Source organism: Triturus cristatus, chromosome 7 (genome assembly GCF_964204655.1).
Source record: "Triturus cristatus chromosome 7, aTriCri1.1, whole genome shotgun sequence".
In the NCBI taxonomy this organism is placed as follows: domain Eukaryota; kingdom Metazoa; phylum Chordata; class Amphibia; order Caudata; family Salamandridae; genus Triturus; species Triturus cristatus.
The window spans coordinates 175563919-175636007 of NC_140590.1; positions in this window are offsets into that span (position 1 = coordinate 175563919).

The window sequence follows — 72089 nt, forward strand, 5'->3', positions numbered from 1 at the left end:
CTAACACACAATGGATCACGCAGTATATCTGCCAAATTGGCTATTTTTATGACAATTGTATCATAAACTTCTCTTAAATTGTTTTGTTTTCACCCTCAAATAAAATACCTTTTTTGTGTAAACTGACGTTTTTTCCAAAACGGCGTCATACCTGATAACTAATGATTTCCTGCCTCCTTTCCTTAAAAAAACTTACATAAATTAGGACTATCGTAGACTAGGAAGCTACAATCCTATTTTCTCTTTAATGTTTTTTACAGATGCATTTACGAGGACCTTTTGTCTGAACAAATTTCTGAAATGTACTCAAATATGAAGAACTAAGGTACTGACTGTTCTTCGCAGTACTTGTACTTCTTTAATTATGAGTCATAAGTGATAAGACTCACAATAGGAAGGCCATTACATGCATACATACTTGCTTTTGTTTATTTTCACAGGACCTATTAAGCATTTTCATACAGTGCTTTGGTAATTGAACCAAACTCTCGTTTTCAAGTGTTGACATATCACAATATACAGAAAATAAGGTACTTGGGTTCCTTCTCAGCTTCCTTCATCTTATAAGTCCACTACTTTTGGGCAACTACACTCTTGGAGAGCGGCTCTTTCTCACTAAATGTATCAGATACCTTTCTCTGTCTTTCTAATCACTTGCTAAAGTTTCTTTTTCACATTTTTCTTTTACTCACTTTCTTGATTAATGGACCTTTTCAAGCCTTCTGATTCTTCTCACTAGTTTCCATAGGGAAAATTGGTTAATCACCATTCTACATACATTATAAGAAGACAACATCACTGCACGGACTATCTTTAGGGCACTAACTAATTATATACAAATTGTTAAATATGTTTTCTCTCATACACATCAGACTTAATGTCTAATGAACGTTATCTTTTCGCCAAATCTTTGTTCACAGCCTTGATAAAGTTACGCACAGTAACGAAACACATGTCGGCTGTCTTGGACTGCATCCCCAACGGGGTTGTTTTCTGGCTGCTTCCCAACCACCATTCTTTGGAAAGTTCTAGGACTAGGACTTCCGTCTTTGGTTATACATTTGCTCATAGTGTCCTAGTAAAGAATATATCAATGCAATATTCAAACCATGCATTTAAACCATATATGATGTGCTCTTATTTGTTTGAAATTACATATATTGTGTTTTAAATTGTATACAGCTTTCTCTAAGAAGAAAGTACTTTTGACCAAACAATATTAAATCATATAAGCTGAAGTCCCCACTCCCTGGAAGCAAGCGCTCATCACCCCGCTACTAAAGAAACCTACGCTGAATCCAGAATGCCTGTCCAATTTCCGCCCCATATCACTTCTGCCCTTCCCGGTGAAGGTGCTTGAACGTTGGGTCAGTAACTGCCTCTCAACCCACCTCGAACAGCACCACATTCTGGACGAATTCCAATTTGGTTTTCGCCCAGCCCATGGCACTGAAACCGCTGTGCTCACTGCCATGGAGGAGCTTCGAATGCGTGCAGACAGGGGCCAAGCTGTGGCCTTGATTTTATTAGACCTGTCTGCCGCATTCGATACTGTCAACCATGGGATCCTGCTCGAGCGGTTGAGAGAGGCAGGGATCGACGGCACGGCCCTGATCTGGTTCCACTCTTACCTCAGTGACAGAAAACAGGCTGTATCCCTTCCCCCTTTCCAATCGGCCTTCTCCCCTGTCCCTCACGGTGTTCCCCAGGGCTCCTCTATCAGCCCGATTCTATTTAATGTTTACTTGAAACCTTTAGTCAATCTAATTAAATCACACAATATGACCACAGTAAACTATGCGGACGACACTCAGCTCCTCTTCTCTTGGGAGGGCGAAGACTCCATCTCCTTAGAAGCTTTCCATAACTGTCTAAGAGACACCGCAAGCTGGCTGCACAGAAACTCCCTCCAGTTTAATTCCTCGAAAACCGAGGTTCTGTTCTGCCCTACGAGCCGCATACCCCGCCCTCTGCCTGCTGAGTTTTGGCCCCCGGAAAACTCTAACAACCCGCCACCGGTCACCAGTGTTCGCAACCTGGGCGTCATGCTAAACCACCAACTAAGCATGGAAACGCAGGTCTCAAGAACAGTCGCTACCTGCTCAGGCCTTATGCGCTCATTGCGCAAAGTCCTGCCTCTATTACCACCTTCTGCCCGAGCATTGATAGTCAGGTGCACTATTCTTAGTCGCCTAGACTATTGTAATGCCCTGCTATTTGAATCCCCTGCGACACTACTGGACAGACTCCAACGAGTCCAGTCGGCAGCAGCCAAACTGGCTCTTGGCTGGACCAGGAGATCCTCAGCCACCGCAGCATTGGCCGAGCTGCATTGGCTGCCGTTGAAGCAACGCATTGCTTTTAAAGCCCTTTGCCTGGTCTTTAAGGCACTACACGGTGCCGGACCCAGACCTCTCCATCGTCTGTTCTCGTGGTACATTCCCACCAGAACACTTAGGTCTACAACCGCCTGCCTTGTGAAAGTGCCCAGATGTAAGAAGGCCAGGACTGGGGGAAGATCGTTCAGAGTAGCTGCAGCCAAGCTGTGGAACAGTCTGCCTGTCGATATTCGCCAAATCCCTCATCTCCTTCCCTTCAGGAAACGAATTAAAACATGGCTCTTCCTCCTCCCCTTTAAACCCCCTGCCATAGTTCAACCCCCGTTTAAGAACCCCAGGAGTAGCCAACAGCGCCAGGATACCTGCCAGGTGACAGTCGCGCTTTATAAATACTTTAAATAAATAAATATAACTAATGTTCTTCTTTGATGTTCTTTTCTTTCTAAATGATTCTTGTATTATTTATGGTCTCCTATTTATGAGATACAACAATAATTATTGACATAGGACCTCTCGAACAAGTTCTTTGTGAAAATGCCATTTATCTTACAAGAAATCTAAATTTTGTTTTTATTAAAACACTAGGGTGCCGAGGTACATCTGTTTGATAAGATATGCAATAACAGGTTTTCTTGAAACACCTGTTTATTTAACATCTTTGGTAGTGGGATGTTTTTTCGACCTTGATGGGCACCGTAATCTCTCAAAATGACATACCAGAAACAACAGAAGATTATGTAAATTACAGAATTTGATGTGCGACTGTCGAAACCACCACTACCATTGTAGAATTTGGCAGTGCAGTGGTGTTTGTGTAGTGTAGGCGGGTGAACTGGGGGTAGTGTTTTAGGGTTTAGGGTAGTGCAGTGGTGTTTGTGTAGTGTAAGGGGTCATGTTTTAGGGTTAAGTGTAGTGCAGTGGTGTTTGGGTAGTATAGGGGGTCGTGCTGGGGGTAGTGTTTTTGGGTTTAGGGTAGTGCAGTTGTGTTTGGGTAGTGAAGAGGGTCGTGCGGGGGTACTGTTTTAGGGTTTAGGGTAGTACAGTGGTGTTTGGGTAGTGTAGAGGGTCATGCTGGGGGTAGTGTTTTAGGGTTTAGGGTAGTGCAGTGGTGTTTGTGTAGTGTAGGGGGTTGTGCTGCTGGTAGATTTAGGGTTTAGGGCAGTGCAGTGCAGTGGTGTTTGGATCGGGTAGGGAGTCTTGCTGGTGGTAGTGTTTTAGTGTTTAGGGTAGTGCAGTGATGTGTGGGTAGTGTAGGTGGTCGTGCTGGGTGTAGTGTTTAAGGGTTTAAGGTAGTGAAGTGGTGTTTGTGTAGTGTAGGGGGTCATGCTGGGTGTAGTGTTTTAGAGTTTAGGGTAGTACACTGGTGTTTGTGTAATGTAGGGGGTAGTGTTTTAGGGTTTAGGGTAGTGCAGTGGTGTTTGTGCAGTGTAGGGGTTAGTGTTTTAGGGATTAGGGTAGTGCAGTGGTGTATGGATAGTGTAGGGGTTCGTGCTGGGGGTAGTGTTTTTGGGTTTAGGGTAGTGTAGTGGTGTTTGTGTAGTGTAGAGGGTCATGCTGGGGGTATTGTTTTAGGGTTTAGGGTAGTGCAGTGGTGTTTGTGTAGTGTAGGGGGGCGTGTTTCAGTGTTCCGGGTAGTGTAGTGGTGTTTGTGTAGTGTAGGGGATAGTGTTTTAGGGGTTAGGTTAGTGCAGTGGTCTCATCTCAGATGAAGAGGCCAGATATTTACATACACCAACACATAAAGCACCATGTATTTACATTCTCCCAAAACTTCACAAGCCAGATTTATTCCCCCCAGGTAGACCAATAGTATCAGTTCTTGGATCGCCTACAGAGCATCTATCTGAATACATCGACACTTTCCTGCAATCCTTTTTATTAAATCTTCCCTCATATCTTAGGGACACTGGGGATCTCCCCAATAAATTGGAAGATATAGAATGGACGACAGATCTGTCTTTTGCCACACTGGATGTGTGTGCCTTATACACTAGTATTCCCTGGGAGCAGGGTCTACAAGCCCTGACAGACATTCTTTATCAAAGAGATGCCACCCTAAATGGACACACAGAGATGATCTTAGACATGACACGAGTAGTTTTGGAAAACAATGTTTTCCTACAACAAGGTGGCTGGTACCAGTAAGCAATGGGAGTGGCAATGGGCTCCAAATGTTCTCCATCTGTAGCCAATGTATACATGTGCAAATTTGAAAACAAACATCTATGGACTGATGGCCCCCCAAATTTGACTACACACGTTGTTATTGGGGCCGCTACATAGATGATATTTTTGTCATCTGGGCTGGAAGTAAGTTAGAAATCTCAGCATTAACGGAATATCTTAACGATGATTGTTTCAACTTAAAATGTACTTCCAACTTCAATACTACAGAAATAGGGTTTTTAGATATCACAATCTATACGAAGGGCCCTAAACTCATGTCCAAACTATTTAGAAAGAAAACAGCATGCAACGCAGTTCTACATGTGACTAGTGCCCATCCAAAAACCCAAATCCAAGCCATATACTTGGGAGAAATGACTCGCATACGCAGAAATTGCAATGAAGATGAGGTCTTTCTTCAAGAATTAAATAACCTACAGGAACGTTTTACATGCAGGGGTTATTCTCCAAACATGTTAGAACCTGCTAAAACGTGAATATTGCAGACCCCCAGACACACACTGCTGAAGAAGAAACGTAAGGACACCAACAAAGAGAGTAGAAACAAACTAGGTTTAATCATGGATTTCCATGTGGAAAGTAATGCCATTTACAAAATGATATCCTAGCATTGGCATCTCCTTGCATTGGATAAATCACTGAACAAACACTTGACAAAAAACCCCAAGATCATACATAGGAGGAGCAAAACTCTCAGGGACATTCTTTGTACTAGCTATTTACCTGCCAGACTAAATACTATCACTTGGTTACCAAGTAAACCTAAAGGTTTTTTTAAATGTGCTCACTGCAAAATGTGTCCCCTGGCCAACAATGGCATTAAGGAATTCTGTTACAACACCTCCACAATACACCGTATCAAGGATTTCATGAATTTTGAGTCCAGATATATAGTGTACTGTATAAAATGCCCCTGTTATTTGATATATATTGGCAGTACCATTCGAGCCTTGAAAGAAAGGATCCAAGAACATGTAAGGGCAATATGCAACAATGATAGCAGTTACACTATGGCAGTTCATTTCAACACAGCTCATCCTAAAACTTCCCTTATGAACATCAGGTTTCATGGGATAGATAGCTCAGGCCTACAATGACCCTAGAGGTGGGGATCAAACCTCCGTTCTTAGAAAAAGGGAAGCACAATGGATTATACGCCTTCGGGCGGTAGAACAGGGTATAAACTTTGATAAAGAACGACATGTGTTTCTTAATGATTAATACTGCTGTTATTAGTGATTACATCTGTCCACTATCACACAAATACTGAATATGTAAATTGTACATCCAAAACATGTTATGCGTAATATGACATTTTTTAACATCTAAATATCATGTTAAGAAGTTCACTAATGTACGTAATCTCCTTTCTTCACATTGTTGTGTTTATAGCAACTGTATGTATTAGGTTGACATCTCCTATGTAATTACCAATGTATATCATATCAGGTTTAGGAACTTTGTCCATCTATACCACTGTATCCTTACTATGTATTACTATCCTAAATGTTGCCTTACAGAAATTACAATTACGCGCATGGCACCCATGACTTATTAACTACACCTACTTTTGGGCTAATCTCTTTTGTATCACCTCTGTGCTTTGTTCCTCCTTCATCTTCATTGAGGTTTTCTTAATAATTGAGACACAAACACTGACGGAGTGCAGATTTTACCCTCTATTCTCATCATGTCGCATAGAAGATGACACACTAGTAAGATCTAAATACTACTTTTTTTTATGTCATGCTCACATTCTTAATTGACATTAACTAGTTAGATGCACGATGGCTTTGACCTCATGAATATTATCATAATTTCTGACAAACCAGAAGAACGATAATTTAATCAAACATATAGTAACATTGACTTTATCTACATGTTTCTAATTTTTGGACCAACGATTGGGCCATCACCTTCGTTGATTTCATTCAAATATTGTCATGTTAGTGACATCGTAAACTTTTTGAGCTTTGTTTTTACTTTCACCTCTACGTTACGTTCGAAAATGCATTATTTTACTTTTTAAATATGGCGGACGATAACATCTAGAAGTACCTCAGTCCTTCTTCTATTCCCAGGCAGGGCCGCTGCTAGAAACAAATTGTCCACTTTCTATTTCCATAACACACATATTCAAAAAGAGGCAGGAGCCGACCATGGCAGTCTTTACGTATCGGAGCCTGAATCGCTGACCACGCTACTTTATCAGAAGTAAGTTCTACACAACAGACATACACCACAAATTGTCATCACCTTTGGCAGCAAGAAGATGTACTTTTAATGACTTTTTTATCTCGCTTTTTGTCTTCTCTACAGGGACCTATCAGAGCCCTTACCGCATTATAAATGACTTAATTCCTGTATGTGAATACTGTGCACCATATACCGCGTCGAACCTTGATTATTCTCCCTTTGTTTGGAGAGAGCTCAACCATTTTATTCTATCTTTTGTTTTCGCTAGAGGCACATCCATAGCCTTTCCCGATATACACTAGGGAATGTGACGCATAAGTAAGTTTACTTACTTTAAAAATGGGTGATACATGATTTTAAATTTGTTGCTGGAGCAATTTGAACCAATTGATTTAACACAATCTTTTTAGATAATGGTGGGCATCCTATTTTATTACAATAGACACCTTGCAGATATATAACTGACCTTTCTATCACTTTGTTTACGTAGGTCACTTTCATACACACTTGTCGTCCATTGCCTTATTGTATAAGGATCAATTGACCTTCGCATGGACAGGCTTGGAAATCTGTGACAGGGCGTATTTCAACACCCAACTTTCTCAGGGACTCATTTAATCTCCTGCTAACACACAATGGATCACGCAGTATATCTGCCAAATTGGCTATTTTTATGACAATTATATCATAAACTTCTCTTAAATTGTTTTGTTTTCACCCTCAAATAAAACACCTTTTTTGTGTAAACTGCTGTTTTTTCCAAAACGGCGTCATTCCTGATAACTAATGATTACCTGCCTCCTTTCCTTAAAAAAACTTACATAAATTAGGACTATCGTAGACTAGGAAGCTACAATCCTATTTTCTATTTAATGTTTTTTACAGATGCATTTACGAGGACCTTTTGTCTGAACAAGTTTCTGAAATGTACTCAAATATGAAGAACTAAGGTACTGACTAATCTTCGCAGTACTCGTACTTCTTAAATTATGAGTCATAAGTGATAAGACTCACAATAGGAAGGCCATACATACTTGCTTTTGTTTATTTTCACAGGACCTATTAAGCATTTTCATACAGTGCTTTGGCAATTGAACCAAACTCTTGTTTTCAAGTGTTGACATATCACCATATACTGAAAATAAGGTACTTGGGTTCCTTCTCAGCTTCCTTCATCTTATAAGTCCACTACTTTTGGGCAACTACACTCTTGGAGAGCGGCTCTTTCACACTAAATGTATCAGATACCTTTCTCTGTCTTTCTAATCACTTGCTAAAGTTTCTTTTTCGCATTATTCTTTTACTTACTTTCTTGATTAATGGATCTTTTCAAGCCTTCTCTCACTAGTTTCCATAGGGAAAATTGGTTAATCACCATTCTACATACATTATAAGAAGACAACATCACTGCACGGACTATCTTTAGGGCACTAACTAATTATATACAAATTGTTAAATATGTTTTCTCTCATACACATCAGACTTAATGTCTAATGAACGTTATCTTTTCGCCAAAACTTTGTTCACAGCCTTGATAAAGTTACGCACAGTGACGAAACACGTGTCGGCTGTCTTGGACTGCATCCCCAACGGGGTTGTTTTCTGGCTGCTTCCCAACCACCATTCTTTGGAAAGTTCTAGGACTAGGACTTCCGTCTTTGGTTATACATTTGCTCATAGAGTCCTAGTAAAGAATATATCAATGCAGTATTCAAACCATGCATTTAAATCATATATGATGTGCTCTTAGTTGTTTGAAATTACATACATTGTGTTTTAAATTGTATACAGCTTTCTCTAAGAAGAAAGTACTTTTGACCAAACAATATTAAATCATATAACTAATTTTCTTCTTTGATGTTCTTTTCTTTTTAAATGATTCTTGTATTATTTATGGTCTCCTACTCATGAGATACAACAATAACTATTGACATAGGACCTCTCGAACAAGTTCTTTGTGAAAATGCCATTTATCTTACTAGAAAACTAAATTTTGTTTTTATTAAAACACTAGAGTGCCGAGGTACACCTGTTTAATAACATATGCAATAACAGGTTTTCTTGAAACACCTGTTTATTTAACATCTTTTGTAGTGGGATGTTTTTTCGACCTTGATGGGCACCGTAATCTCGCAAAATGACATACCAGAAACAACAGAAGATTATATAAATTACAGAATTTGATGTGTGACTGTCGAAACCACCACTACCATTGTAGAATTTGGTAGTGCAGTGGTGTTTGTGCAGTGTAGGCGGGTGGGCTGGGGGTAGTGTTTTAGGGTTTAGGGTAGTGCAGTGGTGTTTGTGTAGTGTAAGGGGTCATGTTTTAGGGTTAAGGGTAGTGCAGTGGTGTTTGGGTAGTATAGGGGGTTGTGCTGGGGGTAGTGTTTTTGGGTTTAGGGTAGTGCAGTTGTGTTTGGGTAGTGAAGAGGGTCGTGTGGGGGTACTGTTTTAGGGTTTAGGGTAGTACAATAGTGTTTGGGTAGTGTAGGGGGTCATGCTTGGGGTTGTGTTTTAGGGTTTAGGGTAGTGCAGTTGTGTTTGTGTAGTGTAGAGGGTCATGCTGGGGGTAGTGTTTTAGGGTTTAGGGTAGTGCAGTGGTGTTTGTGTAGTAAAGGGGACGTGCCAGGTTAGTGTTTTAAAGTTTAGGGTAGTGCAGTGGTGTTTGTGTAGTGTAGGGGTTTGTACTAGGGGTAGATTTAGGATTTGGGATAGTGCAGTGGTGTATGGGTAGTGTAGGGGGTCATGCTGGGAGTAGGGTTTTAGGGTTTAGGGCTGTGCAGTCATGTTTAGGTAGTGTAGGGGAATCGTGCTGGTGGAAATGTTTTAGGGTTTAGGGCAGTGCAGTGGTGTTTAGGTAGTGTAGGGGATCGTGCTGGGGCTAGTGTTTTATTGTAGTGCAGTGGTATTTGTGTAGTGTAGGTGGTCGTGTTTTAGGGTTTAGGGTAGTGAAGTGATGTTTGTGTAGTGTAGGGGGTCGTGCTGGGGTAGATGTTTGGTTTAGGGTAGTGCAGTTGTGTTTGTGTAGTGTAGGGGGTCATGCTTGGGGTAGTGTTATAGGGTTTAGGGTAGTGAAATGGTGTTTGTGTAGTGTAGGGGGTCGTGCTGGGGTAGATGTAGAGTTTAGGGTAGTGCAGTGTTGTTTGTGTAGTGTAGGGGTCATGTTTTAGGGTTTAGGGTAGTGCAGTGGTGTTTAGGTAGTGTAGGGGGGTCATGCTGGGGTTAGTGTTTTAGGGTTTAGGATAGTGAGGTGGTGTGTGTGTAGTGTAGGGGGTCATGCTGGGGGTAGATTTAGGGTTTTGGGTAGCGCAGTGGTGTTTGTGTAGTGTAGGGGGTGATGCTGGGGTAGATTCTGGGTTTAGGGTAGTGCAGTGGTATTTGGAAAGTGTAGGGGGTCATACTGGGGGTAATGTTTTTGCGTTTAGGGCAGTGCAGTGCAGTGGTGTTTGGGTAGTGCAGGGGGATCATGCTGGGGTAGTGTTTTTGGGTTTATAGAACTGCAGTTGTGTTTGGGTAGTGTACGGGGTCGTGCTGGGGGTAGTGTTTTAGGGTTTAGGGCAGTGCAGTTGTGTTTGTGTAGTATAGGGGGTCGTGCTGAGGATAGTGTTTTAGGGTTTAGAGTAGTGCAGTGGTGTTTGTGTAGTGTAGGGGGTCGTGTTTTACGGTAGCGCAGTGGTATTTGTTTAGTGTAGGGGTTCATGCTGGGGGTAGTGTTTTAGGGTGTAGATTAGTGCAGTGGTGTTTGGGTAGATCGACAACAAGAGATCTCGCCAAGTGTGCAGCTCATGCGCTGCATCGCTAGGTGAGACATAAAAGCATTGCACCAAGATGGCTGCCAACACTTCCCAGATTGAGTGTTGTCAGCCAATCAGAGCCAAGGTCCTGCGTGTGTAGTTAGGTCCTGCCCAGATATATAAACACATTTTTCCTTTAATATCTCTAAAACTACTGAACGGATTTACACCATTTATAAAAAAGGTCTCTTTCTGAACCAAGGGCTACCTTTTTCCCAAATTTGGTGTAATTCCATTCAGCAGTTCGGGCTGTAGCCGTGTCTAAAGTTTCCTATGGTATTTAACATGAAGAAAACACGTTTTGGGACCCCCCTTTTTTCTCTGCCCCCACTTGGCGAGTCACCGCGAAACTTTCAGGATAGGAGCTGACCGAAGTGCCCCACAAGTTTTGAAAATTTGCGAATATTCGTCATCTGGTGTCAAAGTTATTGGGAAAACAAAAAACACTTTTCCTTATGGAAACTAGGTGCTAACTATAACTATCTACTGGTAACCGCCAGTAGATAATATGTATATACATGTATGTATGTACAATCCATTTTGGCTAAGCAGCGTAGCGCACAACGAAGCCTTCGCCTCCTCTCCGAATCTTCCGACGGCGTTCCACAGCGGGACGGCGTGTCCCCAAATATCAATGCAACGCCGAATACTTATTCAAAAAACAGCAAACTGTGGACTCCAAACTCATTGCAGAAAGTGTTTATTCACCTCAGTGGCTCAACCAGACTCTATGCATTTTGGGGACAATCCCCTTGATCACGAGTGTATGTATGTATGTATGTATGTATGTATGTATGTGTGTGTGTGTATATATATATACATTTATATATATTGTATATATATATTTCTAAATTTAAATATATATATATACTGTTGGAAGAATGGTCTGCTTTGATGGCAGGTACGTGCAACAGATGCTTGGTCTCCTCTTCAAATATGCGGCCATGGAGCTACAACTTATCGGAGAAGAATTAAAAGAGCTCCGTGAATCACTTGACAAGTTGCCCAATAAGGAGGAAATCATGAACTTTATAAAAGAAATGGAGATCAGACTAACAAAATATGAGGATGGAATTAAGGCCAGAAAGCGGTGGAAATTTATCAGAGACAGAAATGATTATGCGCAAGGACGCATTTTGACCTTCAGTAAAAAATATGATGCAATCAGGAAGGATTACAAGAGAATGGAAACGATTCAAGTTCTCAAATCAGAAACATCAGGTTCAAGTTCTGCTGCTCCATCCGATGATGAGGACAGGAGTTCCACAGCAATTGTACCAAGAGGACCATTTACTTCCCTGGAGGAGTACCGTTTTATGCAACTAAGCCTCAGCGCCGCCAAGAAACCCACACGGGGAAGAGTGAAAGGAGGAGGCAGAGGAAGAGACAAAGGAGAAGAGACAGGAGAGGGGGCGAAGGGCAGCGACAACTCAACGCCACATGGGAGAGGCATCAGGCGATCGAAGAGGAACAAGTGATGGGTAAGCAACCACTATCCAATTTCACTATTATCAATCTCTCGCAACATATCCTAACCCCGCATGAAAGATCATTTTTGGAATTAGGCCTTTCCTTCTGCCCCACTGCAAACTTTGACTTTGCTAAAACACGCATTGACTTATTTTTATTTCTACGGAAATTGAAACTGTTGAAGTTATATACTTCTAAACAGAATGTCACTCTCTCCAACACAAAACCTCAAATGTCTCAGATTCCCGCCCACACCACCTTAACCTTACGGGATATCGACACTATAGTTGGCATGAGGGAAATCCAAATTGGTACTAAAGATTGGGACTCAGATCGGGACCTCCTAATTAGTTTGGACATGGAAGTCAGTAAAAGATCGAGAAATGACTTCAAACCCAATTCCAAGTTTAACCCAGTTACACTACATGATGGACTAGACACATTCCATGAGGCTGTTTTGCTTGACTTACTGTCTCTGTGGAAGAAGGAGGGCAACAACTTTTCCAAAAACCTGACGGCTGCACAAAGAGCTGGTTTGCAGTCTCTGAAAAATGCATCTGACTTTGTTATCAAACCCTCTGACAAGGGGGGTAACGTGGTCCTTTGGGACATCAATAAGTACAGAACAGAGGCCAGGAGGCAACTGGAATTCTCAGGTTGCTATCTTAGATCCAGCCAGGCAAGATACAATAAGACAATTGTGGAGTATCACAAACTCCTTGATGGCTGGCGTGAGAATGACATGTTGAGTCAGAACGAGTACCTATTTTTGTTGGTTAAGAAACCTGTAACTCCGGTTTTCTATATGCTGCCGAAGGTGCATAAGCATCCAACAGATCCCCCTGGGAGACCTATTATTTCAGCCAAGCAGAGTCTCCTCGAAAACACCTCCATCTATCTTGACTTTTTTCTTTGTCCTTATGTCCTCAATCTACCATCCTACTGTAGGGACACCATGGATTTTTTAAGTAAAGTTCAGGAAATTCCATGGAAGGAAACATATATCTTAGCGACAATTGATGTGGTGGGACTATACACCTGTATTGAACATGATCTGGGCATACAAGCATGCAAATAGTATCTCAGGGACAGACCCATCACAATGTATGATCACACTGAAATATTACTGCTGATGCTACAATTTTGTCTGCAGAATAACTGTTTCCTCTTTGAAGACAATTGGTATGAACAGTACACAGGTACTGCAATGGGAAGTTGCTTTGCTCCATCGTATGCATGTCTATTTATGGGGTGGTGGGAGGCGGAACATCTGTGGCATGACAATAATATGCAGTATATGGATAATCTTATAATGTGGACCCGTTATATAGATGATATTTTTCTAATTTAGGACGGGCCACAAAATTCCTTAGATCTTTTTATCCAAAGCTTATCGGTAAACAAATTAAATCTACAGTTTACAAGTAAGACTGATCGTACCAAAATTGAATTCCTTGATATTCTAGTGGAGGTCGAGCATGAAACATTAAATACGAGCCTTTTCAGGAAGCCCACATCCAGCAATAGCATCTTGCATGCACATAGCCACCATCCAACGGGACTTAAGAACAGTATCCCCTACGGGGAATTGTTAAGAGATAAGCGTAATTGTAGTACCATCAATGCTTTCAAGCGAGAAGCACAACACATGAGGGCTCGCTTTAAAGGTGAGCCCCACGCCACATATAACATACAGGAAATGCCAGTCGCTAAAAGACATTTTGGTGCATAGCCATCTCACGACTCAATCAAGGCCCAGTGGAACCTGGTTAAAAGAACTTCCAGGTTTCCACAAATGTGGCAGATACAAAGCTTGTAACAGCAGTACAAATGTTAAGACATTTACTCTGGCAAATGGCAAAACAACAAAAATTGGCTGTTTCATTAACTGCAATACAGACTTTGTTGTCTATGTCCTAGTATGTATTTGTGGGCTACGCTATGTGGGAAGTACAATCTTCCCGGTGAAAAAGCGTGTTTTAGAACATCTGCGCGCGATCAAGAATGGCGATTTGTCTTATGCTATTGCCAAACACTGTGATCAGCTACATCCTAATGTCAAAGATATAAGCACTAAGATTTCATTTTTTGGCATTGACAGGGTTGTGCCATCTACGAGAGGAGGAGACCGGGAATGTCAATTGCGACGCCTGGAATCAGAGTACATAATAAAGTTACAAAGCAAGATCCCAGGAGGCCTCAACCATGAGGAAGATCTCCATGTTCATCTGGGCTGAATAAATCTCCCCTCTTTTCTTCTCCCCTCTCTTGAATTTTCTGTAATTTGGAATATGTGCTATCTGGTATTTTATATAACATTAGGATACTATTCTTGTCAACTTTTCATGGCTGTGTATACTATACATGCACTTGCATGGAGAACACCATGGTCTGACTATGCCTATTATTTAGGCTTATAATTCCTTTTCCTTTGGTGTTATTTTGATTGTCCCGGTTTTCAGCTTCCAAGCTTTTCCGTTATAGATCGTTTATGATTTTTTTCTTTTTTTTAAATGTATCAATGGCATGCTCTGTTTGCAGGTCTTTTGATTTTTTGCATTCCTTATGAAATTTGATTAGGAATTCTTATACAATTTGCCATTGGGCACTGGCCCAATTGAATAGATTTAAAAGATATATGCCACTTGGCATTTTTTCCAACTACAAATCACGTACGTATTTTCACATACGAGTTATTCTTTGCGATTGTCAATGACATAATAATAATGAATTCATTCACGAATTTGAAAACATTTTATTTAGAAAATGATTTGTGTTTGCATTTAACATTATGAACGATAAAGTTTTGTTGTTGGATTTATATAGTCTTTATTTCAACAAATGTTCAGGATAATCTACATAGTTGATAACATGTCTTCTATGTTTATGATCTGTAACCCGGAAATGCATCTTTAAAAAGACATGGCTGCCATAGATTCAATGTATGACTTTTTGACAAAGACGGTGTGTCGAAACGCGTCAAAGTCAATAAATACCTTTGCTGAATTACATCCTGAGTGCAACTGGTTCTTGCGTTGTGTGCAGCGTAAGCTTTTCACATATATATATATATATATATATATATATATATATATATATATATATATATATATATAACCTACTGGCGGTCGCCAGTAGGTAGTTATAGTTAGGACCCCTTTTCCATAGGAAAACCACAACATTCTATTTTGAATAACTTTGGCGCCGGTCGACGAATCCTCGCGAATTTCTCAAAATAGGTGGGGCGCTCCGCTCCGCTCCTACCCTGAAAGTCTCGGGGGGATTCGTCAAGCGGGGGCTGAGATAAAAGGGGGGTCCCAAAACGCGTTTTTCCCATGCATTTTTCCATAGGACCTTTAGAACGAGCTACAGCCCGAACGGCTGAACAGAATTACTAGAAATTTGGCAGAGAGGTAGTCCCTAGGTCAAGGAAGTGCCTTTTGTAGGTTTGGTGTAAATCTGTGCAGTAGATTCTGAGAAAATAGCCTTTAAATCAATATATATATCTGAGCCCGCTTACGGTACGCTTACCGTACGCTTACCGTAAGCGTACGGTGGCGTGCGCGAGCGCGATTCTGATTGGCTCTTAGATCTTAGTAAACATTCGAATCGGCCAAAACCAGGAAGCGGCGTCCGCCATTTTGTCTCTCGCACTGAGTGTTGTTTATCAAACATGATGGCCAAAAACATGTTACGGGGCTGTTTTGACAACTCCCTCCCACATAGTCATGTTGAGGGAGTCCCCAAACATCCCCCAAGAGCAAAAACGGTTTTATTTTTTTTTCGGCAATTTCGCGGGGTACGCTTACCGTACGCTTACCGTACGCTTACGGTAAAAAAATAAAGATAAAAAAAACACTATCCACACTTACCCCCCCCCCTGTGCTTTTGGTGGCCGCAGGCCACCAAATGTGCAGGGCTTATTAATAGAGAAAAAATACGTAATTTTGGCAACATGAAATTATAAAATCGAAATAAAAAAAACACTATCCACATTGACCTCACCCCCTGTGCTTTTGGTGGCCGAAGGCCACCAAATGTACAGGGCTTATTAAAGTTGATAAAAACCGTGCACGGAACGAACTGCGTTAAGTGGGCGCGCACGCCACAAATGGCGTAAAGTAACTTAGCATTTAAAAAACCGTACAAATTCACTGAAAAAACCATAGGTTTCACACACGTTATAGTTAGGAAATAGCATTTAAAAAACCTTGCTAATTCACTGAAAAAACCATAGGTTTCACACATGTTATAGTTAGCTGGACATTTTACTGATAAAAAACCAATGAAATTCCCCCGTTATAGTTACTGTAGGCAACTATAACTCACGCGACCGTAATCCTCTGCTGATGACATATGTGTCTTTATGAAAAAAAAATATTTGTAATATATGTATAGCTAAAATTTAATGGAAGAAGACATGGGCAAATAAGTGTCTAAATACAGTATTAGCATCAGCAGAGGATTACGGTCGCGTGAGTTATAGTTGCCTACAGTAACTATAACGGGGGAATTTCATTGGTTTTTTATCAGTAAAATGTCCAGCTAACTATAACATGTGTGAAACCTATGGTTTTTTCAGTGAATATATATATATATATAAAGTTCCACACTTGCCAAAGCTTCAGGACGCACTCTCCATAGGAAAATTAGGCAACAACGCATTCTGCAACTCCATGGTAAATGACATTGCCTTACGCGTTTCAAACATAAACTGTCCTTCATCATAGGCGGAGCGACATTGAATGAAAGGCATCAACTGCTGCTTCGTATTTAAAATACCTTTAATAGCCATCAGGTGAGGCCTCGTATTTGTCAGCGGTTGCATTCTGGGAACAGCAGTTCTTAACTCAGCCTCGTAGTTCGTAAACAACAACCCATGTCTGCTCTTAATATATTAAAATTTCACCATTAGTGGGCTGCCAGGGGAAGCAAAAGAAACGTTGTTCAAATATAGTAAGCCATCCTCATGGACCGAAAACTGCGCTTGACATCCAGAGCCTCCGGCCCGCCCCTCTGCGGTGGTGAAGTCCTCACGGCATGGCTGCCGTGTAATTTATAAAGTTCCACACATGCCAAAGCATCAGGACGCACTCTCCATAGGAAAATTAGGCAACAACGCATTCTGCAACTTGTGGTAAATAATTTAATTACCGGGACTTAATTTGATACGGAAACATAATAAAATAGCTCAGTAAATAAGAGGCAGAATCCGTGGTATTAGAGGTTCGGAATGGGCTTTATTCCAATGATCGATTATAATCGGTTGCTCCAAGTTCCATCACCACGGAGGTTCAGGAAGTGAAGTACATACATTATTGACAAGAAATGACTTTTATAGAACATACATTACAATGAAGCGAATGCGGTAGGCGTAACAATTGATAAGGAAGATGACGATTCACATGCGTAACCGAAAATGGGCGTAATGAGGAGTAAAAAGGAACATAATTGGTTATGATGTCATATATAGGTGGATCTATAAGATTATACTTGGCATAGATGCGTGCGCAGCAGCATGACGTGTGATTGACGTGCAACTAGGGGGTGAAGGGGACTTGACATTTAGCTCTACATGTGGAGACAAGAAGTCTGGGGGGTCAAGTCAACCTAATCCCAAATCATATCTAACATCCTATGTTTAAAGAACTATGTTATCCACAAAGGGAGGACTCTTGGACAAAATCTATTCTATACTGACTGTGTGTGCGTGCACAAGCGTCTAAGTGTCTATATGAGATGCAAGGGGCAGAAACCTTCCATGGTAACAGGGCTATGAATTACTTGCATGAGGACAGAGAGGCCGGGCCCTTTGCTCGGTAGCTGAAGGAAATGTTTACCTAAACTACTAGACAGGAATGCATCGGCTGAGGAGCGAAGCAGATAACTCGAAGGTGAAATACAGTTTTTGGCAGGCAGGCAAACCGGCCGAGGCAGGCACCGTTAGCCGCACAGGGAGTAGGACAAAGTTCATGGATACAGATGCGAGCTCAAACTGAAGCTGTCAGAGGCAGAGAGCAGAGAAAAGCTTGACGGCAGAATCGGGCCTACTCGCCTGAACTGCAAAATGGAGTAACTGAGCCATATAAAGTCGGTGGCCTTTCGTACTTAGGAATCGAATATCCAGCCCATTCATGGCGGATCTGACAGAGGACATGTTGACGGTGGACGCACATGTGTTTGCGTCTTCAGAACTAGAACTGGAGGGAACATACATGTACTTGTGATTCATACATGGAACCGTTGGGGTCCAAGATAGGGGACATAACTGATCAGAAAAATCCATATTTCCACATTCCCTCCTTGTCCCCTACTTGCCCGTTAAGAGATATCAATCTTCATCAATCCATTGATCTGTTCATATAGCATCATTTGTTCTTCTTTCTTCTTCCGTGATGAATGAAATCCTGGTGGTGGAATACACGATGTGGCACACAGACCACAGATCGCTGGTCCACATTGTAGACATAGACAGCAACTGAATAGTATGAGAAGGCCAATACCTAGGAAAGATAGGACCTTCCATCCAAAGGTAGATAGTACACTCCAAAACCAACCGGACCAAGTCCAGGTGCCTGGGTTCTGGTGTATCTGGCTTACAATCTTATGAAGGCGAGTTATGGCCTTATATACAGATGGCGAATTTTCTGGTATGAAAATGCAACAGCTTGATCCGATGACCCTACAAGCTCCGCCCCTATCAGCCAGGATGACGTCAAGGACAAGACGATTTTGAAGCACAACAATCCGCATAGCAGACTGCTCTTCTGTTAAATTGCCTAAAGCGGAAATAGTTTCATTCACTACTGCTTCAAGGGTTCTAGTTAATCTACGTATCAGCTTACTATTAGTAACAGTACCTATATAGGGAAAGAGACCTTTATTGAAATCTGTGTATTTTTCCCATGCTGTTTCAGTGTAATCGACTATTGGGAGATCTCTCCTTACTCTATTATTTACTAAATGAGTGTTTCTGTGATAATCAGGGGGAGCTAGAAAAACAGGTGGCAAAAGGAATCCAATGTAGCAAGTACCATCCCAGTCTAGAGGCAAACGTACATATGCCGTCTGACCACATATGAAATAGGAATGGCGGGAAGCTCTAAATGTGGACTTGCCTTGATCACTAAATTCTACTACAGTCGTGCATTTACTATGGCCCATATGTATGGAACCATTTTTCCTTACACATAGTTCACCCTTTACTGGAAATATTGACATAGCGGGCAAAATTGGAGTAGCTTCGGATTCGACATTTAGGATCATAAGATTAAGCGTGAAATTACCTAATCCATACACTTCATTTTCTAGATCAGTTCCTGTTCTCTGGGGAAGTCCCTCCTTGTTGGGGTAGCAGACCTTAAGCAAAATTAAGTTCAAATTTCCCCATACCCAGTTATCTTGATAAACTGCAGAATTTGAATCTAGAGAATTAATTAAACTAAACCATGCTCCACAGGAGCCGTTGTGTGTGAACGGGTATGGAAAGAGAGGTAAAATTCCTTTATAATTCTGATAGGGAGGGAGTCGGCCACATATCCAACAATTTGTAGCATTGCTAACCTGATGGGAATGATGTAACATACTAATAAAAGTGTTATTGCGCAGCGCAAATCTATAAGACAACTCAAGCGGAGGTAATTCACTAAAAGAATGTTCAGCAGTAACATTGTAAACATGTCTAGAAATAGGATAATATATGTGCAACAATATACTTGCAGTAATTATTAGAAGACTCAAGAAAAACAAAATTAATAACGTCATTATGCAATGGCTACGCAGTGATTTACAGTACGCCTGTCGTTTCAACATTTTTCGGGTGCTTTCTCTATTTAGGTCCAAGGGATACATGTCAGAGACAATTCAACCGCTTCACCTTGGAGAGGACTTAAACAATCAAATTGCTTGACTGGTTGGACCTAAGCTTTAGTTTATAAAGTTCAGGACTACTTTTTTCAACAAAAGGAAGTTTTGAGTCAATGGGTGAAGACACACGAGGTGCGGTATTCACATCTGCTGATAGTCCATGGAATTTCTTGATATGACTTGAATGAATCCAGCCTTTCCTGCCCTCGATCTTCACGGCTGTTCTTGTGGTGAGCAACACCAGCTGAGGTGACCTCCACCTAGGTTCCAGCTGAGTCTTTCGATCAAAGTTCCTCACGAGGACCAAGTCTCCCGGAACTACGTCATGGGGTTTCACCTCGGTGTTGTCGGGAAAAGCTGCAGCTACCTGTGAACGACAAGATTGTAGTGCAGACATCAAGGAAGCCAAGTAATCTGTCAGCATATTACAGTCAATATCAGTTATTTTTCGTGGCATAGGCGTCCCCCACATATTTGGTGGTCTGCCGAAGATCACTTCATACGGGGATAGCCCTGTTCGAGAGTGTGCTACCATTCTCGTGTAAAAGAGTGCAACTGGTAGTGCTACTACCCAGTCGACACCTTTCTCCCTGCATATTTTGGACAATCTAATTTTCAGGGTCTGATTATGTCTTTCTACGAGACCTGCTGCCTCAGGGTGTCGGACACAGTGGAATTTCCACTGATAACCTAACAAAAGTGAAACATGTTTCATTAATTCGGATGAGAACGGCTGGCCGTTATCTGAGTGAACAACACGTGGTAAACCGTATCGTGGGAAGAATTCTCGAACCAACTGTTTGGCAGTAGTCGGGGCAGTGTAATCTGAAACCGGGTATGCCTCCGTCCAACGGGAAAGAGCACAAACAACTACGAGAACATATTTGAATCCTCGACATCGTTCCATCTGGATATAATCCATCTGGAGGACTTCAAAAGGGTGATCAGGAGGATGAAATCCACCCTGTTCTACGGGAACGCTTTTTCCTGGGTTGAACTGGCAACAGATCATACAGGTACGGACCTTTTGTTTGGCTGCTGCTCGTAAATGTTTATTGAACCAAATGTGTTGAATGCTATCTAGCATAGCTTTTTCTCCTAGATGTGCTGGACTATGTATAGTGTTAATTATAACTTGGACCATTGAATCAGGAAGGAACCACACAGACTTTTCCTTCATCATCCATCCTTGATCCGTTTGGATCCCTCCTAATTCGGTCCATTTCTTTATTTCATCTGGTGTAGCATGTGTCTGGATGTCAATTACGTCAAAAGTAGGATCTTTAACTGTCATACAATGTGTCGGCGTCGGGACTATTGTCTTTGTCATGTCGGATGTTTGTGTTTGAGCAGTCTGTTTAGCTGTTCTGTCGGCTAGATCATTGCCTTGAGAAATGATATCAGTGACTTTCGTATGAGCTTTACATTTCATAATTGATATTGCAGTCGGTAGATGTATCGCATCTAATAAGGCATGAATGAGGGGTCCGTGCTGAATGTGGGCACCGTGGGAAGTTAAATAACCTCTCTCTCGCCACAGCACGCCGAAGTCATGTACAACTCCGAATGCATAACGTGAATCAGTGTATATGTTGACTTTTTTATTTGTGGCTTGAATACAGGCTTGTGTCAGAGCGATGAGCTCTGCGGCTTGAGCTGACAAAGTATTTATACGATTTGTTTCAATGACTTCAGTATCTGTTGTGACTGCGTAAGCAGCCACTAACTCTCCTGTATTTGTTCTCATACATGAACCATCTACATACAATGTCAGGTCTGGATCTGACAATGGGACATCGGTTAAGTCTTGTCTGGGTTTCGTCGTTATTGTAATAACTTCAATACAGTCATGGGCTAGTGGGTCTGTTCCGATTACTGGCAAAAGTGTGGCAGGATTCAATGTGTTACAGCGTCTGATTTCTATATGTGGCTGGAACAATGTAAGTTCGTACCCTGTAAGTCGCGCTATAGTCAAGTGTTGTGTTTGCGTTCTATTTACAAGAACCTCTACTGCGTGTGGTACTTGAACTGTCAATGGATGTCCTAACACTATGGCATCGCTTTGTCTGATTGCTAAAGCTGTCGCTGCCACTGATTTTAGGCATGCAGGCAAAGCCTGAGCTACGGGATCTAATGTACTAGAAAAATAAGCACATGGTTTGTGTGCTCCTGCTTGTTCCTGTGTGAGTACTGACAAGGCAGTACCTTCGCGTTCTGTAACAAAGAGTGTAAACTGTTTTCTGTAACATGGCGTTGCTAAAACAGGTGCTTGACATAAAGCTTTTTTTAGGCTTTCAAAAGCTTGTGTATGTTCCTGAGTCCAAGGGAGAACAGTCGATGTGGCTGCCTCCTGTGTTGTCAACTGAATGAGCGATTTTGCTAGAAATGCATACTGAGGGATCCACTGCCTACAGTATGAAGTGAGGCCTATGAAGGCTCGTACTTCCTTTTGTGTCTTGGGTATTGGCATGTTAGCTATTAACTGAATGCGGTCGGGTGTAAGCTGCCTTCCCTCCTTGGACAGCGAGTGTCCAAGATAAACAACTCGCTGGACACAGAATTGCAGCTTAGAAGGGGACACCTTGTGACCCTTTTCAGCTAGAAATTGTAAAACTGTCAGTGATGCTTTCTCACATTCGGGTTCGCTTCTAGCGGTGATCAACAGATCATCGACATATTGAAGCAAGGCAGTGTTAACTGGCATGTGGATACTGTCAAGTTCTCGTTTCAGTGCTTGGCTATAGATGCTGGGGCTTTCTGTAAATCCTTGAGGTGCGCGTGAGAATTTAAAGCTACGTCCATTTAAACTAAATCCGAACAAATATTGGCTTTCCGGATCTATTGGGAAGCTGAAAAAGGCATTTTTAAGATCAATTACAGTAAAGAATGTTGCTTCGGAATCAATGGCTGTCAATAATGACGAGATATCAGGGACCACAGGGAATTGTGGCACAATGCACTTGTTTAATTCGCGCAGATCAATAACCAATCGATATACTGGCGGGGCCTTCGGATCTGTTCGTTTAAGAATCGGAATTATTGGTGAATTACATACATTGGAGTCTGTTTCCACAACTACTCCTTGGGCAATGAGCTCGTCAATGATTTGCAGCAAAGCCACTACAGCATCTGGTGGTAACTTGTATTGTCGCATTCGTGGTAGTACCACTCCTGCCTTTAATGTGACTCGATATGGTGTAATATTCATGCAACTAACATCAGTAGGGCCTTGTGCCCATAGATGTGTAGGTAAAGTCTGCAGTCGGGGATCCATGTCTCTAGATACATAGTGACCTTTAAAATCACGTAAAAACAATCTTACTCCTTCCGGAGAACAACATATTATAGCTCCTAGAGCTTTCAGTGTTTTTATTCCTAACAGATTTTCTGGACATGATTTAGTAAGCAATAAATCTGTAGTTCGGGTCAAAGGTCCTATCGTAAGTGGAAGAGGTTGTGACACTTCATTAACAATAGGTTTTCCTGAAAAACCAAGGGAAATATTCTGTGAGCCTGAGAGGGGTGCCCCTGGAACTTCACTACGTTTTATTGTTGTTCGACTTGCCCCGGTATCGAGTAAAAATTTTCTGTCTTGGCCTAATAATTCACTATGTACATAAGGTCCTTCTTGGTCTACTGGGATCTCGGTAAGGGGTAAGTCAACTTCCCTCTCTAGGCTGGTTCATGCGTATCGTTGATAATCAGGATAGTCGTACTGTGCGGTTTGGTACAGTTGTCGTGTCGTGGTTTGTGTGGCAGCAACAGGCAGCGCTGGTGCAGCTGGCACAAACTGTACAGACTGTGGTGGAGCTGGCATGGACTGTGCATGCTGCGGGGCTCCTTGTTCATTCTGATCCTGTCTAGGTGGCCGTGGTCTTTCTTTTGTATTACCTATGGCGATATTATGTTTCAAAACTGGACAATCGTGTACGTAATGACCTGGCTTTTTACAATAATTGCATGTCCCTTTTACAGGTCCTGCTGAATCACCGGAATGTGTCGTACCCTTTTTATGTCCTTCAGCTGGAACTGTCTGAGAAACTAGCATTTTCATTTTCGTGTCTTTCATGCGTCTGTGTTCATGTTCTTGTTCCTCTCTAATTCTATTGTGATGGTACTGTAACATTTGTAACATTTGTGATGGGGTGTTACCTTGCCAGGTACTCTCGAATTTTAATACTCTGTTCTTTACTTGAGGCAAGGCATTTTCCACTAATTTTGTCACAAACAGATGTGGGTATGATTCGCTACTTGCTTTTATGCCACTATTTATACCAAAACATTTTTCAAATCGGGCATAGTAATCACTAGTGTCTTCATCTTGCTTCTGTTTACAGGCTGAAATAGTACCCCAATCTTCCTTTTTCGTAGTTAATAAACGTGGCAGTACCTGTACTAGTAAACCTGGTAGTGCTTTAGTTTTATCCCCAAGCCCTGCTCCTGCAGTTCGGGCCCTTTCTTCTGCTTCTAATGCTGACCATTCTATCTTTTGGTCTCCTACCTCCCACTCTTTTTCCCTGAGTTTTTCGTAAATGCCAGCAGGCATCAATACCTTTAATATTGTCATAATGTCGGGGTAGGTATACTCTCCCATGAGTAACATGTCTTTAATTTCTCGGTGAAAACCCGCTGGGTCTTTGTCATGACTGGGTACCACTTTCTTCATTTCTAACAATTCTATTTTCGATATGGGCGTGTATACAAATACGCGTTTAAACTCATTGTCCTCGCCCTTTATTGGGTGTACTTCTCGTAAAGGATTCTGTCTGTCCATGTAATACGTGGTTCTTTCCTTAATGGGTAGTGAAACATGTTCTGAACATACAAAAAGAATGTACTGCTTTCTTGATTCTAGTATTTCTTTAATTAATTTAGTACCTGAACCTCTCCATCTATTCATGAGTAATTCAGTCAATATATCAGGTAAGGGACCAGGGTCCGAATGTTGACTCTGATATAGTATAAGGAGTTGTTGAATCATATAAATTCCAGCTAAACGCTGTTCATCTGGGGTGAGATTCAAAAACGTGCGTGCTACTGTATCATCACTGTACTTTCCGGGACTGTCAACCCAATGGACAGCTGACCTGGCTAATTCTTGTTCATCCATAGAATCGAGAAAATGATAACCCCTTCGTTCTCGGAGTAATTTGTCAGCGGCTTGGAACGAATGCTCGTTAGACCTTATATGGACTATGGGTGTTGGGAAACTCCTGTTATTATCTGGACATATCGGACGTATCGGGTCAATAAGACATCTATTACTATTACAAGATCTTCCTCTACCTACATAGGCTATGGTGTCTGACTGTCCTGTGGGCAGTCCTGATCCTTCTTCTTCGTTTTGTTCGAACTGGTCTACCGCTAATCTTTCTTCGTGTAGGCGTTCTATTTCTTTTCGGATCTTTCGGCACATGGCTATTATACAATTCTGCTTATCATGTCTTCCTTCTGATATATTCTGACTCCATCTGGTAAGAATTTGCATTGCTTCCGGGTCTACCCCTGGTCGGTCTTGATTTCTGATCACACAATTTATGAGGAAACGTAACAGTTCCCCCTGTATCTCCACTTTCTGATATTCCATAGCTCTGTTAATACATTCAGAATCTCGCCCTGTTTGAACAAAATGGTATATATTATCTAGATGCGCAGTCATTCCTGGTAACTTCCCTAAATACACCGCGGCTCGTCTGATGCGTAATGATGCCATGATCATTTCGTCCTCTTTGCCGGGCACAGGGTCATATCTACAATCTACAAGAAGTTCCTTAAGCGTACGGGCGTTTATGAGTTTGGGGGTACGTGAATGTGCTGACTCTTGAAAGGTAAGTTTATTTATTCTGGGTGGCGTAGAGAAAATGTTGGTAGCATCTCCCGTAGCCCCGTCTGGGGTATCGGGCGTGAAAGGATTCGTTGAACGTGATACAGCAACTATAGGTGTTGACACAGCTATAGAAGTAGCTGTAGGAACGGATGCAGAAACAGATGTGCTTGCCGGAACTTGTGTCAGGACTTGTTGCTGTAGAGATACGGGTACTGGATCTTGGCGTTGAACCTCCCTGGCAGGCGGTCTATGTGGGGCGGAATTAGCATACTCGGGAGCTGCGTCATCTAAATATGAGGAAAGAAAAACATCTTCTGCGGTTCTAGGATGCCCCTTAGGATGTACCTTTATTGGGAATAATGGGGGTGGCAAGTCTTTTGGTATCTCTGGAGTAGCCTTAGGTAATCCTTCGGCCAGAAGGGGATACATACCATTCATAAGGGCATGTCTTTGTCTGTCTACTTGTTCTGATTTCACTCTTGTACCTTCTTCAATTAATAGGTTTTCTCGTACTTTATTTGAATTCTCTCTATTTCTCTCTTCCTGTCGGAGGGCTTTTTCGGTACGTCTATGAGATTCTTTACGCCATAACTCAACGGCATCTTTCTGTGACTGTCTGACTTTCCTTTTCCATAACTCTTCCTCTACTTTCATGATGCACTCTGCATCCCAGGTTCCCGCTGTGGGCCACCTCTGACTTTCTGGTAATTCCTTGGTGTAGTCTACCCATAAATCAAGAAATAATATAGCATCTAAGCCATGTTTATGATACATGAAGTACCCTGGAGTGTCCCTAGGAGGAATAGGAACGGCTTCTTCGAGTACCCCTTTTCTTGTTGTGATCTGTCTTAGTTTCGAAAAGAGCGGCATATTGAGAACTGATCTGATACTTGATTTTGAACAAACTTAATACAGTAAACACGATAATGAACAGTCATTCATACCACAATATGCAGAACGTACTTAAAACATTTAACATTTAACATTTACCTGAACAGTCAATAATGATGATGGTCTAAAGAAAACTTAATCACTAAAACATAATACTCGACTTTAACTGAATTATTCTGAATTTATATACTTGATATACTAGATATACTGCTAAACAGTACAGATACACTGCTGAAACAGTGCAGACCGGATTTGTGTACCCAAACCCGTCTTGACCGGCACAACCTATGTGCACGTCAGAATGCCTCCCCAGTAATGGTACTCACCGGGTAGCTCGGAAACGGAAGGCCTCGGAAACTGAACTGAACTTGAACCGGACTGGACTCGACTCGACTCGAACACTTCGGAAACTGGACTCGACTTCGGACTTCGGGAACTGGTGGGCCTCTGTATACCTCGGATCTTGCTCTCTCAGCTAGGCTCTGGTCGGGATACTTCGCACTTCTCACCGCCTCGTCTGGGTGTTGATCGCAGCCTCAGTCGCCCCCGCTTGACCGGAGGGAGATACAGGAAATCCTGCTGGTACGCGTAATTGTCCGTCCAGCTGTGGCAGGAGACCGGGCCTGCAACTCACCGCCGGCGCGTGAGATGAGAAAGTGTCCCTATTCGGGCGCCATTCATGTGGTAAATAATTTAATTACCGGGACTTAATTTGATACGGAAACATAATAAAATAGCTCAGTAAATAAGAGGCAGAATCCGTGGTATTAGAGGTTCGGAATGGGCTTTATTCCAATGATCGATTATAATCGGTTGCTCCAAGTTCCATCACCACGGAGGTTCAGGAAGTGAAGTACATACATTATTGACAAGAAATGACTTTTATAGAACATACATTACAATGAAGCGAATGCGGTAGGCGTAACAATTGATAAGGAAGATGACGATTCACATGCGTAACCGAAAATGGGCGTAATGAGGAGTAAAAAGGAACATAATTGGTTATGATGTCATATATAGGTGGATCTATAAGATTATACTTGGCATAGATGCGTGCGCAGCAGCATGACGTGTGATTGACGTGCAACTAGGGGGTGAAGGGGACTTGACATTTAGCTCTACATGTGGAGACAAGAAGTCTGGGGGGTCAAGTCAACCTAATCCCAAATCATATCTAACATCCTATGTTTAAAGAACTATGTTATCCACAAAGGGAGGACTCTTGGACAAAATCTATTCTATACTGACTGTGTGTGCGTGCACAAGCGTCTAAGTGTCTAAGTGTCTATATGAGATGCAAGGGGCAGAAACCTTCCATGGTAACAGGGCTATGAATTACTTGCATGAGGACAGAGAGGCCGGGCCCTTTGCTCGGTAGCTGAAGGAAATGTTTACCTAAACTACTAGACAGGAATGCATCGGCTGAGGAGCGAAGCAGATAACTCGAAGGTGAAATACAGTTTTTGGCAGGCAGGCAAACCGGCCGAGGCAGGCACCGTTAGCCGCACAGGGAGTAGGACAAAGTTCATGGATACAGATGCGAGCTCAAACTGAAGCTGTCAGAGGCAGAGAGCAGAGAAAAGCTTGATGGCAGAATCGGGCCTACTCGCCTGAACTGCAAAATGGAGTAACTGAGCCATATAAAGTCGGTGGCCTTTTGTACTTAGGAATCGAATATCCAGCCCATTCATGGCGGATCTGACAGAGGACATGTTGACGGTGGACGCACATGTGTTTGCGTCTTCAGAACTAGAACTGGAGGGAACATACATGTACTTGTGATTCATACATGGAACCGTTGGGGTCCAAGATAGGGGACATAACTGATCAGAAAAATCCATATTTCCACAAACTCCATGGTAAATAACATTGCCTTACGCGTTTCAAACATAAACTGTCCTTCATCATAGGCAGAGCGACATTGAATGAAAGGCATCGACTGCTGCTTCGTATTTCAAATACCTTTAATAGCCATCAGATGAGGCCTCGTATTTGTCAGCGGTTGCATTCTGGGAACAGCAGTTCTTAACTCAGCCTCGTAGTTCGTAAACAACAACCCATGTCTGCTCTTAATATATTAAAATTTCGCGATTAGTGGGCTGCCAAGGGAAGCAAAAGAAACGTTGTTCAAATATAGTAAGCCATCCTCATGGACCGAAAACTGCTCTTGACATCCAGAGCCTCCGGCCTGCCCCTCTGCGGTGGTGCAGTCCTCACGGCATGGCTGCCGTGTAATTTATAAAGTTCCACACTTGCCAAAGCTTCAGGACGCACTCTCCATAGGAAAATTAGGCAACAACGCATTCTGCAACTCCATGGTAAATAACATTGCCTTACGTGTTTCAAACATAAACTGTCCTTCATCATAGGCGGAGCGACATTGAATGAAAGGCATCGACTGCTGCTTCGTATTTCAAATACCTTTAATAGCCATCAGGTGAGGCCTCGTATTTGTCAGCGGTTGCATTCTGGGAACAGCAGTTCTTAACTCAGCCTCGTAGTTCGTAAACAACAACCCATGTCTGCTCTTAATATATTAAAATTTCGCCATTAGTGGGCTGCCAGGGGAAGCAAAAGAGACGTTGTTCAAATATAGTAAGCCATCCTCATGGACCGAAAACTGCTCTTGACATCCAGAGCCTCCGGCCCACCCCTCTGCGGTGGTGCAGTCCTCACGGCATGGCTGCCGTGTAATTTATAAAGTTCCACACTTGCCAAAGCTTCAGGACGCACTCTCCATCGGAAAATTAGGCAACAACGCATTCTGCAACTCCATGGTAAATAACATTGCCTTACGCGTTTCAAACAAACTGTCCTTCATCATAGGCACAGCGACATTGAATGAAAGGCATCGACTGCTGCTTCGTATTTCAAATACCTTTAATAGCCATCAGGTGAGGCCTCGTATTTGTCAGCGGTTGCATTCTGGGAACAGCAGTTCTTAACTCAGCCTCGTAGTTCGTAAACAACAACCCATGTCTGCTCTTAAGATATTAAAATTTCGCCATTAGTAGGCTGCCAGGGGAAGCAAAAGAAACGTTGTTCAAATATAGTAAGCCATCCTCATGGACCGAAAACTGCTCTTGACATCCAGAGCCTCCGGCCCGCCCCTCTGCGGTGGTGCAGTCCTCACGGCATGGCTGCCGTGTAATTTATAAAGTTCCACACTTGCCAAAGCTTCAGGACGCACTCTCCATAGGAAAATTAGGCAACAACGCATTCTGCAACTCCATGGTAAATAACATTGCCTTACGCGTTTCAAACATAAACTGTCCTTCATCATAGGCAGAGCGACATTGAATGAAAGGCATCGACTGCTGCTTCGTATTTCAAATACCTTTAATAGCCATCAGATGAGGCCTCGTATTTGTCAGCGGTTGCATTCTGGGAACAGCAGTTCTTAACTCAGCCTCGTAGTTCGTAAACAACAACCCATGTCTGCTCTTAATATATTAAAATTTCGCCATTAGTGGGCTGCCAGGGGAAGCACAAGAAACGTTGTTCAAATATATTAAGCCATCCTCATGGACCGAAAACTGCTCTTGACATCCAGAGCCTCCGGCCCGCCCCTCTGCGGTGGTGCAGTCCTCACGGCATGGCTGCCGTGTAATTTATAAAGTTCCACACTTGCCAAAGCTTCAGGACGCACTCTCCATAGGAAAATTAGGCAACAACGCATTCTGAAACTCCATGGTAAATAACATTGCCTTACGTGTTTCAAACATAAACTGTACTTCATCATAGGCGGAGCGACATTGAATGAAAGGCATCGACTGCTGCTTCGTATTTCAAATACCTTTAATAGCCATCAGGTGAGGCCTCGTATTTGTCAGCGGTTGCATTCTGGGAACAGCAGTTCTTAACTCAGCCTCGTAGTTCGTAAACAACAACCCATGTCTGCTCTTAATATATTAAAATTTCGCCATTAGTGGGCTGCCAGGGGAAGCAAAAGAGACGTTGTTCAAATATAGTAAGCCATCCTCATGGACCGAAAACTGCTCTTGACATCCAGAGCCTCCGGCCCACCCCTCTGCGGTGGTGCAGTCCTCACGGCATGGCTGCCGTGTAATTTATAAAGTTCCACACTTGCCAAAGCTTCAGGACGCACTCTCCATAGGAAATTTAGGCAACAACGCATTCTGCAACTCCATGGTAAATAACATTGCCTTACGCGTTTCAAACAAACTGTCCTTCATCATAGGCAGAGCGACATTGAATGAAAGGCATTGACTGCTGCTTCGTATTTCAAATACCTTTAATAGCCATCAGGTGAGGCCTCGTATTTGTCAGCGGTTGCATTCTGGGAACAGCAGTTCTTAACTCAGCCTCGTAGTTCGTAAACAACAACCCATGTCTGCTCTTAATATATTAAAATTTCGCCATTAGTAGGCTGCCAGGGGAAGCAAAAGAAACGTTGTTCAAATATAGTAAGCCATCCTCATGGACCGAAAACTGCTCTTGACATCCAGAGCCTCCGGCCCGCCCCTCTGCGGTGGTGCAGTCCTCACGGCATGGCTGCCGTGTAATTTATAAAGTTCCACACTTGCCAAAGCTTCAGGACGCACTCTCAATAGGAAAATTAGGCAACAACGCATTCTGCAACTCCATGGTAAATAACATTGCCTTACGCGTTTCAAACATAAACTGTCCTTCATCATAGGCAGAGCGACATTGAATGAAAGGCATCGACTGCTGCTTCGTATTTCAAATACCTTTAATAGCCATCAGGTGAGGCCTCGTATTTGTCAGCGGTTGCATTCTGGGAACAGCAGTTCTTAACTCAGCCTCGTAGTTTGTAAACAACAACCCATGTCTGCTCTTAATATATTAAAATTTCACAATTAGTGGGCTGCCAAGGGAAGCAAAAGAAACGTTGTTCAAATATAGTAAGCCATCCTCATGGACCGAAAACTGCTCTTGACATCCAGAGCCTCCGGCCCGCCCCTCTGCGGTGGTGCAGTCCTCACGGCATGGCTGCCGTGTAATTTATAAAGTTCCACACTTGCCAAAGCTTCAGGACGCACTCTCCATAGGAAAATTAGGCAATAACGCATTCTGCAACTCCATGGTAAATAACATTGCCTTACGTGTTTCAAACATAAACTGTCCTTCATCATAGGCAGAGCGACATTGAATGAAAGGCATCGACTGCTGCTTCGTATTTCAAATACCTTTAATAGCCATCAGGTGAGGCCTCGTATTTGTCAGCGGTTGCATTCTGGGAACAGCAGTTCTTAACTCAGCCTCGTAGTTCGTAAACAACAACCCATGTCTGCTCTTAATATATTAAAATTTCGCCATTAGTGGGCTGCCAGGGTAAGCAAAAGAGACGTTGTTCAAATATAGTAAGCCATCCTCATGGACCGAAAACTGCTCTTGACATCCAGAGCCTCCGGCCCACCCCTCTGCGGTGGTGCAGTCCTCACGGCATGGCTGCCGTGTAATTTATAAAGTTCCACACTTGCCAAAGCTTCAGGACGCACTCTCCATCGGAAAATTAGGCAACAACGCATTCTGCAACTCCATGGTAAATAACATTGCCTTACGCGTTTCAAACAAACTGTCCTTCATCATAGGCACAGCGACATTGAATGAAAGGCATCGACTGCTGCTTCGTATTTCAAATACCTTTAATAGCCATCAGGTGAGGCCTCGTATTTGTCAGCGGTTGCATTCTGGGAACAGCAGTTCTTAACTCAGCCTCGTAGTTCGTAAACAACAACCCATGTCTGCTCTTCAGATATTAAAATTTCGCCATTAGTAGGCTGCCAGGGGAAGCAAAAGAAACGTTGTTCAAATATAGTAAGCCATCCTCATGGACCGAAAACTGCTCTTGACATCCAGAGCCTCCGGCCCGCCCCTCTGCGGTGGTGCAGTCCTCACGGCATGGCTGCCGTGTAATTTATAAAGTTCCACACTTGCCAAAGCTTCAGGACGCACTCTCCATAGGAAAATTAGGCAACAACGCATTCTGCAACTCCATGGTAAATAACATTGCCTTACGCGTTTCAAACATAAACTGTCCTTCATCATAGGCAGAGCAACATTGAATGAAAGGCATCGACTGCTGCTTCGTATTTCAAATACCTTTAATAGCCATCAGGTGAGGCCTCGTATTTGTCAGCGGTTGCATTCTGGGAACAGCAGTTCTTAACTTCACCTCGTAGTTTGTAAACAACAACCCATGTCTGCTCTTAATATATTAAAATTTCACAATTAGTGGGCTGCCAAGGGAAGCAAAAGAAACGTTGTTCAAATATAGTAAGCCATCCTCATGGACCGAAAACTGCTCTTGACATCCAGAGCCTCCGGCCCGCCCCTCTGCGGTGGTGCAGTCCTCACGGCATGGCTGCCGTGTAATTTACAAAGTTCCACACTTGCCAAAGCTTCAGGACGCACTCTCCATAGGAAAATTAGGCAACAACGCATTCTGCAACTCCATGGTAAATAACATTGCCTTACGCGTTTCAAACATAAACTGTCCTTCATCATAGGCAGAGCGACATTGAATGAAAGGCATCGACTGCTGCTTCGTATTTCAAATACCTTTAATAGCCATCCGGTGAGGCCTCGTATTTGTCAGCGGTTGCATTCTGGGAACAGCAGTTTTTAACTCAGCCTCGTAGCTCGTAAACAACAACCCATGTCTACTCTTAAGATATTAAAATTTCGCCATTAGTGGGCTGCCAGGGGAAGCAAAAGAAACGTTGTTCAAATATAGTAAGCCATCCTCATGGACCGAAAACTGCTCTTGACATCCAGAGCCTCCGGCCCGCCCCTCTGCGGTGGTGCAGTCCTCACGGCATGGCTGCCGTGTAATTTATAAAGTTCCACACTTGCCAAAGCTTCAGGACGCACTCTCCATAGGAAAATTAGGCAACAACGCATTCTGCAACTCCATGGTAAATAACATTGCCTTACGCGTTTCAAACATAAACTGTCCTTCATCATAGGCGGAGCGACATTGAATGAAAGGCATCGACTGCTGCTTCGTATTTCAAATACCTTTAATAGCCATCAGGTGAGGCCTCGTATTTGTCAGCGGTTGCATTCTGGGAACAGCAGTTCTTAACTCAGCCTCGTAGTTCGTAAACAACAACCCATGTCTGCTCTTAATATATTAAAATTTCGCCATTAGTGGGCTGCCAGGGGAAGCAAAAGAAACGTTGTTCAAATATAGTAAGCCATCCTCATGGACCGAAAACTGCTCTTGACATCCAGAGCATCCGGCCCGCCCCTCTGCGGTGGTGCAGTCCTCACGGCATAGGTGCCGTGTAATTTATAAAGTTCCACACTTGCCAAAGCTTCAGGACGCACTCTCCATAGGAAAATTAGGCAACAACGCATTCTGAAACTCCATGGTAAATAACATTGCCTTACGCGTTTCAAACATAAACTGTCCTTCATCATAGGCGGAGCGACATTGAATGAAAGGCATCGACTGCTGCTTCGTATTTCAAATACCTTTAATAGCCATCAGGTGAGGCCTCGTATTTGTCAGCGGTTGCATTCTGGGAACAGCAGTTCTTAACTCAGCCTCGTAGTTCGTAAACAACAACCCATGTCTGCTCTTAATATATTAAAATTTCACAATTAGTGGGCTGCCAGGGGAAGCAAAAGAAACGTTGTTCACATATAGTAAGCCATCCTCATGGACCGAAAACTGCTCTTGACATCCAGAGCCTCCGGCCCGCCCCTCTGCGTTGGTGCAGTCCTCACGGCATGGCTGCCGTGTAATTTATAAAGTTCCATACTTGCCAAAGCTTCAGGACACACTCTCCATAGGAAAATTAGGCAACAACGCATTCTGCAACTCCATGGTAAATAACATTGCCTTACGCAATTCAAACATAAACTGTCCATCATAGACGGAGCGACATTGAATGAAAGGCATCGACTGCTGCTTCGTATTTCAAATACCTTTAATAGCCATCAGGTGAGGCCTCGTATTTGTCAGCGGTTGCATTCTGGGAACAGCAGTTCTTAACTCAGCCTCGTAGTTCGTAAACAACAACCCATGTCTGCTCTTAAGATATTAAAATTTCGCCATTAGTAGGCTGCCAGGGGAAGCAAAAGAAACGTTGTTCAAATATAGTAAGCCATCCTCATGGACCGAAAACTGCTCTTGACATCCAGAGCCTCCGGCCCGCCCCTCTGCGGTGGTGCAGTCCTCACGGCATGGCTGCCGTGTAATTTATAAAGTTCCACACTTGCCAAAGCTTCAGGACGCACTCTCCATAGGAAAATTAGGCAACAACGCATTCTGCAACTCCATGGTAAATAACATTGCCTTACGCGTTTCAAACATAAACTGTCCTTCATCATAGGCAGAGCAACATTGAATGAAAGGCATCGACTGCTGCTTCGTATTTCAAATACCTTTAATAGCCATCAGGTGAGGCCTCGTATTTGTCAGCGGTTGCATTCTGGGAACAGCAGTTCTTAACTTCACCTCGTAGTTTGTAAACAACAACCCATGTCTGCTCTTAATATATTAAAATTTCACAATTAGTGGGCTGCCAAGGGAAGCAAAAGAAACGTTGTTCAAATATAGTAAGCCATCCTCATGGACCGAAAACTGCTCTTGACATCCAGAGCCTCCGGCCCGCCCCTCTGCGGTGGTGCAGTCCTCACGGCATGGCTGCCGTGTAATTTACAAAGTTCCACACTTGCCAAAGCTTCAGGACGCACTCTCCATAGGAAAATTAGGCAACAACGCATTCTGCAACTCCATGGTAAATAACATTGCCTTACGCGTTTCAAACATAAACTGTCCTTCATCATAGGCAGAGCGACATTGAATGAAAGGCATCGACTGCTGCTTCGTATTTCAAATACCTTTAATAGCCATCCGGTGAGGCCTCGTATTTGTCAGCGGTTGCATTCTGGGAACAGCAGTTTTTAACTCAGCCTCGTAGCTCGTAAACAACAACCCATGTCTACTCTTAAGATATTAAAATTTCGCCATTAGTGGGCTGCCAGGGGAAGCAAAAGAAACGTTGTTCAAATATAGTAAGCCATCCTCATGGACCGAAAACTGCTCTTGACATCCAGAGCCTCCGGCCCGCCCCTCTGCGGTGGTGCAGTCCTCACGGCATGGCTGCCGTGTAATTTATAAAGTTCCACACTTGCCAAAGCTTCAGGACGCACTCTCCATAGGAAAATTAGGCAACAACGCATTCTGCAACTCCATGGTAAATAACATTGCCTTACGCGTTTCAAACATAAACTGTCCTTCATCATAGGCGGAGCGACATTGAATGAAAGGCATCGACTGCTGCTTCGTATTTCAAATACCTTTAATAGCCATCAGGTGAGGCCTCGTATTTGTCAGCGGTTGCATTCTGGGAACAGCAGTTCTTAACTCAGCCTCGTAGTTCGTAAACAACAACCCATGTCTGCTCTTAATATATTAAAATTTCGCCATTAGTGGGCTGCCAGGGGAAGCAAAAGAAACGTTGTTCAAATATAGTAAGCCATCCTCATGGACCGAAAACTGCTCTTGACATCCAGAGCATCCGGCCCGCCCCTCTGCGGTGGTGCAGTCCTCACGGCATAGGTGCCGTGTAATTTATAAAGTTCCACACTTGCCAAAGCTTCAGGACGCACTCTCCATAGGAAAATTAGGCAACAACGCATTCTGAAACTCCATGGTAAATAACATTGCCTTACGCGTTTCAAACATAAACTGTCCTTCATCATAGGCGGAGCGACATTGAATGAAAGGCATCGACTGCTGCTTCGTATTTCAAATACCTTTAATAGCCATCAGGTGAGGCCTCGTATTTGTCAGCGGTTGCATTCTGGGAACAGCAGTTCTTAACTCAGCCTCGTAGTTCGTAAACAACAACCCATGTCTGCTCTTAATATATTAAAATTTCACAATTAGTGGGCTGCCAGGGGAAGCAAAAGAAACGTTGTTCACATATAGTAAGCCATCCTCATGGACCGAAAACTGCTCTTGACATCCAGAGCCTCCGGCCCGCCCCTCTGCGTTGGTGCAGTCCTCACGGCATGGCTGCCGTGTAATTTATAAAGTTCCATACTTGCCAAAGCTTCAGGACACACTCTCCATAGGAAAATTAGGCAACAACGCATTCTGCAACTCCATGGTAAATAACATTGCCTTACGCAATTCAAACATAAACTGTCCATCATAGACGGAGCGACATTGAATGAAAGGCATCGACTGCTGCTTCGTATTTCAAATACCTTTAATAGCCATCAGGTGAGGCCTCGTATTTGTCAGCGGTTGCATTCTGGGAACAGCAGTTCTTAACTCAGCCTCGTAGTTCGTAAACAACAACCCATGTCTGCTCTTAAAATATTAAAATTTCGCCATTAGTGGGCTGCCAGGGGAAGCAAAAGAAACGTTGTTCAAATATAGTAAGCCATCCTCATGGACCGAAAACTGCTCTTGACATCCAGAGCCTCCGGCCCGCCTCTCTGCGGTGGTGCAGTCCTCACGGCATGGCTGCCGTGTAATTTATAAAGTTCCACACTTGCCAAAGCTTCAGGACGCACTCTCCATAGGAAAATTAGGCAACAACGCATTCTGCAACACCATGGTAAATAACATTGCCTTACGCGTTTCAAACATAAACTGTCCTTCATCATAGGCGGAGCGACATTGAATGAAAGGCATCGACTGCTGCTTCGTATTTCAAATACCTTTAATAGCCATCAGGTGAGGCCTTGTATTTGTCAACGGTTGCATTCTGGGAACAGCAGTTCTTAACTCAGCCTCATAGTTCGTAAACAACAACCCATGTCTGCTCTTAATATATTAAAATTTCGCCATTAGTGGGCTGCCAGGGGAAGCAAAAGAAACGTTGTTCAAATCTAGTAAGCCATCCTCATGGACCGAAAACTGCTCTTGACATCCAGAGCCTCCGGCCCGCCCCTCTGCGGTGGTGCAGTCCTCACGGCATGGCTGCCGTGTAATTTATAAAGTTCCACACTTGCCAAAGCTTCAGGACGCACTCTCCATAGGAAAATTAGGCAACAACGCATTCTGCAACTCCATGGTAAATAACATTGCCTTACGCAATTCAAACATAAACTGTCCATCATAGACGGAGCGACATTGAATGAAAGGCATCGACTGCTGCTTCGTATTTCAAATACCTTTAATAGCCATCAGGTGAGGCCTCGTATTTGTCAGCGGTTGCATTCTGGGAACAGCAGTTCTTAACTCAGCCTCGTAGTTCGTAAACAACAACCCATGTCTGCTCTTAATATATTAAAATTTCGCCATTAGTGGGCTGCCAGGGGAAGCAAAAGAAACGTTGTTCAAATATAGTAAGCCATCCTCATGGACCGAAAACTGCTCTTGACATCCAGAGCCTCCGGCCCGCCTCTCTGCGGTGGTGCAGTCCTCACGGCATGGCTGCCGTGTAGTTTATAAAGTTCCACACTTGCCAAAGCTTCAGGACGCACTCTCCATAGGAAAATTAGGCAACAACGCATTCTGCAACTCCATGGTAAATAACATTGCCTTACGTGTTTCAAACATAAACTGTCCTTCATCATAGGCACAGCGACATTGAATGAAAGGCATCGACTGCTGCTTCGTATTTCAAATACCTTTAATAGCCATCAGGTGAGGCCTCGTATTTGTCAGCGGTTGCATTCTGGGAACAGCAGTTCTTAACTCAGCCTCGTAGTTCGTAAACAACAACCCATGTCTGCTCTTAAGATATTAAAATTTCGCCATTAGTAGGCTGCCAGGGGAAGCAAAAGAAACGTTGTTCAAATATAGTAAGCCATCCTCATGGACCGAAAACTGCTCTTGACATCCAGAGCCTCCGGCCCGCCCCTCTGCGGTGGTGCAGTCCTCACGGCATGGCTGCCGTGTAATTTATAAAGTTCCACACTTGCCAAAGCTTCAGGACGCACTCTCCATAGGAAAATTAGGCAACAACGCATTCTGCAACTCCATGGTAAATAACATTGCCTTACGCGTTTCAAACATAAACTGTCCTTCATCATAGGCAGAGCAACATTGAATGAAAGGCATCGACTGCTGCTTCGTATTTCAAATACCTTTAATAGCCATCAGGTGAGGCCTCGTATTTGTCAGCGGTTGCATTCTGGGAACAGCAGTTCTTAACTCAGCCTCGTAGTTTGTAAACAACAACCCATGTCTGCTCTTAATATATTAAAATTTCACAATTAGTGGGCTGCCAAGGGAAGCAAAAGAAACGTTGTTCAAATATAGTAAGCCATCCTCATGGACCGAAAACTGCTCTTGACATCCAGAGCCTCCGGCCCGCCCCTCTGCGGTGGTGCAGTCCTCACGGCATGGCTGCCGTGTAATTTACAAAGTTCCACACTTGCCAAAGCTTCAGGACGCACTCTCCATAGGAAAATTAGGCAACAACGCATTCTGCAACTCCATGGTAAATAACATTGCCTTACGCGTTTCAAACATAAACTGTCCTTCATCATAGGCAGAGCGACATTGAATGAAAGGCATCGACTGCTGCTTCGTATTTCAAATACCTTTAATAGCCATCCGGTGAGGCCTCGTATTTGTCAGCGGTTGCATTCTGGGAACAGCAGTTTTTAACTCAGCCTCGTAGCTCGTAAACAACAACCCATGTCTACTCTTAAGATATTAAAATTTCGCCATTAGTGGGCTGCCAGGGGAAGCAAAAGAAACGTTGTTCAAATATAGTAAGCCATCCTCATGGACCGAAAACTGCTCTTGACATCCAGAGCCTCCGGCCCGCCCCTCTGCGGTGGTGCAGTCCTCACGGCATGGCTGCCGTGTAATTTATAAAGTTCCACACTTGCCAAAGCTTCAGGACGCACTCTCCATAGGAAAATTAGGCAACAACGCATTCTGCAACTCCATGGTAAATAACATTGCCTTACGCGTTTCAAACATAAACTGTCCTTCATCATAGGCGGAGCGACATTGAATGAAAGGCATCGACTGCTGCTTCGTATTTCAAATACCTTTAATAGCCATCAGGTGAGGCCTCGTATTTGTCAGCGGTTGCATTCTGGGAACAGCAGTTCTTAACTCAGCCTCGTAGTTCGTAAACAACAACCCATGTCTGCTCTTAATATATTAAAATTTCGCCATTAGTGGGCTGCCAGGGGAAGCAAAAGAAACGTTGTTCAAATATAGTAAGCCATCCTCATGGACCGAAAACTGCTCTTGACATCCAGAGCATCCGGCCCGCCCCTCTGCGGTGGTGCAGTCCTCACGGCATGAGTGCCGTGTAATTTATAAAGTTCCACACTTGCCAAAGCTTCAGGACGCACTCTCCATAGGAAAATTAGGCAACAACGCATTCTGCAACTCCATGGTAAATAACATTGCCTTACGCGTTTCAAACATAAACTGTCCTTCATCATAGGCGGAGCGACATTGAATGAAAGGCATCGACTGCTGCTTCGTATTTCAAATACCTTTAATAGCCATCAGGTGAGGCCTCGTATTTGTCAGCGGTTGCATTCTGGGAACAGCAGTTCTTAACTCAGCCTCGAAGTTCGTAAACAACAACCCATGTCTGCTCTTAATATATTAAAATTTCACAATTAGTGGGCTGCCAGGGGAAGCAAAAGAAACGTTGTTCAAATATAGTAAGCCATCCTCATGGACCGAAAACTGCTCTTGACATCCAGAGCCTCCGGCCCGCCCCTCTGCGTTGGTGCAGTCCTCACGGCATGGCTGCCGTGTAATTTATAAAGTTCCACACTTGCCAAAGCTTCAGGACGCACTCTCCATAGGAAAATTAGGCAACAACGCATTCTGCAACTCCATGGTAAATAACATTGCCTTACGCAATTCAAACATAAACTGTCCATCATAGACGGAGCGACATTGAATGAAAGGCATCGACTGCTGCTTCTTATTTCAAATACCTTTAATAGCCATCAGGTGAGGCCTCGTATTTGTCAGCGGTTGCATTCTGGGAACAGCAGTTCTTAACTCAGCCTCGTAGTTCGTAAACAACAACCCATGTCTGCTCTTAAAATATTAAAATTTCGCCATTAGTGGGCTGCCAGGGGAAGCAAAAGAAACGTTGTTCAAATATAGTAAGCCATCCTCATGGACCGAAAACTGCTCTTGACATCCAGAGCCTCCGGCCCGCCTCTCTGCGGTGGTGCAGTCCTCACGGCATGGCTGCCGTGTAATTTATAAAGTTCCACACTTGCCAAAGCTTCAGGACGCACTCTCCATAGGAAAATTAGGCAACAACGCATTCTGCAACTCCATGGTAAATAACATTGCCTTACGTGTTTCAAACATAAACTGTCCTTCATCATAGGCACAGCGACATTGAATGAAAGGCATCGACTGCTGCTTCGTATTTCAAATACCTTTAATAGCCATCAGGTGAGGCCTCGTATTTGTCAGCGGTTGCATTCTGGGAACAGCAGTTCTTAACTCAGCCTCGTAGTTCGTAAACAACAACCCATGTCTGTTCTTAAGATATTAAAATTTCGCCATTAGTAGGCTGCCAGGGGAAGCAAAAGAAACGTTGTTCAAATATAGTAAGCCATCCTCATGGACCGAAAACTGCTCTTGACATCCAGAGCCTCCGGCCCGCCCCTCTGCGGTGGTGCAGTCCTCACGGCATGGCTGCCGTGTAATTTATAAAGTTCCACACTTGCCAAAGCTTCAGGACGCACTCTCCATAGGAAAATTAGGCAACAACGCATTCTGCAACTCCATGGTAAATAACATTGCCTTACGCGTTTCAAACATAAACTGTCCTTCATCATAGGCAGAGCAACATTGAATGAAAGGCATCGACTGCTGCTTCGTATTTCAAATACCTTTAATAGCCATCAGGTGAGGCCTCGTATTTGTCAGCGGTTGCATTCTGGGAACAGCAGTTCTTAACTCAGCCTCGTAGTTTGTAAACAACAACCCATGTCTGCTCTTAATATATTAAAATTTCACAATTAGTGGGCTGCCAAGGGAAGCAAAAGAAACGTTGTTCAAATATAGTAAGCCATCCTCATGGACCGAAAACTGCTCTTGACATCCAGAGCCTCCGGCCCGCCCCTCTGCGGTGGTGCAGTCCTCACGGCATGGCTGCCGTGTAATTTACAAAGTTCCACACTTGCCAAAGCTTCAGGACGCACTCTCCATAGGAAAATTAGGCAACAACGCATTCTGCAACTCCATGGTAAATAACATTGCCTTACGCGTTTCAAACATAAACTGTCCTTCATCATAGGCCGAGCGACATTGAATGAAAGGCATCGACTGCTGCTTCGTATTTCAAATACCTTTAATAGCCATCCGGTGAGGCCTCGTATTTGTCAGCGGTTGCATTCTGGGAACAGCAGTTTTTAACTCAGCCTCGTAGCTCGTAAACAACAACCCATGTCTACTCTTAAGATATTAAAATTTCGCCATTAGTGGGCTGCCAGGGGAAGCAAAAGAAACGTTGTTCAAATATAGTAAGCCATCCTCATGGACCGAAAACTGCTCTTGACATCCAGAGCCTCCGGCCCGCCCCTCTGCGGTGGTGCAGTCCTCACGGCATGGCTGCCGTGTAATTTATAAAGTTCCACACTTGCCAAAGCTTCAGGACGCACTCTCCATAGGAAAATTAGGCAACAACGCATTCTGCAACTCCATGGTAAATAACATTGCCTTACGCGTTTCAAACATAAACTGTCCTTCATCATAGGCGGAGCGACATTGAATGAAAGGCATCGACTGCTGCTTCGTATTTCAAATACCTTTAATAGCCATCAGGTGAGGCCTCGTATTTGTCAGCGGTTGCATTCTGGGAACAGCAGTTCTTAACTCAGCCTCGTAGTTCGTAAACAACAACCCATGTCTGCTCTTAATATATTAAAATTTCGCCATTAGTGGGCTGCCAGGGGAAGCAAAAGAAACGTTGTTCAAATATAGTAAGCCATCCTCATGGACCGAAAACTGCTCTTGACATCCAGAGCATCCGGCCCGCCCCTCTGCGGTGGTGCAGTCCTCACGGCATGGGTGCCGTGTAATTTATAAAGTTCCACACTTGCCAAAGCTTCAGGACGCACTCTCCATAGGAAAATTAGGCAACAACGCATTCTGCAACTCCATGGTAAATAACATTGCCTTACGCGTTTCAAACATAAACTGTCCTTCATCATAGGCGGAGCGACATTGAATGAAAGGCATCGACTGCTGCTTCGTATTTCAAATACCTTTAATAGCCATCAGGTGAGGCCTCGTATTTGTCAGCGGTTGCATTCTGGGAACAGCAGTTCTTAACTCAGCCTCGAAGTTCGTAAACAACAACCCATGTCTGCTCTTAATATATTAAAATTTCACAATTAGTGGGCTGCCAGGGGAAGCAAAAGAAACGTTGTTCAAATATAGTAAGCCATCCTCATGGACCGAAAACTGCTCTTGACATCCAGAGCCTCCGGCCCGCCCCTCTGCGTTGGTGCAGTCCTCACGGCATGGCTGCCGTGTAATTTATAAAGTTCCACACTTGCCAAAGCTTCAGGACGCACTCTCCATAGGAAAATTAGGCAACAACGCATTCTGCAACTCCATGGTAAATAACATTGCCTTACGCAATTCAAACATAAACTGTCCATCATAGACGGAGCGACATTGAATGAAAGGCATCGACTGCTGCTTCTTATTTCAAATACCTTTAATAGCCATCAGGTGAGGCCTCGTATTTGTCAGCGGTTGCATTCTGGGAACAGCAGTTCTTAACTCAGCCTCGTAGTTCGTAAACAACAACCCATGTCTGCTCTTAAAATATTAAAATTTCGCCATTAGTGGGCTGCCAGGGGAAGCAAAAGAAACGTTGTTCAAATATAGTAAGCCATCCTCATGGACCGAAAACTGCTCTTGACATCCAGAGCCTCCGGCCCGCCTCTCTGCGGTGGTGCAGTCCTCACGGCATGGCTGCCGTGTAATTTATAAAGTTCCACACTTGCCAAAGCTTCAGGACGCACTCTCCATAGGAAAATTAGGCAACAACGCATTCTGCAACTCCATGGTAAATAACATTGCCTTACGCGTTTCAAACATAAACTGTCCTTCATCATAGGCGGAGCGACATTGAATGAAAGGCATCGACTGCTGCTTCGTATTTCAAATACCTTTAATAGCCATCAGGTGAGGCCTTGTATTTGTCAACGGTTGCATTCTGGGAACAGCAGTTCTTAACTCAGCCTCATAGTTCGTAAACAACAACCCATGTCTGCTCTTAATATATTAAAATTTCGCCATTAGTGGGCTGCCAGGGGAAGCAAAAGAAACGTTGTTCAAATCTAGTAAGCCATCCTCATGGACCGAAAACTGCTCTTGACATCCAGAGCCTCCGGCCCGCCCCTCTGCGGTGGTGCAGTCCTCACGGCATGGCTGCCGTGTAATTTATAAAGTTCCACACTTGCCAAAGCTTCAGGACGCACTCTCCATAGGAAAATTAGGCAACAACGCATTCTGCAACTCCATGGTAAATAACATTGCCTTACGCAATTCAAACATAAACTGTCCATCATAGACGGAGCGACATTGAATGAAAGGCATCGACTGCTGCTTCGTATTTCAAATACCTTTAATAGCCATCAGGTGAGGCCTCGTATTTGTCAGCGGTTGCATTCTGGGAACAGCAGTTCTTAACTCAGCCTCGTAGTTCGTAAACAACAACCCATGTCTGCTCTTAAAATATTAAAATTTCGCCATTAGTGGGCTGCCAGGGGAAGCAAAAGAAACGTTGTTCAAATATAGTAAGCCATCCTCATGGACCGAAAACTGCTCTTGACATCCAGAGCCTCCGGCCCGCCTCTCTGCGGTGGTGCAGTCCTCACGGCATGGCTGCCGTGTAATTTATAAAGTTCCACACTTGCCAAAGCTTCAGGACGCACTCTCCATAGGAAAATTAGGCAACAACGCATTCTGCAACTCCATGGTAAATAACATTGCCTTACGCATTTCAAACATAAACTGTCCTTCATCATAGGCAGAGCGACATTGAATGAAAGGCATCGACTGCTGCTTCGTATTTCAAATACCTTTAATAGCCATCAGGTGAGGCCTTGTATTTGTCAACGGTTGCATTCTGGGAACAGCAGTTCTTAACTCAGCCTCATAGTTCGTAAACAACAACCCATGTCTGCTCTTAATATATTAAAATTTCGCCATTAGTGGGCTGCCAGGGGAAGCAAAAGAAACATTGTTCAAATCTAGTAAGCCATCCTCATGGACCGAAAACTGCTCTTGACATCCAGAGCCTCCGGCCCGCCCCTCTGCGGTGGTGCAGTCCTTACGGCATGGCTGCCGTGTAATTTATAATGTTCCACACTTGCCAAAGCTTCAGGACGCACTCTCCATAGGAAAATTAGGCAACAACGCATTCTGCAACTCCATGGTAAATAACATTGCCTTACGCGTTTCAAACATAAACTGTCCTTCATCATAGGCAGAGCGACATTGAATGAAAGGCATCGACTGCTGCTTCGTATTTCAAATACCTTTAATAGCCATCCGGTGAGGCCTCGTATTTGTCAGCGGTTGCATTCTGGGAACAGCAGTTTTTAACTCAGCCTCGTAGCTCGTAAACAACAACCCATGTCTACTCTTAAGATATTAAAATTTCGCCATTAGTGGGCTGCCAGGGGAAGCAAAAGAAACGTTGTTCAAATATAGTAAGCCATCCTCATGGACCGAAAACTGCTCTTGACATCCAGAGCCTCCGGCCCGCCCCTCTGCGGTGGTGCAGTCCTCACGGCATGGCTGCCGTGTAATTTATAAAGTTCCACACTTGCCAAAGCTTCAGGACGCACTCTCCATAGGAAAATTAGGCAACAACGCATTCTGCAACTCCATGGTAAATAACATTGCCTTACGCGTTTCAAACATAAACTGTCCTTCATCATAGGCGGAGCGACATTGAATGAAAGGCATCGACTGCTGCTTCGTATTTCAAATACCTTTAATAGCCATCAGGTGAGGCCTCGTATTTGTCAGCGGTTGCATTCTGGGAACAGCAGTTCTTAACTCAGCCTCGTAGTTCGTAAACAACAACCCATGTCTGCTCTTAATATATTAAAATTTCGCCATTAGTGGGCTGCCAGGGGAAGCAAAAGAAACGTTGTTCAAATATAGTAAGCCATCCTCATGGACCGAAAACTGCTCTTGACATCCAGAGCATCCGGCCCGCCCCTCTGCGGTGGTGCAGTCCTCACGGCATAGGTGCCGTGTAATTTATAAAGTTCCACACTTGCCAAAGCTTCAGGACGCACTCTCCATAGGAAAATTAGGCAACAACGCATTCTGAAACTCCATGGTAAATAACATTGCCTTACGCGTTTCAAACATAAACTGTCCTTCATCATAGGCGGAGCGACATTGAATGAAAGGCATCGACTGCTGCTTCGTATTTCAAATACCTTTAATAGCCATCAGGTGAGGCCTCGTATTTGTCAGCGGTTGCATTCTGGGAACAGCAGTTCTTAACTCAGCCTCGTAGTTTGTAAACAACAACCCATGTCTGCTCTTAATATATTAAAATTTCACAATTAGTGGGCTGCCAAGGGAAGCAAAAGAAACGTTGTTCAAATATAGTAAGCCATCCTCATGGACCGAAAACTGCTCTTGACATCCAGAGCCTCCGGCCCGCCCCTCTGCGGTGGTGCAGTCCTCACGGCATGGCTGCCGTGTAATTTATAAAGTTCCACACTTGCCAAAGCTTCAGGACGCACTCTCCATAGGAAAATTAGGCAACAACGCATTCTGAAACTCCATGGTAAATAACATTGCCTTACGTGTTTCAAACATAAACTGTACTTCATCATAGGCGGAGCGACATTGAATGAAAGGCATCGACTGCTGCTTCGTATTTCAAATACCTTTAATAGCCATCAGGTGAGGCCTCGTATTTGTCAGCGGTTGCATTCTGGGAACAGCAGTTCTTAACTCAGCCTCGTAGTTCGTAAACAACAACCCATGTCTGCTCTTAATATATTAAAATTTCGCCATTAGTGGGCTGCCAGGGGAAGCAAAAGAGACGTTGTTCAAATATAGTAAGCCATCCTCATGGACCGAAAACTGCTCTTGACATCCAGAGCCTCCGGCCCACCCCTCTGCGGTGGTGCAGTCCTCACGGCATGGCTGCCGTGTAATTTATAAAGTTCCACACTTGCCAAAGCTTCAGGACGCACTCTCCATAGGAAAATTAGGCAACAACGCATTCTGCAACTCCATGGTAAATAACATTGCCTTACGCGTTTCAAACAAACTGTCCTTCATCATAGGCGGAGCGACATTGAATGAAAGGCATCGACTGCTGCTTCGTATTTCAAATACCTTTAATAGCCATCAGGTGAGGCCTCGTATTTGTCAGTGGTTGCATTCTGGGAACAGCAGTTCTTAACTCAGCCTCGTAGTTCGTAAACAACAACCCATGTCTGCTCTTAAGATATTAAAATTTCGCCATTAGTAGGCTGCCAGGGGAAGCAAAAGAAACGTTGTTCAAATATAGTAAGCCATCCTCATGGACCGAAAACTGCTCTTGACATCCAGAGCCTCCGGCCCGCCCCTCTGCGGTGGTGCAGTCCTCACGGCATGGCTGCCGTGTAATTTATAAAGTTCCACACTTGCCAAAGCTTCAGGACGCACTCTCCATAGGAAAATTAGGCAACAACGCATTCTGCAACTCCATGGTAAATAACATTGCCTTACGCGTTTCAAACATAAACTGTCCTTCATCATAGGCAGAGCGACATTGAATGAAAGGCATCGACTGCTGCTTCGTATTTCAAATACCTTTAATAGCCATCAGGTGAGGCCTCGTATTTGTCAGCGGTTGCATTCTGGGAACAGCAGTTCTTAACTCAGCCTCGTAGTTTGTAAACAACAACCCATGTCTGCTCTTAATATATTAAAATTTCACAATTAGTGGGCTGCCAAGGGAAGCAAAAGAAACGTTGTTCAAATATAGTAAGCCATCCTCATGGACCGAAAACTGCTCTTGACATCCAGAGCCTCCGGCCCGCCCCTCTGCGGTGGTGCAGTCCTCACGGCATGGCTGCCGTGTAATTTATAAAGTTCCACACTTGCCAAAGCTTCAGGACGCACTCTCCATAGGAAAATTAGGCAACAACGCATTCTGCAACTCCATGGTAAATAACATTGCCTTACGTGTTTCAAACATAAACTGTCCTTCATCATAGGCAGAGCGACATTGAATGAAAGGCATCGACTGCTGCTTCGTATTTCAAATACCTTTAATAGCCATCAGGTGAGGCCTCGTATTTGTCAGCGGTTGCATTCTGGGAATAGCAGTTCTTAACTCAGCCTCGTAGTTCGTAAACAACAACCCATGTCTGCTCTTAATATATTAAAATTTCGCCATTAGTGGGCTGCCAGGGGAAGCAAAAGAGACGTTGTTCAAATATAGTAAGCCATCCTCATGGACCGAAAACTGCTCTTGACATCCAGAGCCTCCGGCCCACCCCTCTGCGGTGGTGCAGTCCTCACGGCATGGCTGCCGTGTAATTTATAAAGTTCCACACTTGCCAAAGCTTCAGGACGCACTCTCCATCGGAAAATTAGGCAACAACGCATTCTGCAACTCCATGGTAAATAACATTGCCTTACGCGTTTCAAACAAACTGTCCTTCATCATAGGCACAGCGACATTGAATGAAAGGCATCGACTGCTGCTTCGTATTTCAAATACCTTTAATAGCCATCAGGTGAGGCCTCGTATTTGTCAGCGGTTGCATTCTGGGAACAGCAGTTCTTAACTCAGCCTCGTAGTTCGTAAACAACAACCCATGTCTGCTCTTAAGATATTAAAATTTCGCCATTAGTAGGCTGCCAGGGGAAGCAAAAGAAACGTTGTTCAAATATAGTAAGCCATCCTCATGGACCGAAAACTGCTCTTGACATCCAGAGCCTCCGGCCCGCCCCTCTGCGGTGGTGCAGTCCTCACGGCATGGCTGCCGTGTAATTTATAAAGTTCCACACTTGCCAAAGCTTCAGGACGCACTCTCCATAGGAAAATTAGGCAACAACGCATTCTGCAACTCCATGGTAAATAACATTGCCTTACGCGTTTCAAACATAAACTGTCCTTCATCATAGGCAGAGCAACATTGAATGAAAGGCATCGACTGCTGCTTCGTATTTCAAATACCTTTAATAGCCATCAGGTGAGGCCTCGTATTTGTCAGCGGTTGCATTCTGGGAACAGCAGTTCTTAACTTCACCTCGTAGTTTGTAAACAACAACCCATGTCTGCTCTTAATATATTAAAATTTCACAATTAGTGGGCTGCCAAGGGAAGCAAAAGAAACGTTGTTCAAATATAGTAAGCCATCCTCATGGACCGAAAACTGCTCTTGACATCCAGAGCCTCCGGCCCGCCCCTCTGCGGTGGTGCAGTCCTCACGGCATGGCTGCCGTGTAATTTATAAAGTTCCACACTTGCCAAAGCTTCAGGACGCACTCTCCATAGGAAAATTAGGCAACAACGCATTCTGCAACTCCATGGTAAATAACATTGCCTTACGCGTTTCAAACATAAACTGTCCTTCATCATAGGCGGAGCGACATTGAATGAAAGGCATCGACTGCTGCTTCGTATTTCAAATACCTTTAATAGCCATCAGGTGAGGCCTCGTATTTGTCAGCGGTTGCATTCTGGGAACAGCAGTTCTTAACTCAGCCTCGTAGTTCGTAAACAACAACCCATGTCTGCTCTTAATATATTAAAATTTCGCCATTAGTGGGCTGCCAGGGGAAGCAAAAGAAACGTTGTTCAAATATAGTAAGCCATCCTCATGGACCGAAAACTGCTCTTGACATCCAGAGCATCCGGCCCGCCCCTCTGCGGTGGTGCAGTCCTCACGGCATAGGTGCCGTGTAATTTATAAAGTTCCACACTTGCCAAAGCTTCAGGACGCACTCTCCATAGGAAAATTAGGCAACAACGCATTCTGAAACTCCATGGTAAATAACATTGCCTTACGCGTTTCAAACATAAACTGTCCTTCATCATAGGCGGAGCGACATTGAATGAAAGGCATCGACTGCTGCTTCGTATTTCAAATACCTTTAATAGCCATCAGGTGAGGCCTCGTATTTGTCAGCGGTTGCATTCTGGGAACAGCAGTTCTTAACTCAGCCTCGTAGTTCGTAAACAACAACCCATGTCTGCTCTTAATATATTAAAATTTCACAATTAGTGGGCTGCCAGGGGAAGCAAAAGAAACGTTGTTCACATATAGTAAGCCATCCTCATGGACCGAAAACTGCTCTTGACATCCAGAGCCTCCGGCCCGCCCCTCTGCGTTGGTGCAGTCCTCACGGCATGGCTGCCGTGTAATTTATAAAGTTCCATACTTGCCAAAGCTTCAGGACGCACTCTCCATAGGAAAATTAGGCAACAACGCATTCTGCAACTCCATGGTAAATAACATTGCCTTACGCAATTCAAACATAAACTGTCCATCATAGACGGAGCGACATTGAATGAAAGGCATCGACTGCTGCTTCGTATTTCAAATACCTTTAATAGCCATCAGGTGAGGCCTCGTATTTGTCAGCGGTTGCATTCTGGGAACAGCAGTTCTTAACTCAGCCTCGTAGTTCGTAAACAACAACCCATGTCTGCTCTTAAAATATTAAAATTTCGCCATTAGTGGGCTGCCAGGGGAAGCAAAAGAAACGTTGTTCAAATATAGTAAGCCATCCTCATGGACCGAAAACTGCTCTTGACATCCAGAGCCTCCGGCCCGCCTCTCTGCGGTGGTGCAGTCCTCACGGCATGGCTGCCGTGTAATTTATAAAGTTCCACACTTGCCAAAGCTTCAGGACGCACTCTCCATAGGAAAATAAGGCAACAACGCATTCTGCAACACCATGGTAAATAACATTGCCTTACGCGTTTCAAACATAAACTGTCCTTCATCATAGGCGGAGCGACATTGAATGAAAGGCATCGACTGCTGCTTCGTATTTCAAATACCTTTAATAGCCATCAGGTGAGGCCTTGTATTTGTCAACGGTTGCATTCTGGGAACAGCAGTTCTTAACTCAGCCTCATAGTTCGTAAACAACAACCCATGTCTGCTCTTAATATATTAAAATTTCGCCATTAGTGGGCTGCCAGGGGAAGCAAAAGAAACGTTGTTCAAATCTACTAAGCCATCCTCATGGACCGAAAACTGCTCTTGACATCCAGAGCCTCCGGCCCGCCCCTCTGCGGTGGTGCAGTCCTCACGGCATGGCTGCCGTGTAATTTATAAAGTTCCACACTTGCCAAAGCTTCAGGACGCACTCTCCATAGGAAAATTAGGCAACAACGCATTCTGCAACTCCATGGTAAATAACATTGCCTTACGCAATTCAAACATAAACTGTCCATCATAGACGGAGCGACATTGAATGAAAGGCATCGACTGCTGCTTCGTATTTCAAATACCTTTAATAGCCATCAGGTGAGGCCTCGTATTTGTCAGCGGTTGCATTCTGGGAACAGCAGTTCTTAACTCAGCCTCGTAGTTCGTAAACAACAACCCATGTCTGCTCTTAAAATATTAAAATTTCGCCATTAGTGGGCTGCCAGGGGAAGCAAAAGAAACGTTGTTCAAATATAGTAAGCCATCCTCATGGACCGAAAACTGCTCTTGACATCCAGAGCCTCCGGCCCGCCTCTCTGCGGTGGTGCAGTCCTCACGGCATGGCTGCCGTGTAATTTATAAAGTTCCACACTTGCCAAAGCTTCAGGACGCACTCTCCATAGGAAAATTAGGCAACAACGCATTCTGCAACTCCATGGTAAATAACATTGCCTTACGTGTTTCAAACATAAACTGTCCTTCATCATAGGCACAGCGACATTGAATGAAAGGCATCGACTGCTGCTTCGTATTTCAAATACCTTTAATAGCCATCAGGTGAGGCCTCGTATTTGTCAGCGGTTGCATTCTGGGAACAGCAGTTCTTAACTCAGCCTCGTAGTTCGTAAACAACAACCCATGTCTGCTCTTAAGATATTAAAATTTCGCCATTAGTAGGCTGCCAGGGGAAGCAAAAGAAACGTTGTTCAAATATAGTAAGCCATCCTCATGGACCGAAAACTGCTCTTGACATCCAGAGCCTCCGGCCCGCCCCTCTGCGGTGGTGCAGTCCTCACGGCATGGCTGCCGTGTAATTTATAAAGTTCCACACTTGCCAAAGCTTCAGGACGCACTCTCCATAGGAAAATTAGGCAACAACGCATTCTGCAACTCCATGGTAAATAACATTGCCTTACGCGTTTCAAACATAAACTGTCCTTCATCATAGGCAGAGCAACATTGAATGAAAGGCATCGACTGCTGCTTCGTATTTCAAATACCTTTAATAGCCATCAGGTGAGGCCTCGTATTTGTCAGCGGTTGCATTCTGGGAACAGCAGTTCTTAACTCAGCCTCGTAGTTCGTAAACAACAACCCATGTCTGCTCTTAAGATATTAAAATTTCGCCATTAGTAGGCTGCCAGGGGAAGCAAAAGAAACGTTGTTCAAATATAGTAAGCCATCCTCATGGACCGAAAACTGCTCTTGACATCCAGAGCCTCCGGCCCGCCCCTCTGCGGTGGTGCAGTCCTCACGGCATGGCTGCCGTGTAATTTATAAAGTTCCACACTTGCCAAAGCTTCAGGACGCACTCTCCATAGGAAAATTAGGCAACAACGCATTCTGCAACTCCATGGTAAATAACATTGCCTTACGCGTTTCAAACATAAACTGTCCTTCATCATAGGCAGAGCAACATTGAATGAAAGGCATCGACTGCTGCTTCGTATTTCAAATACCTTTAATAGCCATCAGGTGAGGCCTCGTATTTGTCAGCGGTTGCATTCTGGGAACAGCAGTTCTTAACTTCACCTCGTAGTTTGTAAACAACAACCCATGTCTGCTCTTAATATATTAAAATTTCACAATTAGTGGGCTGCCAAGGGAAGCAAAAGAAACGTTGTTCAAATATAGTAAGCCATCCTCATGGACCGAAAACTGCTCTTGACATCCAGAGCCTCCGGCCCGCCCCTCTGCGGTGGTGCAGTCCTCACGGCATGGCTGCCGTGTAATTTACAAAGTTCCACACTTGCCAAAGCTTCAGGACGCACTCTCCATAGGAAAATTAGGCAACAACGCATTCTGCAACTCCATGGTAAATAACATTGCCTTACGCGTTTCAAACATAAACTGTCCTTCATCATAGGCAGAGCGACATTGAATGAAAGGCATCGACTGCTGCTTCGTATTTCAAATACCTTTAATAGCCATCCGGTGAGGCCTCGTATTTGTCAGCGGTTGCATTCTGGGAACAGCAGTTTTTAACTCAGCCTCGTAGCTCGTAAACAACAACCCATGTCTACTCTTAAGATATTAAAATTTCGCCATTAGTGGGCTGCCAGGGGAAGCAAAAGAAACGTTGTTCAAATATAGTAAGCCATCCTCATGGACCGAAAACTGCTCTTGACATCCAGAGCCTCCGGCCCGCCCCTCTGCGGTGGTGCAGTCCTCACGGCATGGCTGCCGTGTAATTTATAAAGTTCCACACTTGCCAAAGCTTCAGGACGCACTCTCCATAGGAAAATTAGGCAACAACGCATTCTGCAACTCCATGGTAAATAACATTGCCTTACGCATTTCAAACATAAACTGTCCTTCATCATAGGCAGAGCGACATTGAATGAAAGGCATCGACTGCTGCTTTGTATTTCAAATACCTTTAATAGCCATCAGGTGAGGCCTCGTATTTGTCAGCGGTTGCATTCTGGGAACAGCAGTTCTTAACTCAGCCTCGTAGTTCGTAAACAACAACCCATGTCTGCTCTTAATATATTAAAATTTCACAATTAGTGGGCTGCCAGGGGAAGCAAAAGAAACGTTGTTCACATATAGTAAGCCATCCTCATGGACCGAAAACTGCTCTTGACATCCAGAGCCTCCGGCCCGCCCCTCTGCGTTGGTGCAGTCCTCACGGCATGGCTGCCGTGTAATTTATAAAGTTCCATACTTGCCAAAGCTTCAGGACACACTCTCCATAGGAAAATTAGGCAACAACGCATTCTGCAACTCCATGGTAAATAACATTGCCTTACGCAATTCAAACATAAACTGTCCATCATAGACGGAGCGACATTGAATGAAAGGCATCGACTGCTGCTTCGTATTTCAAATACCTTTAATAGCCATCAGGTGAGGCCTCGTATTTGTCAGCGGTTGCATTCTGGGAACAGCAGTTCTTAACTCAGCCTCGAAGTTCGTAAACAACAACCCATGTCTGCTCTTAATATATTAAAATTTCACAATTAGTGGGCTGCCAGGGGAAGCAAAAGAAACGTTGTTCAAATATAGTAAGCCATCCTCATGGACCGAAAACTGCTCTTGACATCCAGAGCCTCCGGCCCGCCCCTCTGCGTTGGTGCAGTCCTCACGGCATGGCTGCCGTGTAATTTATAAAGTTCCACACTTGCCAAAGCTTCAGGACGCACTCTCCATAGGAAAATTAGGCAACAACGCATTCTGCAACTCCATGGTAAATAACATTGCCTTACGCAATTCAAACATAAACTGTCCATCATAGACGGAGCGACATTGAATGAAAGGCATCGACTGCTGCTTCTTATTTCAAATACCTTTAATAGCCATCAGGTGAGGCCTCGTATTTGTCAGCGGTTGCATTCTGGGAACAGCAGTTCTTAACTCAGCCTCGTAGTTCGTAAACAACAACCCATGTCTGCTCTTAAAATATTAAAATTTCGCCATTAGTGGGCTGCCAGGGGAAGCAAAAGAAACGTTGTTCAAATATAGTAAGCCATCCTCATGGACCGAAAACTGCTCTTGACATCCAGAGCCTCCGGCCCGCCTCTCTGCGGTGGTGCAGTCCTCACGGCATGGCTGCCGTGTAATTTATAAAGTTCCACACTTGCCAAAGCTTCAGGACGCACTCTCCATAGGAAAATTAGGCAACAACGCATTCTGCAACTCCATGGTAAATAACATTGCCTTACGCGTTTCAAACATAAACTGTCCTTCATCATAGGCGGAGCGACATTGAATGAAAGGCATCGACTGCTGCTTCGTATTTCAAATACCTTTAATAGCCATCAGGTGAGGCCTTGTATTTGTCAACGGTTGCATTCTGGGAACAGCAGTTCTTAACTCAGCCTCATAGTTCGTAAACAACAACCCATGTCTGCTCTTAATATATTAAAATTTCGCCATTAGTGGGCTGCCAGGGGAAGCAAAAGAAACGTTGTTCAAATCTAGTAAGCCATCCTCATGGACCGAAAACTGCTCTTGACATCCAGAGCCTCCGGCCCGCCCCTCTGCGGTGGTGCAGTCCTCACGGCATGGCTGCCGTGTAATTTATAAAGTTCCACACTTGCCAAAGCTTCAGGACGCACTCTCCATAGGAAAATTAGGCAACAACGCATTCTGCAACTCCATGGTAAATAACATTGCCTTACGCAATTCAAACATAAACTGTCCATCATAGACGGAGCGACATTGAATGAAAGGCATCGACTGCTGCTTCGTATTTCAAATACCTTTAATAGCCATCAGGTGAGGCCTCGTATTTGTCAGCGGTTGCATTCTGGGAACAGCAGTTCTTAACTCAGCCTCGTAGTTCGTAAACAACAACCCATGTCTGCTCTTAAAATATTAAAATTTCGCCATTAGTGGGCTGCCAGGGGAAGCAAAAGAAACGTTGTTCAAATATAGTAAGCCATCCTCATGGACCGAAAACTGCTCTTGACATCCAGAGCCTCCGGCCCGCCTCTCTGCGGTGGTGCAGTCCTCACGGCATGGCTGCCGTGTAATTTATAAAGTTCCACACTTGCCAAAGCTTCAGGACGCACTCTCCATAGGAAAATTAGGCAACAACGCATTCTGCAACTCCATGGTAAATAACATTGCCTTACGCATTTCAAACATAAACTGTCCTTCATCATAGGCAGAGCGACATTGAATGAAAGGCATCGACTGCTGCTTCGTATTTCAAATACCTTTAATAGCCATCAGGTGAGGCCTTGTATTTGTCAACGGTTGCATTCTGGGAACAGCAGTTCTTAACTCAGCCTCATAGTTCGTAAACAACAACCCATGTCTGCTCTTAATATATTAAAATTTCGCCATTAGTGGGCTGCCAGGGGAAGCAAAAGAAACATTGTTCAAATCTAGTAAGCCATCCTCATGGACCGAAAACTGCTCTTGACATCCAGAGCCTCCGGCCCGCCCCTCTGCGGTGGTGCAGTCCTCACGGCATGGCTGCCGTGTAATTTATAATGTTCCACACTTGCCAAAGCTTCAGGACGCACTCTCCATAGGAAAATTAGGCAACAACGCATTCTGCAACTCCATGGTAAATAACATTGCCTTACGCGTTTCAAACATAAACTGTCCTTCATCATAGGCAGAGCGACATTGAATGAAAGGCATCGACTGCTGCTTCGTATTTCAAATACCTTTAATAGCCATCCGGTGAGGCCTCGTATTTGTCAGCGGTTGCATTCTGGGAACAGCAGTTTTTAACTCAGCCTCGTAGCTCGTAAACAACAACCCATGTCTACTCTTAAGATATTAAAATTTCGCCATTAGTGGGCTGCCAGGGGAAGCAAAAGAAACGTTGTTCAAATATAGTAAGCCATCCTCATGGACCGAAAACTGCTCTTGACATCCAGAGCCTCCGGCCCGCCCCTCTGCGGTGGTGCAGTCCTCACGGCATGGCTGCCGTGTAATTTATAAAGTTCCACACTTGCCAAAGCTTCAGGACGCACTCTCCATAGGAAAATTAGGCAACAACGCATTCGGCAACTCCATGGTAAATAACATTGCCTTACGCGTTTCAAACATAAACTGTCCTTCATCATAGGCGGAGCGACATTGAATGAAAGGCATCGACTGCTGCTTCGTATTTCAAATACCTTTAATAGCCATCAGGTGAGGCCTCGTATTTGTCAGCGGTTGCATTCTGGGAACAGCAGTTCTTAACTCAGCCTCGTAGTTCGTAAACAACAACCCATGTCTGCTCTTAATATATTAAAATTTCGCCATTAGTGGGCTGCCAGGGGAAGCAAAAGAAACGTTGTTCAAATATAGTAAGCCATCCTCATGGACCGAAAACTGCTCTTGACATCCAGAGCATCCGGCCCGCCCCTCTGCGGTGGTGCAGTCCTCACGGCATAGGTGCCGTGTAATTTATAAAGTTCCACACTTGCCAAAGCTTCAGGACGCACTCTCCATAGGAAAATTAGGCAACAACGCATTCTGAAACTCCATGGTAAATAACATTGCCTTACGCGTTTCAAACATAAACTGTCCTTCATCATAGGCGGAGCGACATTGAATGAAAGGCATCGACTGCTGCTTCGTATTTCAAATACCTTTAATAGCCATCAGGTGAGGCCTCGTATTTGTCAGCGGTTGCATTCTGGGAACAGCAGTTCTTAACTCAGCCTCGTAGTTTGTAAACAACAACCCATGTCTGCTCTTAATATATTAAAATTTCACAATTAGTGGGCTGCCAAGGGAAGCAAAAGAAACGTTGTTCAAATATAGTAAGCCATCCTCATGGACCGAAAACTGCTCTTGACATCCAGAGCCTCCGGCCCGCCCCTCTGCGGTGGTGCAGTCCTCACGGCATGGCTGCCGTGTAATTTATAAAGTTCCACACTTGCCAAAGCTTCAGGACGCACTCTCCATAGGAAAATTAGGCAACAACGCATTCTGAAACTCCATGGTAAATAACATTGCCTTACGTGTTTCAAACATAAACTGTACTTCATCATAGGCGGAGCGACATTGAATGAAAGGCATCGACTGCTGCTTCGTATTTCAAATACCTTTAATAGCCATCAGGTGAGGCCTCGTATTTGTCAGCGGTTGCATTCTGGGAACAGCAGTTCTTAACTCAGCCTCGTAGTTCGTAAACAACAACCCATGTCTGCTCTTAATATATTAAAATTTCGCCATTAGTGGGCTGCCAGGGGAAGCAAAAGAGACGTTGTTCAAATATAGTAAGCCATCCTCATGGACCGAAAACTGCTCTTGACATCCAGAGCCTCCGGCCCACCCCTCTGCGGTGGTGCAGTCCTCACGGCATGGCTGCCGTGTAATTTATAAAGTTCCACACTTGCCAAAGCTTCAGGACGCACTCTCCATAGGAAAATTAGGCAACAACGCATTCTGCAACTCCATGGTAAATAACATTGCCTTACGCGTTTCAAACAAACTGTCCTTCATCATAGGCGGAGCGACATTGAATGAAAGGCATCGACTGCTGCTTCGTATTTCAAATACCTTTAATAGCCATCAGGTGAGGCCTCGTATTTGTCAGTGGTTGCATTCTGGGAACAGCAGTTCTTAACTCAGCCTCGTAGTTCGTAAACAACAACCCATGTCTGCTCTTAAGATATTAAAATTTCGCCATTAGTAGGCTGCCAGGGGAAGCAAAAGAAACGTTGTTCAAATATAGTAAGCCATCCTCATGGACCGAAAACTGCTCTTGACATCCAGAGCCTCCGGCCCGCCCCTCTGCGGTGTTGCAGTCCTCACGGCATGGCTGCCGTGTAATTTATAAAGTTCCACACTTGCCAAAGCTTCAGGACGCACTCTCCATAGGAAAATTAGGCAACAACGCATTCTGCAACTCCATGGTAAATAACATTGCCTTACGCGTTTCAAACATAAACTGTCCTTCATCATAGGCAGAGCGACATTGAATGAAAGGCATCGACTGCTGCTTCGTATTTCAAATACCTTTAATAGCCATCAGGTGAGGCCTCGTATTTGTCAGCGGTTGCATTCTGGGAACAGCAGTTCTTAACTCAGCCTCGTAGTTTGTAAACAACAACCCATGTCTGCTCTTAATATATTAAAATTTCACAATTAGTGGGCTGCCAAGGGAAGCAAAAGAAACGTTGTTCAAATATAGTAAGCCATCCTCATGGACCGAAAACTGCTCTTGACATCCAGAGCCTCCGGCCCGCCCCTCTGCGGTGGTGCAGTCCTCACGGCATGGCTGCCGTGTAATTTATAAAGTTCCACACTTGCCAAAGCTTCAGGACGCACTCTCCATAGGAAAATTAGGCAACAACGCATTCTGCAACTCCATGGTAAATAACATTGCCTTACGTGTTTCAAACATAAACTGTCCTTCATCATAGGCAGAGCGACATTGAATGAAAGGCATCGACTGCTGCTTCGTATTTCAAATACCTTTAATAGCCATCAGGTGAGGCCTCGTATTTGTCAGCGGTTGCATTCTGGGAACAGCAGTTCTTAACTCAGCCTCGTAGTTCGTAAACAACAACCCATGTCTGCTCTTAATATATTAAAATTTCGCCATTAGTGGGCTGCCAGGGGAAGCAAAAGAGACGTTGTTCAAATATAGTAAGCCATCCTCATGGACCGAAAACTGCTCTTGACATCCAGAGCCTCCGGCCCACCCCTCTGCGGTGGTGCAGTCCTCACGGCATGGCTGCCGTGTAATTTATAAAGTTCCACACTTGCCAAAGCTTCAGGACGCACTCTCCATCGGAAAATTAGGCAACAACGCATTCTGCAACTCCATGGTAAATAACATTGCCTTACGCGTTTCAAACAAACTGTCCTTCATCATAGGCACAGCGACATTGAATGAAAGGCATCGACTGCTGCTTCGTATTTCAAATACCTTTAATAGCCATCAGGTGAGGCCTCGTATTTGTCAGCGGTTGCATTCTGGGAACAGCAGTTCTTAACTCAGCCTCGTAGTTCGTAAACAACAACCCATGTCTGCTCTTAAGATATTAAAATTTCGCCATTAGTAGGCTGCCAGGGGAAGCAAAAGAAACGTTGTTCAAATATAGTAAGCCATCCTCATGGACCGAAAACTGCTCTTGACATCCAGAGCCTCCGGCCCGCCCCTCTGCGGTGGTGCAGTCCTCACGGCATGGCTGCCGTGTAATTTATAAAGTTCCACACTTGCCAAAGCTTCAGGACGCACTCTCCATAGGAAAATTAGGCAACAACGCATTCTGCAACTCCATGGTAAATAACATTGCCTTACGCGTTTCAAACATAAACTGTCCTTCATCATAGGCAGAGCAACATTGAATGAAAGGCATCGACTGCTGCTTCGTATTTCAAATACCTTTAATAGCCATCAGGTGAGGCCTCGTATTTGTTAGCGGTTGCATTCTGGGAACAGCAGTTCTTAACTTCACCTCGTAGTTTGTAAACAACAACCCATGTCTGCTCTTAATATATTAAAATTTCACAATTAGTGGGCTGCCAAGGGAAGCAAAAGAAACGTTGTTCAAATATAGTAAGCCATCCTCATGGACCGAAAACTGCTCTTGACATCCAGAGCCTCCGGCCCGCCCCTCTGCGGTGGTGCAGTCCTCACGGCATGGCTGCCGTGTAATTTATAAAGTTCCACACTTGCCAAAGCTTCAGGACGCACTCTCCATAGGAAAATTAGGCAACAACGCATTCTGCAACTCCATGGTAAATAACATTGCCTTACGCGTTTCAAACATAAACTGTCCTTCATCATAGGCGGAGCGACATTGAATGAAAGGCATCGACTGCTGCTTCGTATTTCAAATACCTTTAATAGCCATCAGGTGAGGCCTCGTATTTGTCAGCGGTTGCATTCTGGGAACAGCAGTTCTTAACTCAGCCTCGTAGTTCGTAAACAACAACCCATGTCTGCTCTTAATATATTAAAATTTCGCCATTAGTGGGCTGCCAGGGGAAGCAAAAGAAACGTTGTTCAAATATAGTAAGCCATCCTCATGGACCGAAAACTGCTCTTGACATCCAGAGCATCCGGCCCGCCCCTCTGCGGTGGTGCAGTCCTCACGGCATAGGTGCCGTGTAATTTATAAAGTTCCACACTTGCCAAAGCTTCAGGACGCACTCTCCATAGGAAAATTAGGCAACAACGCATTCTGAAACTCCATGGTAAATAACATTGCCTTACGCGTTTCAAACATAAACTGTCCTTCATCATAGGCGGAGCGACATTGAATGAAAGGCATCGACTGCTGCTTCGTATTTCAAATACCTTTAATAGCCATCAGGTGAGGCCTCGTATTTGTCAGCGGTTGCATTCTGGGAACAGCAGTTCTTAACTCAGCCTCGTAGTTCGTAAACAACAACCCATGTCTGCTCTTAATATATTAAAATTTCACAATTAGTGGGCTGCCAGGGGAAGCAAAAGAAACGTTGTTCACATATAGTAAGCCATCCTCATGGACCGAAAACTGCTCTTGACATCCAGAGCCTCCGGCCCGCCCCTCTGCGTTGGTGCAGTCCTCACGGCATGGCTGCCGTGTAATTTATAAAGTTCCATACTTGCCAAAGCTTCAGGACGCACTCTCCATAGGAAAATTAGGCAACAACGCATTCTGCAACTCCATGGTAAATAACATTGCCTTACGCAATTCAAACATAAACTGTCCATCATAGACGGAGCGACATTGAATGAAAGGCATCGACTGCTGCTTCGTATTTCAAATACCTTTAATAGCCATCAGGTGAGGCCTCGTATTTGTCAGCGGTTGCATTCTGGGAACAGCAGTTCTTAACTCAGCCTCGTAGTTCGTAAACAACAACCCATGTCTGCTCTTAAAATATTAAAATTTCGCCATTAGTGGGCTGCCAGGGGAAGCAAAAGAAACGTTGTTCAAATATAGTAAGCCATCCTCATGGACCGAAAACTGCTCTTGACATCCAGAGCCTCCGGCCCGCCTCTCTGCGGTGGTGCAGTCCTCACGGCATGGCTGCCGTGTAATTTATAAAGTTCCACACTTGCCAAAGCTTCAGGACGCACTCTCCATAGGAAAATAAGGCAACAACGCATTCTGCAACACCATGGTAAATAACATTGCCTTACGCGTTTCAAACATAAACTGTCCTTCATCATAGGCGGAGCGACATTGAATGAAAGGCATCGACTGCTGCTTCGTATTTCAAATACCTTTAATAGCCATCAGGTGAGGCCTTGTATTTGTCAACGGTTGCATTCTGGGAACAGCAGTTCTTAACTCAGCCTCATAGTTCGTAAACAACAACCCATGTCTGCTCTTAATATATTAAAATTTCGCCATTAGTGGGCTGCCAGGGGAAGCAAAAGAAACGTTGTTCAAATCTACTAAGCCATCCTCATGGACCGAAAACTGCTCTTGACATCCAGAGCCTCCGGCCCGCCCCTCTGCGGTGGTGCAGTCCTCACGGCATGGCTGCCGTGTAATTTATAAAGTTCCACACTTGCCAAAGCTTCAGGACGCACTCTCCATAGGAAAATTAGGCAACAACGCATTCTGCAACTCCATGGTAAATAACATTGCCTTACGCAATTCAAACATAAACTGTCCATCATAGACGGAGCGACATTGAATGAAAGGCATCGACTGCTGCTTCGTATTTCAAATACCTTTAATAGCCATCAGGTGAGGCCTCGTATTTGTCAGCGGTTGCATTCTGGGAACAGCAGTTCTTAACTCAGCCTCGTAGTTCGTAAACAACAACCCATGTCTGCTCTTAAAATATTAAAATTTCGCCATTAGTGGGCTGCCAGGGGAAGCAAAAGAAACGTTGTTCAAATATAGTAAGCCATCCTCATGGACCGAAAACTGCTCTTGACATCCAGAGCCTCCGGCCCGCCTCTCTGCGGTGGTGCAGTCCTCACGGCATGGCTGCCGTGTAATTTATAAAGTTCCACACTTGCCAAAGCTTCAGGACGCACTCTCCATAGGAAAATTAGGCAACAACGCATTCTGCAACTCCATGGTAAATAACATTGCCTTACGTGTTTCAAACATAAACTGTCCTTCATCATAGGCACAGCGACATTGAATGAAAGGCATCGACTGCTGCTTCGTATTTCAAATACCTTTAATAGCCATCAGGTGAGGCCTCGTATTTGTCAGCGGTTGCATTCTGGGAACAGCAGTTCTTAACTCAGCCTCGTAGTTCGTAAACAACAACCCATGTCTGCTCTTAAGATATTAAAATTTCGCCATTAGTAGGCTGCCAGGGGAAGCAAAAGAAACGTTGTTCAAATATAGTAAGCCATCCTCATGGACCGAAAACTGCTCTTGACATCCAGAGCCTCCGGCCCGCCCCTCTGCGGTGGTGCAGTCCTCACGGCATGGCTGCCGTGTAATTTATAAAGTTCCACACTTGCCAAAGCTTCAGGACGCACTCTCCATAGGAAAATTAGGCAACAACGCATTCTGCAACTCCATGGTAAATAACATTGCCTTACGCGTTTCAAACATAAACTGTCCTTCATCATAGGCAGAGCAACATTGAATGAAAGGCATCGACTGCTGCTTCGTATTTCAAATACCTTTAATAGCCATCAGGTGAGGCCTCGTATTTGTCAGCGGTTGCATTCTGGGAACAGCAGTTCTTAACTCAGCCTCGTAGTTTGTAAACAACAACCCATGTCTGCTCTTAATATATTAAAATTTCACAATTAGTGGGCTGCCAAGGGAAGCAAAAGAAACGTTGTTCAAATATAGTAAGCCATCCTCATGGACCGAAAACTGCTCTTGACATCCAGAGCCTCCGGCCCGCCCCTCTGCGGTGGTGCAGTCCTCACGGCATGGCTGCCGTGTAATTTACAAAGTTCCACACTTGCCAAAGCTTCAGGACGCACTCTCCATAGGAAAATTAGGCAACAACGCATTCTGCAACTCCATGGTAAATAACATTGCCTTACGCGTTTCAAACATAAACTGTCCTTCATCATAGGCAGAGCGACATTGAATGAAAGGCATCGACTGCTGCTTCGTATTTCAAATACCTTTAATAGCCATCCGGTGAGGCCTCGTATTTGTCAGCGGTTGCATTCTGGGAACAGCAGTTTTTAACTCAGCCTCGTAGCTCGTAAACAACAACCCATGTCTACTCTTAAGATATTAAAATTTCGCCATTAGTGGGCTGCCAGGGGAAGCAAAAGAAACGTTGTTCAAATATAGTAAGCCATCCTCATGGACCGAAAACTGCTCTTGACATCCAGAGCCTCCGGCCCGCCCCTCTGCGGTGGTGCAGTCCTCACGGCATGGCTGCCGTGTAATTTATAAAGTTCCACACTTGCCAAAGCTTCAGGACGCACTCTCCATAGGAAAATTAGGCAACAACGCATTCTGCAACTCCATGGTAAATAACATTGCCTTACGCGTTTCAAACATAAACTGTCCTTCATCATAGGCGGAGCGACATTGAATGAAAGGCATCGACTGCTGCTTCGTATTTCAAATACCTTTAATAGCCATCAGGTGAGGCCTCGTATTTGTCAGCGGTTGCATTCTGGGAACAGCAGTTCTTAACTCAGCCTCGTAGTTCGTAAACAACAACCCATGTCTGCTCTTAATATATTAAAATTTCGCCATTAGTGGGCTGCCAGGGGAAGCAAAAGAAACGTTGTTCAAATATAGTAAGCCATCCTCATGGCCTGAAAACTGCTCTTGACATCCAGAGCATCCGGCCCGCCCCTCTGCGGTGGTGCAGTCCTCACGGCATGAGTGCCGTGTAATTTATAAAGTTCCACACTTGCCAAAGCTTCAGGACGCACTCTCCATAGGAAAATTAGGCAACAACGCATTCTGCAACTCCATGGTAAATAACATTGCCTTACGCGTTTCAAACATAAACTGTCCTTCATCATAGGCGGAGCGACATTGAATGAAAGGCATCGACTGCTGCTTCGTATTTCAAATACCTTTAATAGCCATCAGGTGAGGCCTCGTATTTGTCAGCGGTTGCATTCTGGGAACAGCAGTTCTTAACTCAGCCTCGAAGTTCGTAAACAACAACCCATGTCTGCTCTTAATATATTAAAATTTCACAATTAGTGGGCTGCCAGGGGAAGCAAAAGAAACGTTGTTCAAATATAGTAAGCCATCCTCATGGACCGAAAACTGCTCTTGACATCCAGAGCCTCCGGCCCGCCCCTCTGCGTTGGTGCAGTCCTCACGGCATGGCTGCCGTGTAATTTATAAAGTTCCACACTTGCCAAAGCTTCAGGACGCACTCTCCATAGGAAAATTAGGCAACAACGCATTCTGCAACTCCATGGTAAATAACATTGCCTTACGCAATTCAAACATAAACTGTCCATCATAGACGGAGCGACATTGAATGAAAGGCATCGACTGCTGCTTCTTATTTCAAATACCTTTAATAGCCATCAGGTGAGGCCTCGTATTTGTCAGCGGTTGCATTCTGGGAACAGCAGTTCTTAACTCAGCCTCGTAGTTCGTAAACAACAACCCATGTCTGCTCTTAAAATATTAAAATTTCGCCATTAGTGGGCTGCCAGGGGAAGCAAAAGAAACGTTGTTCAAATATAGTAAGCCATCCTCATGGACCGGAAACTGCTCTTGACATCCAGAGCCTCCGGCCCGCCTCTCTGCGGTGGTGCAGTCCTCACGGCATGGCTGCCGTGTAATTTATAAAGTTCCACACTTGCCAAAGCTTCAGGACGCACTCTCCATAGGAAAATTAGGCAACAACGCATTCTGCAACTCCATGGTAAATAACATTGCCTTACGCGTTTCAAACATAAACTGTCCTTCATCATAGGCGGAGCGACATTGAATGAAAGGCATCGACTGCTGCTTCGTATTTCAAATACCTTTAATAGCCATCAGGTGAGGCCTTGTATTTGTCAACGGTTGCATTCTGGGAACAGCAGTTCTTAACTCAGCCTCATAGTTCGTAAACAACAACCCATGTCTGCTCTTAATATATTAAAATTTCGCCATTAGTGGGCTGCCAGGGGAAGCAAAAGAAACGTTGTTCAAATCTAGTAAGCCATCCTCATGGACCGAAAACTGCTCTTGACATCCAGAGCCTCCGGCCCGCCCCTCTGCGGTGGTGCAGTCCTCACGGCATGGCTGCCGTGTAATTTATAAAGTTCCACACTTGCCAAAGCTTCAGGACGCACTCTCCATAGGAAAATTAGGCAACAACGCATTCTGCAACTCCATGGTAAATAACATTGCCTTACGCAATTCAAACATAAACTGTCCATCATAGACGGAGCGACATTGAATGAAAGGCATCGACTGCTGCTTCGTATTTCAAATACCTTTAATAGCCATCAGGTGAGGCCTCGTATTTGTCAGCGGTTGCATTCTGGGAACAGCAGTTCTTAACTCAGCCTCGTAGTTCGTAAACAACAACCCATGTCTGCTCTTAAAATATTAAAATTTCGCCATTAGTGGGCTGCCAGGGGAAGCAAAAGAAACGTTGTTCAAATATAGTAAGCCATCCTCATGGACCGAAAACTGCTCTTGACATCCAGAGCCTCCGGCCCGCCTCTCTGCGGTGGTGCAGTCCTCACGGCATGGCTGCCGTGTAATTTATAAAGTTCCACACTTGCCAAAGCTTCAGGACGCACTCTCCATAGGAAAATTAGGCAACAACGCATTCTGCAACTCCATGGTAAATAACATTGCCTTACGCATTTCAAACATAAACTGTCCTTCATCATAGGCAGAGCGACATTGAATGAAAGGCATCGACTGCTGCTTCGTATTTCAAATACCTTTAATAGCCATCAGGTGAGGCCTTGTATTTGTCAACGGTTGCATTCTGGGAACAGCAGTTCTTAACTCAGCCTCATAGTTCGTAAACAACAACCCATGTCTGCTCTTAATATATTAAAATTTCGCCATTAGTGGGCTGCCAGGGGAAGCAAAAGAAACATTGTTCAAATCTAGTAAGCCATCCTCATGGACCGAAAACTGCTCTTGACATCCAGAGCCTCCGGCCCGCCCCTCTGCGGTGGTGCAGTCCTCACGGCATGGCTGCCGTGTAATTTATAATGTTCCACACTTGCCAAAGCTTCAGGACGCACTCTCCATAGGAAAATTAGGCAACAACGCATTCTGCAACTCCATGGTAAATAATATTGCCTTACGCGTTTCAAACATAAACTGTCCTTCATCATAGGCAGAGCGACATTGAATGAAAGGCATTGACTGCTGCTTCGTATTTCAAATACCTTTAATAGCCATCAGGTGAGGCCTCGTATTTGTCAGCGGTTGCATTCTGGGAACAGCAGTTCTTAACTCAGCCTCGTAGTTCGTAAACAACAACCCATGTCTGCTCTTAATATATTAAAATTTCGCCATTAGTGGGCTGCCAGGGGAAGCAAAAGAAACGTTGTTCAAATATAGTAAGCCATCCTCATGGACCGAAAACTGCTCTTGACATCCAGAGCCTCCGGCCCGCCCCTCTGTGGTGGTGCAGTCCTCACGGCATGGCTGCCGTGTAATTTATAAAGTTCCACACTTGCCAAAGCTTCAGGACGCACTCTCCATAGGAAAATTAGGCAACAACACATTCTGCAACTCCATGGTAAATAACATTGCCTTACGCGTTTCAAACATAAACTGTCCTTCATCATAGGCAGAGCGACATTGAATGAAAGGCATCGACTGCTGCTTCGTATTTCAAATACCTTTAATAGCCATCAGGTGAGGCCTCGTATTTGTCAGCGGTTGCATTCTGGGAACAGCAGTTCTCAACTCAGCCTCGTAGTTCGTAAACAACAACCCATGTCTGCTCTTAATATATTAAAATTTCGCCATTAGTGGGCTGCCAGGGGAAGCAAAAGAAACGTTGTTCAAATATAGTAAGCCATCCTCATGGACCGAAAACTCCTCTTGACATCCAGAGCCTCCAGCCCGCCCCTCTGCGGTGGTGCAGTCCTCACGGCATGGCTGCCGTGTAATTGATAAAGTTCCACACTTTCCAAAGCTTCAGGACGCACTCTCCATACGAAAATTAGGCAACAACGCATTCTGCAACTCCATGGTAAATAACATTGCCTTACGCGTTTCAAACATAAACTGTCCTTCATCATAGGCGGAGCGACATTGAATGAAAGGCATCGACTGCTGCTTCGTATTTCAAATACCTTTAATAGCCATCAGGTGAGGCCTCATATTTGTCAGCGTTTGCATCCTGGGAACAGCAGTTCTTAACTCAGCCTCGTAGTTTGTAAACAACAACCCATGTCTGCTCTTAATATATTAAAATTTCGCCATTAGTGGGCTGCCAGGGGAAGCAAAAGAAACGTTGTTCAAATATAGTAAGCCATCCTCATGGACCGAAAACTGCTCTTGACATCCAAAGCCTCCGGCCCGCCCCTCTGCGGTGGTGCAGTCCTCACGGCATGGCTGCTGTGTAATTTATAAAGTTCCACACTTGCCAAAGCTTCAGGACGCACTCTCCATAGGAAAATTAGGCAACAACGCATTCTGCAACTCCATGGTAAATAACATTGCCTTACGCGTTTCAAACATAAAATGTCCTTCATCATAGGCAGAGCGACATTGAATGAAAGGCATCGACTGCTGCTTCGTATTTCAAATACCTTTAATAGCCATCAGGTGAGGCCTCGTATTTGTCAGCGGTTGCATTCTGGGAACTGGATGTCAAGAGCAGTTTTCGGTCCATGAGGATGGCTTACTATATTTGAACAACGTTTCTTTTGCTTCCCCTGGCAGCCCACTAATGGCGAAATTTTAATATATTAAGAGCAGACATGGGTTGTTGTTTACGAACTACGAGGCTGAGTTAAGAACTGCTGTTCCCAGAATGCAATCGCTGACAAATACGAGGCCTCACCTGATGGCTATTAAAGGTATTTGAAATACGAAGCAGCAGTCGATGCCTTTCATTTAATGCCGCTCCGCCTATGATGAAGGACAGTTTATGTTTGAAACGCGTAAGGCAATGTTATTTACCATGGAGCTGCAGAATGCGTTGTTGCCTAATTTTCCTATGGAGAGTGCGTCCTGAAGCTTTGGCAAGTGTGGAACTTTATATATATATACATATATATAAATAAATATATATATATATATATATATATATATATATATATATATATATATATATATATATATATATATATATATATATATATATATCAGATAACGTTAAGGTTACATATAAGATGCAATGAAATACAAACCAATATTTCACAATGAACCGTGAAATATGGAAAATAAACAGTTCTTTCTGAAATATGTTTTTTTCAGATACACGTAAAACACGTGGCCAATTCACAAAAGTGAATTTTCAATAAAAAGGGATGAGAATATATAATGCTTCAAGGACAACATTTTAAATTGTTCAGGGAGTTATTTTAACAATTTCCAAAGATGCTTTTACACTTTTTGCTAAAAATTAAGGAAATGTTTCATGGTCTGCTCAATATCTATCTATCTATGTATCTATGTATGTATCTATGTATCTATCTATCTATCTATCTATCTATCTATCTATCTATCTATCTATCTATCTATCTATCTATCTATCTATCTATCTATCTATCTATCTATCTATCTATCTATCTATCTATCTATCTATCTATCTATCCATCCATCTATCTATCCATCCATCTATCTATCTAACCTTTATATTATATATCATATATATATGACATATATATATATATATGATAAATATATATATATATATATATATATATCATATATATATATCCATCTATCTATCGAACATCTATAAGATATATATATATATATTTTTATATATCCACTCGTCACCGTTTTCACCTTCGGATACTTCAACAAACGCGTCCAGACCACGGTAATCAGGGCATTATTTATTCTTTATTGGTGCAAGTTGGCATTGTTTCAGTGAAATATATATTCTTTATTGGTGCAAGTCGGCATAACGCGTTTCAGCTCTCATGGGAGCCTTGATCACATGACAAAGTTCTGCGTTATCATCGGTGTTTTTAAAGTGACTAGTACAAGCGTTGCTTCCCACACGTGTGCAAAATACGCAATGGACATAAAAGAGTTACATTTGTAGTTCCTCCAGATCAAGGATATATAAAGTGACAATAGGCACAACAAATAAATGTCTGTTCAATATACATTTATAAAGAATGTTTGGTTCTTAATAAAATTGCATTAAATCAGTCCAAGTTACGATACTTCAAATTTATATTTGTCAATTGACTTTATATATGTATCATATCCATCAATTCATTTTTGTCTAGTTAATGTCCTAGCGTATGTTTCAATTGGTGAAAACTAAGTGCTGGGTGGGTATCATGATCAAGAACTCGCTCCCGCTGGAGATTGATGAGGTGCGCCATGACGAGAGGGGACGCTACACTGTCCTGGTGGGTCGAATGGAGGGTAGAGTGATTGTTTTCATGTCAGTGTACGTCCCGCCTGGGTTACAAGCTACTACATTTGCGGACCTGGGGCGCCTCCTCTTGGACCTCCCGGGTGGCCTGCTGGTGGTTGGGGGGGACTTCAATGCGGTAGTTTCTGGGTCTATGGATCGTCACCCCCCTAGGGACCTCCCCCGGGCACAGGCGTGGCTGTCCGGCCTCTTAGACACACTGGGCCTGGTGGATTGCTGGCGACTAAAGCACCCTACGCAGCTGCAATACACTTTCCACTCGGGTGTCCATGGTAGCCTCTCTCGACTTGACTACATCCTGGTCCCGGCGGCCCACGTTGGGAGGGTAGGAGAGGTGTGCCATCTGGCGCGGGGTATTTCGGATCACTCCCCATTACTGTTACATTTTGATGTCTTCCCGAGGGGGGAGGGCAGGGTGGCCCCAATCAATGCATGGTACTTGCGAGACCCCACTATTCGTGCCGACTTGATCAAATCCTTACAGCGATATTTTGACGAGAATGTGGGGTCTGTCTCTTCGGCCATCTCCCTGTGGGAGGCCTTTAAGGTAGTCCTCAGAGGGGAGGCCCTCTCCTTTATCTCCCATGCCCGGAGGCGTGAGCGGGAGGAGGTGACCCGGGTGGAGGCCGAGATTGTGAAACTGGAGGGTGACCTGGGGAGCGGGGTAACGGATGCCAAGTTGCATGTTTTGCACCTCAAGCAGGCGGCCTATAGGGCCCTCGTCACGGAGGCGGCCAGGGGCCTCAGTAGAGAGCAACAGGGACGATTGTATGATGTGGGCGATAAGGCGGGTAAACTGTTTGCGTGGTTGGATAAGAGGGAGAGAGCGAGTCGTGTGGTTCCTTTGATTGAGAGGATGGATGGTACGCGTGTCACCGAGCCAGAAGCCATCGTCTCCTGCTTCGCGGATTACTTCCGCGAGGTGTACTCCCCGGTTTCCCCCTGCTCGGAGGAGGATTCCCATTCCCTGCTCCGGGACATAGCGCTGCCCTCCCTTTCGGTGGAGGACAGGGATTCGCTGGACGCTCCTCCCACCTCGGACGAAATTGCCCTGGCTATTCGCTCGGTCGCGTCCGGAAAGGCCATGGGCCCTAATGGTCTCCCCATCGAGCTTTACAAGCTGCGCCCGGACGTACTAGCGCCCCACCTGCGCGCGATGTTCCTGGCGGCCCACTTGCAGGGTTCCCTCCCGCCGGACCAGCGTCTGGCCACGATCGTGGTGATACACAAGGAGGGGAGGCCCCGTGAGCGGGTCACATCCTACAGGCCAATTTCGCTCTTGAACGCGGAACCCAAAATCCTCGCCAAGGTGTTGGCCAACCGGTTGGTCGGTGTGGTGGGCGATTTGGTCCACCAAGACCAATCGGGATTTATACCCCATCGCAACACGGCTCTTAATCTGCGACGCTTGCACGGGGTGCTCGCGCGTGTCCCGTTTGTGCGGGAGCCGGCCATCTTGGCATCCTTAGACGCCACCATGGCGTTTGACACGCTTGAATGGCCATACATCTGGGCGATGCTGGCGAAATTCGGATTTGGCCCGGGGTTCATTAGCTGGGTCAAATTGTTGTATTCGGGCCCATTGGCGCAGGTGGTGGTGAATGGGCGAGTCTCGGCCCCATTCGAGCTGGGGCGGGGCACGCGCAAGGGTTGCCCCTTGTCGCCGCTCCTGTTTGCACTGGCCTTGGAGCCCTTGGCGGAGTGGCTACGGTGGCACCCTTCTATCCGTGGTCTCCGCTGGACCCCTGAGTATGAGGACCGCGTGTCCCTCTACGCCGATGATATCCTTTTGTATCTGGCCTCCCCGCGCAAATCGCTGATTGTCCTGGTTGATGTTTTGCGCTCCTTCGGGCGTAACTCAGGCCTTGTCATCAACTGGGCGAAATCCTGCGTATATGTGCTTTCCGGGGAGGCTCCGGCCCTACCGCGTGACTGCCCGATCCAGATTGCCTCCCAGGGGTTCCGGTACCTGGGTATATATATCACTCTAGACCCGGAGGCCCGCTATGAGCGGAACTTGTTGCCCCCCCTCCAGCGCTTGCGAGAGGATGTGGCGCGTTGGCGGCGTCTTCCGCTCTCGCCACTCGGCCGAGCGGCCTTGTTTAAGATGATGTACTTGCCGCGCTTTCTGTACGCCCTCCAGAACACTATGGACTTGATACCGGCGCGCTACTTCCGCGAGGTGGAGGGCCTGCAGCGGCGCCTGTTCTGGGACGGGAGGCCGCGTATTGCTCTGGCCAAATTGACGCTCCCGTGGTACGATGGGGGGGTCGCCCTCCCGGACATTAAACGGTATTACTGGGCCTCCCAGCTAGCTGCAATTAATCATGG